Source organism: Rattus norvegicus, chromosome 12 (genome assembly GCF_021556685.1).
Source record: "Rattus norvegicus strain SHRSP/BbbUtx chromosome 12, alternate assembly SHRSP_T2T, whole genome shotgun sequence".
In the NCBI taxonomy this organism is placed as follows: domain Eukaryota; kingdom Metazoa; phylum Chordata; class Mammalia; order Rodentia; family Muridae; genus Rattus; species Rattus norvegicus.
In genome coordinates this window covers 16240646-16303013 of record NC_141545.1, presented here as the reverse complement: position 1 = coordinate 16303013, position 62368 = coordinate 16240646, and the positions used below count along the sequence as shown (strand labels likewise).

General features: G+C 47.1%; 1 protein-coding gene and 1 pseudogene across 1 annotated transcript; one reads left to right on the top strand and one right to left on the bottom strand.

Moving 5' to 3' along the window:
- Nucleotides 1–9358: 9358 nt before the first annotated feature.
- Nucleotides 9359–35845, bottom strand: Kpna7 (karyopherin subunit alpha 7). Its single transcript, XM_087579657.1, has 9 exons — nt 35769–35845; nt 34617–34885; nt 30143–30225; nt 25140–25403; nt 22770–23003; nt 21165–21347; nt 17089–17235; nt 11401–11481; nt 9359–10040 (listed from the first exon to the last, which is right to left on the bottom strand). Exons 1-8 carry the CDS (start codon nt 35795–35797, stop codon nt 11437–11439), a joined length of 1254 nt encoding a protein of 417 aa, XP_087435783.1. The 5' UTR covers nt 35798–35845; the 3' UTR covers nt 9359–10040; nt 11401–11436.
- A 15865-nt stretch (nt 35846–51710) lies between these two features.
- LOC108352477 (U1 small nuclear ribonucleoprotein C pseudogene) lies at nt 51711–52187 on the top strand (annotated as a pseudogene).
- Nucleotides 52188–62368: the final 10181 nt, after the last annotated feature.

Here is a 62368-nt window from a genome sequence, read left to right as displayed (position 1 = left end):
CCGTGTGTACAGAGCTTGTGGAGGAGGCCTGGAGCTGGAGTTACAGGTAGTTGTGAACCAGCTAGCACTGGTCCTGGGAAGGGAACACTGGACCTCTGAAAGAACATTGAGCTCTCTGAACTGCTGAGCCATCCCTCCAGCCCCAGCTCTCTGTGTGTTTTTTCAGGAGAGAAATTCTGGTACTTGCTAGCTTTTTCCAAGAGAGTTTGCATTATGTCTCCAGGTTTAAGGCAAAAAATAAAAATTAAAATTAAAAAAAAAATAGGGAAAGGCAGGTTTGAGTGACTGAGATTCCAGAATGAAAGGAGGAATGGGGAGGGGGGTTGGAAATCAATCAAGATTGTTTAGCAAGCAAAGGCCCTGGGTTTGGTCCCAGCACCAGTGGGTAGGGAAGAATACACAACAAGAGAATCAAAGGAAGGTCTGGATGTTTACAGGACTTGCTGAGCTCAGCAACCCACTGATGTGGGTATACTGCACACACAGGCCTGCCTGTTTGGCCTCCCCAGTACTGGGGTTACCTACATGCAATGTTATGCCCTGCTTTTACACAGGTGTTAGGAATTCGAACTCAGGTTCTCTTGTTTGTGCAGCAGGCATCTTACCATTGGGTCATCTCTCCAGCCCTTCCTCTCTTATTTTTTTTTTTAAGTCTTATTTATGCTATATATGTGAGCACACTGTCGCTGTCCTCAGACACACCAGAAGAGGGCATCAGATCTCATTACAGATGTTTGTGAGCCACCATGTGGTTGCTGGGACTTGAACTCAGGACCTCTGGAAGAGCAGTCAGTGCTCTAACCACTGAGCCATCTCTCTAGTTCCCCCACCCCCCTTTTCTATGTTTTGATTCACCAATTTAAAATTCTGTCATCTCCTCAGTGTGAAAGATGAAGCATCAGGCAACAAAGACATCCCTCTTCCTCCCTCCACTTTTACAGCTTTTTACTCCTTGCTCCCTCTGCTCCGGCTTGCCATTTACTGTTCCTTCCTGACAGACCGAGACCGGTTCTTGCCCTCTGCTCCTCTCCCCTGGGGCCACAGCCTCGTCATCTGTCAGCTGAGCTCTGGCAACACCAGGAACAGCTCATGTAGTCATCACCAATGTCGTCATCGTCACCTCCTTGGTGTGTCTCTTGGTTCTCCGGGTTCGTCATTTTAGAATCAAGATCAATATGGTCCTGTCTTGGGTTGCTTCACATCTGGAGCCCTGAGTTCCCCGGCGTCCTTCTTGCTTCTTCTTCTACTTCTCCTGACTCCTTCCTCTTCTTTCTCTTCTCCTTATTTTTTGAGACAGGGTCTGTCACTCTGCAGCTCAGGCTAGGCTAGAACTCACTATGTAGCTCAGGCTGGCCCCAAATTCTCAGGAATCCTCCTGTGTTAGGTCCTGTCTTGTGCCCTGTGTATTCAGATGCTGAGTTCTGTGCCCCAAAATCAGGTTGCATTGTGGACTTGGGCGTTGCATGGACCAATGTGCTGTAAAGAACGGTTCCCAATAATCTTCGATTGGTCAATAAAAGGCTGGAACCTGTAACTGGGCAGAGAGGATAGGAAAGTGGGACTGGAGTGAGGGAGCTGAGAGAGACCAGGAGGGAAAGAGGAGGGGGAGGTCACCATTAGGCAGTAGGGACCATGAGCATGTGGTCAAGGGAAGCTCACACTGAAGACAGATGGCTACCACAGAAACAGCCCAGGCAGGACAAATTGGCACGCGACCGGGCGTTTGTCTGGTATTAACAGACTAGCTCAGAATCTGCCCAGCATCGTTCCACCTCCTTCTTAAAATCTGGCTTTTCTGTGTCATTACTCGGGAGCTAAATGGGTTATAGTAGGACCGAGATCACCTGAAGATATTTAGCAGCTAGAGGAGGTATAGTAACCCCACCTCCAAAATAATTCTACAATAGTCCTGCCTTGGTTTCCTGAGCTGAGATTCCTGGCACACATCACTATATCCTACTTATGAAATACGTTTTTGTCTGGTTAGGGTTTTTAAAAATAATTTATTTTATTTTATGTGCACTGGGGTTTTACCTGTGTATATGTCTGTGTGAGGGCTTCAAATCTTGGAGTTATGGTTATGGGCCGCTATGTGGGTGCTGGGAATTGAACCTGGGTCCTCTGGGAGAGCAGCCAGTTATCTTAACTGCTGAGCCACCTCTCCATCTCTCCAGCCTCTTGGTTAGGCTTTGTAAAAAGTAAAATTGGGGCTGGGGATTTAGCTCAGTGGTAGAGCGCTTACCTAGGAAGCACAAGGCCCTGGGTTCGGTCCCCAGCTCCGAAAAAAAAGAACCAAAAAAAAAAAAAAAAAGTAAAATCTATTGACCAACTGAGGCAGGGTCTCACGTGACCTGATCAGTCAGCCCCAGGAGTGTACCTGATTCCATGACACCAGCTGAGATCACCACCATACACCAACACATCAGATTTTTTTTGTTTCCCAAACATTATTTTTCTTGCTTGTTTTGGGGGTCCAACCACAGATAAACATTTCTCCCCATTCCTAGCCTTTCAGCGTCTTATCTTGAAGCCTCGAGGACACTATTGATTACTATTGATCCTTGAATCTGGCTCGATATAGGATGGCTCGGTTTTTTTCTTTTTACATTTTACATGTGGTATGTGTATGCATGTTTGCGTGTATGTGGGCACACATGTTGGTGCATGTGTGGGTCCAATGTGGATGCCTAGCATCATTCTTAATAACTTTTCTACTTTATTCATTGAGGCAGTGTCTCTCAATCAAACCCAGAGCTTGTCGATAGAGCTAGTCTCACTGGGATCTCCTGTCGCATCCATCCACCCAATCTTGGAATTCTAGGCGGGCCACCGCACTAACCAGGCATTTACGCAGGTTCCAAAGGATCTGAACTTGGTTCGTGCTTGCCTGGTAAGTACTTTAGTCACTCATTCATCTCCTCGATCCCCAGTTTTGGATTTTTTTTTGAGCCAGGGCCCATACCCTAGGCAGCCTGGAACAACTTGTGTAGCTGAGGATGACCTTGAACTCCTGACCCTCACAATTCCATCACCCCCTTGGATTGATGGCTAGATTATAGCCATGCACCACCGAACTAAGTTCACAAAGTACTGGGGATCAATCCCAAGCTTCATCCTCAGCACCGGTCATCACAAGATGCCGGAAAAGTAGGTCGTGTCTACGGTTGGTGTGTGTCTGCCAAGGGTTCCCTACGGAAGCTTACTACCTACACACTGTAAAGTATTCATAGAGTGGAAAGTTACAGCAAACAGTTAGAGGTGGGACTTTGGAGAAAGTGACTAAGGTACGATTAGATCACCTGGGTGGAGCACTCCTGGTTGAATCCTGGTGGCTCTATAAGGAAGTTGGGACTAACACTTACGCTGTCTCTTGCCATATGATGCCCTCTTGTCCCCTTGGGATTTTACCAGCAAGAAGGCCTTCCCCAGGTGTGGGTCCATGAACCTTCAGACTCATAGGCTAAATAAGTCCTTTTTCTTTACAAAGTTATTCAGCTTTGAGGATTTTATTACAGTAACAGGACTAAGGGTGAACCTGTTCTCTTTTTTGAGACAGTACCTTAAACTCACTTTGTCCCCAAGACTGTGGCTGAACTTGTCTTGATCCTCCTGCCTCCGCCTCCTGAGGACCGGGATTCTACCAACCGCCCAGCTTGCTGTTCAGATTTGGACGCCTTGATTTATTTTGTTCTTAAGTTTTATTACTTTTAGTTGGTTTGAGATGGCTCTTAGGATGTAGTCGCCTGGTTTCCAAATGGGATAGCTGCCTGCCTCAGTCTCCCTAGGTTCTTGGAACAGGCCATGCCTAGCTTAAGAGTAAATACTTTGAGTCTAACCTTTGAGCCTCTTACTCTTCAGATGACAGTCAGAAAACTAAATGGAAGGACAGAAAGAGCTGACCAGTAAGGTGAGCACAGGAACCCCAGGATTTCGCTGGGTTTGGACAGCTGGAGAAAAGAGCCCGGGCAGAAACGCAGGGCTTCAGGTCAAGCTGCTTCCCTTAGAGCGCCTGGAATGTCACGTACCGCCACACGGAGTCAGCTGTTATCCATGGCGCACCATGAGAACGGCATTTCTATGTGCTATGACACACTCAGGGGCAGATGCGAGGTCAGAGTTGTCCCAGTTCACTTTCCACACTGGAAGGCAACTGCCAAGCTCCTCTCCCTTCCTGTCTTTGTTAGCCTGCCAGTCACCCCAGCACACGGGCGCCGAGCCAGAGGGTGACTAACACGGGTACCCAGACCACGTACGAAAGGTGAACAACACCCTTTTAAAGGACCCTGCTAAACCAGTTTGCATCTGTAACTCTTGACCACAAATGCTTCTTTGTCTCATAATCTAAGCATAGAATGAGTGGAAGAAGGAAAAGAGGGGTGAACCCTGTGCTAGACCCTTTGGGCAGAGGGAACAGTCTTAGCAAGGTCTCTAACATTTTGTTTTCAGGTCAGTTCTCACATAGCCTAGGCTGGCCTCAAATTACATAGCCGAGGATGACTCGGACGCTCTGGTCCCCTGCCTGTACTGTTTGAGTGCTGGGATTGTATAGCACCTCAACTTCTGGTTTATAGAGTGCAGCCAACGGAACTCAGGCCCTCCTGCATGCTCAGAAAGGTACTCTACTGAGCCACATCCCCAGGCCAAACCTGAATTCTGAACCTCCTGTCTCCATACTTTGAGTGCTGGGCTTAAAGGTGTTTAGAACCATGCCAGGTTTTTACAGATGGGTTTCTTTTTTTTTTTTTTTTCTTTTTTTTTTTTTTTTTGGAGCTGGGGACCGAACCCAGGGCCTAGCGCTTGCTAGGCAAGAGCTCTACCACTGAGCTAAATCCCTAAACCCATGGGTTTTATTTTTGACACAGGTCTCATTACATAGCCCTAGCTGGCCTAGAATTCAAGGAGATTTGACTGTGCCTACTTCCCCAAGTCCTGGGATTAAAGGTGTGATTGGCTAGCAGTGTTTTGTTTTGGGGAAGAGGTGTTTCAAGACAGGGTTTCTCTGTGTGTCCCTGGCTCTCCTGAAACTTGCTTTGCACACCAGGCTGGCCCCGAACTCAGAGATCTGCCTGCCTCTGCCTCCCCAGTACTATCAGTGTATTTTTGCAAACTGTCTGCACTCTCTCAACCTCAGTCTATTAATAGGAGTGAAGAAAGGTGACTGTGTTTGCACACTTACTTGTTTTTCAAGACAGGGTCTCTCTGTGTGCCTCTGGCTGTCCAGTATGTAGACCAGGCTGGCCCCAAACTCACAGAAATCTACCTACCTCTGCCTTCTGAGTGCTGGGATTAAAGGTGTGCCACCACTGTCTTGCTTTGTTTTTATTGTATCTCAAGACAGGGTTTTCACTGTACAGCCCAGTCTGGCCTGGAATTCATGCTTGTTCTCTCTCTGCTTCCAAGTCCTGAGGTACCAACCATACCCAGCCTGAAAACCCATGTATTGAATGTGTGGCCCATGGACTCCCTAATAATACGTACTGTAATGACTGGACTTGGTGATCTCCACTGTTTGGACACTGAAAATTTTCTCCCTGAAAATAAACCACTTGACCTGGAAACTGTGCATGGCCCAGAGAATGGGAGATCGGAAAGAAAGAAATCTTCATTCGCCAAATTTACAAGTTTCGTCTTGCCAGGTGGTGGTGGCACACGGCTTTAATCCCAGCACTTGGGAGACAGAGGCAGGTGGGTCTCTAAGTTGGAAGCCAGCCTGGTCTATGGAGTGAATTCCAGGACAGCCAGGGTTACACAGAGAAACCCTGTCTTGAAAAACAAAAGATCAACACTTCCCCATGTTTGTTAAGCATACTCCGCCCTTGAACTATTAACCAGGCCAACATTTCTAAAATTTCCAGCTTGCATAGTTGGGACAGCTGCTTGAACGGCTCAGGATCCTGCAGTCACCCAATGGCAACTATCTTCCCACAGCTCCAATGGGCACGAAGGTCTTTTTGTTTTCTTTTTTTTTTTTCTTTTCTTTTTTTTCGGAGCTGGGGACCGAACCCAGGGCCTTGTGCTCACTAAGCAAGCGCTCTACCGCTGAGCTAAATCCCCAACCCCGGTCTTTTTGTTTTCTTTCAAGACTTATTTTATTCATATGTAAGTACACTGTCACCATCTTCAGACACACCAGAAGAGGGCATCGGATCCCATTACAGATGGTTGTGAGCCACCATGTGGTTGCTGGGAATTGAACTCAGGACCTCTGGAAGAGCAGCCAGTGCTCTAACCACTGAACCATCTCTCCAGCCGTGAAGACTTTTTATTCACGGTTTTTTCTTAAACAGTACTTTGGACAGAATCAGCCCTATACTGGGGGACTCTATGCAGGTGTTCTGCTGTTAGATCCTGACCCCAGTCCCTGACTGGGAGATTCTAGTCAAGAGCTCTACTGCTTAGCCACACCCCAGCACCCCGAGGACCTTTCAAATATGAGCAGAGAAAGCACAGTCAACAGATCTTTCGTGGAACGCTTGTGCCTGAGCACATCAAAATCAAAGAGAACACAGGCCTCCCCTTCAAAGGAGGAAGCTGATTCCACGGCTGTGGAGATAGGATCTTGGATTAATGAGAGAGGAGAACGCATATAAACAAATCCCTCAGATGAAGCGGCTGCAGAAAAGAAAGGCCTTCTGGGAAAAAGGAGAATGGAAAGTGGAGAAATAGCCCAGTGCAGAGAACACAGTAGCATAGAAACTGTGTGTGTGTGTGTGTGTGTGTGTGTGTGAGCATGTGTGTATGAGTGTATGAATGTGTGAGTGTGAGTGTGTATGAGCGTGTATGTGTGTGAGCGTGTGTGTGAGTGTATGAGTGTGTGTGAGCATGTGTGAGTGTGTGTGAGTGTATGAGTGTGTGTGAGTGTATAAGTGTGTATGAGTGTGTGTGAGCATGTGTGAGCATGTGTGTGAGTGTATGTATGTGAGTGTGTGTGAGCATGTGTGAGTGTGTGTGAGTGTATGAGTGTGTGTGAGTGTATAAGTGTGTATGAGTGTGTGTGAGCATGTGTGAGCATGTGTGTGAGTGTATGTATGTGAGTGTGTGAGAGTGAGTGTATGAGTGTGTGTGAGTGTATGAGTGTGTGTGAGCATGTGTGAGTGTGTGTGAGTGTATGAGTGTGTGTGAGTGTATAAGTGTATGAGTGTGTGAGCATGTGTGAGCATGTGTGTGAGTGTATGTATGTGAGTGTGTGAGTGAGTGTATGAGTGTGTGTGAGTGTATGAGTGTGTGTGAGCATGTGTGTGTGTGAATGTATGAGTGTGTGTGAGTGTATGAATGTGTGAGCATGTGTGTATGTGTGTACATGAGTATGTGTGTGTGACTTGACATACCTAGAGTCATAGGAAAGAAGGGATCCTCAATTGAGAAAATACCTCTAAACTATGGGCCTATAGGACATTTTCCTAGTGATAGATGGAAAAGGGGCCAGCCCACTGTAAGTGGTTAGCATCTAAATAGGTATGTGGTCCTGTGTACTAAAAGGCAGGTAGGGGCTGGAGAGATGGCTCAGGGGTTAAGAGCACTGACTGCTCTTCCAGAGGTCCTGAGTTCAATTCCCAGCAACCACATGGTGGCTCACAACCATCTGTAATGAGATCTGATGCCCTCTTCTGGTGTGTCTGAAAACAGCTACAGTGTACTTATAAATAAGTGTAAAAAAAAAAAAAAAAAAAAAAAAAGCTAAAAGGCACGTAGTTCGGTTCCCAGCTCCGAAAAAAAGAAAAAAAGGCAGGCAGGCTGAGCAAGCCATGAGGAGCAAGCCAGTAGGCAGCACCCCTTCATGGACTCTGCATCAGCTCCTGCCTCCAAATCCCTGCCCTGCTTGAGTTCCTGCCCTGACTCCTTCAATGATGAACAGTGCTGTGGAAGCACAAGCCAAATAAACCATCTTCCCAAATTGCTGTGGTCATGGTGTCTTATCACAGCAATAGTACCCTAACTTAGACTGTGTGTGTGTGTGTGTGTGTGTGTGTGTGTGTGTGTGTGTGTGTGTGTGTATTGTGTGGAGGTCAGAGGACAACTCTAGGCAGCTTTCTCCCATCACGTGGGTCCTAAGGACGGAACTCAGGGCCTCAGGTTTCTGGGAACTACCTTCAACTACAGAACTATCTTGCTGCCCTCCCCCAGACTTCCGCCCTTGCTTGTTGAAAATTTTTCTCTGTGTAGCCCTGGCCATCCTGAAATCACTCTGTAGACCAGGCTGCCTCAAACTCAGAGGGTTCACCTGCCTCTGCCTCCTGAGGGCTAGCTTGAAAGGTGTGTGCCACCACTGCCCAGCTCCCTTTTTAAAATTATCCTAGGCTTCAGAACTGGTGCTTGGCTGTATAGATGTCAGTTTTCGACACAAGCGCCACCAACTCACTTAAAAACACTGCAGAGAAGGGGTTGGGTAGATGGCTTAAGTGGATAAGAGTGCCTGCTTTGAAACCACGGAGATATAAGTTCAAATCCCCAACACCCACCTGAAAAAGGCCATTATGCTGTTGATGCCTGAAACCCCGGCATTGTGGTGCATAGACAGGCAGTCCCAAGAGTCCACTGGCCAGCTGGCCTAGCTGAGATGGCGAGTTCTGACTCACTGGGAACTCAGGCAGCAAGGATAACATCTGATATCCTGCCCTGAGCTCCTCATGGACATACACAAGGTTGATCACAGCTGGACATTCATGCGTGTGTACCGAACAGACACATACACAGCATACAGATCCTGTATAAGACACACACACACACACACACACACACACACACACACACACACACACACACAATATAGTTAAAGGACTGGGAACTTGGCTCAGTAAATAGACCACTTGCTATCACAGTAAGAAGCCTTGAGTTCAGAACCCCAAATCCCACACAGCTGGACATAGCAACATATATCTATAATCCCTGAGCCTCTCCTTAAAAATGGGAGGCAGAGGGGGCTGGAGAGATGGCTCAGAGGTTAAGAGCATTGACTGCTCTTCCAGAGGTCCTGAGTTCAAATCCCAGCAACCACATGGTGGCTCACAACCATCTGTAATGAGATCTGATGCCCTCTTCTGGCCTGCAGGCATACATGCAGGCAGAAAGCTGTATGTTGTATACATAATAAGTAAATATTAAAAAAAAAAAAGGGAGGCAGAGCCTAGAGAGATGGCTCAGTGGTTAAGGGGGCTGACTGCTCTCACAGAGGGTCCCCGGTTCAGTTTCCATCGCCCACATGGCGACTCAACAATCATTGGTAGCTCCAGTTCCAGTGGATCTGACACCCCCTTCTGACCTCTCCAGGTACTGCATGCACACGCTACATTTACACGCATGGCTGCATTTATGCAGGTGCAGTCATATCCATAACAATAAGTAACTTTAAAAAACTTTTAAAGCTAAAACCACAAACATTTATTGTTAAGAGTGTATGAACTAGATCTGGATATGGTGGTGCACCCCAGAATCTTAGCACTGAGGAAGACAGAGGTAGGAAGATCAGTTCAAGACCAGCTTTGCCTATATAGGGAGTTTAAGGCAGTCGGGAACACATGAGACCCTGTTTCAGAAAATGAAAACACCAACCACTAAAACTCAATGTAATGACAGAAAATGATGCATGCTTTTCAATAACCATATATTAATAATCCCAGTTCCCCAATCAAAAGGAGCAGACTAACAACATAGATTAACACAGGCAACAAAAACAAAAACAAAAACCCTAGACCATTCCATTCCTCAGCTGGTAAAAAATGCTTGCCACGTATATTTGGCCACTGCTGCCCAGGGCCATGGGCCATGATCCTGCTGCAGCTGGGGGATGTATTAATGTTAGTGGCCTGCGTCACCAATGAAGGTCATGCCACTGTGTCTGGTCTGTGCTGCCCCTGAAGTCATGTTGATGTCATTGGTCTGTGCTGCTGCTGAGAGCTATGATGCTGTCCGTGGTTCTTGTGGCAGAGGGCCCAGCAGATGTCCAAGATCTGCACTGCCACCAGAGACCGTGTGGATTTCTGTGGTCCATGCTATCACCAGAAGCCATGCGGAAGTCCGTGAGTGGCGAGTGCTCTGGCTGACTGTAAAGGGCAAAGAAGCTAGTTTTGCTGTGGCATCAATGACTGCAGACTCTCCGTGGAGAAAGGAACATAGAAGGCTTCCATGACAACTCCTACCCCCAACTCCCACCCATCCCCCCACCGACCCAGCCAAAGTAACAGCCTAGACAGAAAGCCACTGAAGAAACCTCTTAACAACTGTCATGAGGATGCTGAAGGCTAGCTCTCCACAACTGGTGGCTTCCAGCCAGGGTGCATGTTGGGAAAGACACAATTTTCTTTAAGGGGCTAGTCTCATGACCATGTTCCCATGGCTACATGGGCAATGCAATTTGAACTTTCTTCTCCCTTTTTTGGGGGGGAGAGAAGATCACAAGAGTGGGGGGCAAACCCGGAAGGACTGAAAATCTAACTATAAAAGTCCAGGTGCCGAATTCTACAAGACCTTCAGAGAAAGAATACCAATGCTTATACAATTATTCAATAAAAGAGAAAAATGAAGACATTCCCAATTTTTTTTTATGATGCCGGCATTAATGGTGATACTAAAAACCAGACAGCTGCACTGACAACAGAAAAATTATAGGCAGTCTCCCTGATGAACAGAGTTGTAAAAATTCTCAAGAAGACTCCGGGTTCAAAGACACTCGGTGGTTTAGAGCGAGCAGTGCTCCTGCAGACGCCACCCCTCTCCAGTTCCTAGCACCCACCCTTGGCAGCTCACAGCCAAGCGTAACTCCAGTTCCAGGTGAGTCAACGCCCTCTTCTGGGCCCTTTGGTAACTGCACTCACATGGCTTGTATTCAGACAGACATAAAAACAGATTAACAACAATGGAGGCTAGGACAAAGGAAATCTTTCCCTCTGCTGTGGGAAAGGAGGGAGTCCCTCACTCCGGAAATGATCATGGCGATCATCTCTAAATGTATATCCACCCTACAGCCCGGCTCTGCCACACGGCGGGTTCTCCGAATCAAAACAGCACAGAGATCCCCGCGCTTTAGTATTGATCCCCCTTCACAACAGCTAAGTCACAGAACCAGACTGGGTCTCCAGTGACTGAGGGACGGCAGAGAGAATTGTGCTTTCCACACACGATGGGAGTTTTGCAGCCAAAAAAAGCAGAACAAAGTCGTGTTCCTCGCCAGGAAAACGGACATAACTGGAAATGATCACGTTAGGCCAAAGAAGCCAGTCTCAGAAAGACAAAGGGTTGTGTTTGTCGAATCAATGCTTCCTGGATGTTTAGACATATGTGAAATCGTATACGTTATACAACCAGGAGCACAGAGGTGTGGCTGCCTATGCAGAGCGAAGGGTCTAAGCAGGGGACAGTAGAGAGAGAGGACACGAGGGAGGAAAGAAGATCTACTCAACATACAATACGGTGTGTGAAATGTCTCAGTTCTCCACATCTTCACACTCTCAGCCCAGGCTTGGGCAAAATGTCATCATCTTCCTCCTTCAAGGAAGAACAGAGAAGGTTATAGCCCCAGGTCACCGGTGTGTTATCAGAGCACCATTGACTCGAATAGCCCAGCTGGACTAGAATTTGTTCCAGTGATTTCTAGAACGTATCTCAAGTAACCTTGAGGCCCCACAGAGGCATACATCATCCAAATACTTCTTAGGATGGGTTTTGGCGGCAGGAGTTGGGGAGGAGCTGTGTGGAGCAATTACGGGCAGCCGTGAACCCCCAAGTGAGGACGATGCGAGCGGAACTCAGGTATTCTGAAAGAGCGGCATGCGCTCATGACTTGAGCCACCTCTCCAGCCCTCACCTTGTTTGAGACTGGATCTCTCACTGGCCTGGCGGCTCACTCATTAGACTAGGTGGGTTGGCCGTTGTGGCCAGCTTTTATCTGGGTGCTGGAGACTGAACCCAAGTCCTCATGCTTGCACTGCATGACTGAAGTATTTCTACAGGTGTAACAATCTGGGTGTGGCATGTGTACCTGAAATGTCAGCATTTGCAAGGGCTTAAGGTGGGCTCTAAATGGGGTCAGGAACACCACAGGGAGACCCAGAGAACAACTAACCTGGGTCCAGAGGGGCCCCCAGAGACTGAACTGCCAACCGGGGAATGGACGGGACCGACTCAGGTCTTCAGCATATATGTTATAGTCGTGTAGCCTAGCTGTCATGTGAGACCCCTAACAGCAGGAGCAGAGGCTGTCTCGACTCTGTTGCCTGCCTTCAGATCCTTTTCCCCCTACTGGTCTGCCTTGCTCATCCTCTATAGGAGAAGATGTGCCTAGTCCTCCTGCAACTTGATATCCCTTTTCTGGAGAGAAAGTGGGGGAGGAGTGGATGGGGAACAGGATGGGGGCAGGGAGCACTGGTGCGGGAGGATAAGTAGGAGGGGGAGTTGCTACCCTATGGATGTAAAATAAATAAATAAAATTTAAAAAACAGTTATGTACGTGGTAAAAATACAAACAACTGGAGTCTATTTTAATCTTTTGAGGCAGGGTCTTATTATGGAGTCCAGACTAGCCTCTAACTTCCAGCCTTCCTCAGTCTGGGATTACAGATGAACACCACTTTATTTTATTTTTTGAGACAGGGTTTCTCTGTGTAGCCCTGGCTGTCCTGGAACTCCCTTCACAGACTGTGCTGGTCTCAAACTCACAGAGATCCACCTGCCTCTGCCTCCCAAGTACTGGGAATAAAGGCATTCACCACCATGCCCAAGTTTTCTTTTTTAGAGAGACTCATGTAGCCTAGGCTGGTCTAAAATTCCTACTATGTCTGCCTCTGCCTCCCAGGTGCTAGGATTAGTGGTGGACCTCACCAATATGTGTAGCTTCGGTCTAACAATTAAAATTATTATATTTGTGTATGTGTGTGTGTGTGTGAGAGAGAGAGACAGAGAGAGACAGAGACAGAGACACAGAGACAGAGAGAGACAGAGACAGAGAGAGAAAGACAGAGAGAGAAAGACAGATAGAGAGAAAGAGAGAGACAGAGAAAGAGAGAGACAGAGAGACAGAGAGACAGAGACAGAGAGAGAAAGAGAGAAAGACAGATAGAGAGAAAGAGAGAGACAGAGACAGAGAGACAGAGACAGAGAGAAAGACAGATAGAGAGAAAGAGAGAGACAGAGACAGAGAGAGACAGAGACAGAGAGAAAAAGACAGAGAGATAGAGAGAGACAGAAAGATAGAGAGACAGAGAGAAAGACAGAGAGATAGAGAGACAGAGAGACAGAGACACAGAGACAGAGACACAGAGACAGAGACACAGAGACAGAGACACAGAGACAGAGAGAGACACAGAGAGATAGAGAGACACAGAGAGAGACACAGAGAGATAGAGAGAGACAGAGAGAGACACAGAGAGACACAGAGAGAGACAGAGACAGAGAGACAGAGAGAGACACAGAGACAGAGAGACACAGAGAGATAGAGAGAGACAGAGAGAGACACGGAGAGACACAGAGACAGAGACACAGAGACAGAGAGAGACAGAGAGATACACAGAGAGACAGAGAGATACACAGAGAGATAGAGAGAGACACAGAGAGATAGAGAGAGACACAGAGAGACACAGAGAGACAGAGAGAGAGACAGAGAGACACAGAGACACAGAGAAAGACACAGAGAGAGACAGAGAGAGACAGAGAAAGAGAGACAGAGAGAGACAGAGAGAGAAAAAGACAGAGCAATAGACAGAGAGATAGAGAGAGACAGAGAGAGAAACAGAGAGACACAGAGAGAGACAGAGAGAGAGAGAAAGAGGGAGACAGAAAGAGAGAGAGGCACGTATACATATTTCGTAGCATGTATGGAGGGGCTAGAGGACAACTTGTGGCAGTTGGCTCTCTTTCACTACTTAGGTTCTGGAAATTGAACTCAGATCCTCAGATTAGGCAGCCATTTCACCAGTTCCAGCTTGTGGATTTTTAAGCAGACATGGCTGCCATTGAGAACATGTGTGCCGGGTTGGGGATTTAGCTCAGTGGTAGAGCACGTGCCTAGCAAGCGCAAGGCCCTGGGTTCGGTCCCCAGCTCCGAAAAAAAGAAAAAAAGAAAAGAAAAAGAGAGAGAGAGAACATGTGTGCTGTGACCCCCGTCACCGCTATCCATGCTCCATCTTCCCAAACTGAAACTCGATCCTCACTTCACACTAGTTGCTGTCTCCTGCTCCGCCTAGCTTCTGTTCTCTGTCTGCTGCTGTGAGTTTGCTTCGTCCCAGGACCTCAAGGAAGAGGAGTCAAAGGAGGTCTGTGCTCTGGTCACTGGCTTTGTGTGATGTGCAGTAAGAGTGCCCACACGGGTGCATAGGCTCATGGGCACTCATGTACAGGGGCCAGAGGTTGACTTCTGGTGTCTTCCTCCGTCAGGTTCCACCTCAGTTTTCTCAGATGGGGTCTCCCCCTAAATCTGGAGCTCTCCAGTTTGGATAGACCGGATAGCCATCAAGCCCCTGTCTCTGCCTTCCAAACAGTGGGATTCCAGGTGCCTGTGCCATGCCCAGATTTTTACATGGATGTCGGATGACAGGACGTGGTCCTCATGCATGTCTGTCTCACTTCACCAAGTGTCCTCAACGTCTGCATTGCCTTGAATCCTGATGCACTCGAGGATGGCCTTGAACTCCTGACCCTCCTAACTTACTTCCTGAGTGCTGAGGTTACAATCCTGTGTCATCTGCCCCCCTGAGTGGTCACGTGGTAAACTTTACGTTGTGTAGATCCTACCACTTGACAGACCTTTATGGAAACCTTTATCCGTTCTTTTCCCCAGGCCACAGACAACTCAGACACTTGATGGAGTAACTCATCCCCAAACTATGTGTTCTAGAAAGAGACAAAATGCGGTGTTGAAATGGTTTTCCTGAAAGCTGGGCCAGACAGCATTGTTTGCATTCTTAGATAGAAAATCTCTTTTAGTGTATTGTCCCTTCCCCTCCCATTCTCCCGAGCCAGGAAAAATGGCAAGAAAAAGACAGCTTAAAACCAGAAACCAAGAAACTCCCATGGGTGTAGACTGGCTTTGTCTGTGTGCGTTAGAAAGGCAAAGGTCGACCTCAGTTGTCATTCCACAGGAGCTGTTCACGTTAACATTGTGTGTGTGTATATGTGTGTGTGTGTGTGTGTGAGAGAGAGAGAGAGAGAGAGAGAGTGTGTGTGTGTGAGTGTGTGTGAGAGAGAGCCAGAGAGAGCCAGAGAGAGATAGAGAGAGACAGAGACAGACAGAGAGAGTGTGTGGTGTGTGTGTGTGTGTGAGAGAGACACAGAGAGAGAGAGAGAGAGACAGAGAGACAGAGAGACAGAGAGACAGAGAGACAGAGACAGACAGAGAGAGAGTGTGTGGTATGTGTGTGTGTGAGAGAGAGAGACAGAGACAGACAGAGACAGAGAGTGTGTGTGTGTGTGAGAGAGACAGAGACAGAGAAAGAGACAGAGAGTGAGAGAGTGTGTGTGTGTGTGTGAGAGAGAGACAGAGAGGCAGAGAGAGACAGAGACAGACAGAGAGAGAGTGTGGTGTGTGTGTGTGTGTGAAAGAGAGAGAGAGACAGAGACAGAGAGAGTGGTGTGTGTGTGTGTGAGAGAGAGAGACACAGAGAGACACAGAGACACAGAGAGAGAGAGAGTGTATGTGTGTGTGTGAGAGAGAGACAGAGACAGAGACAGAGAGGGACACAGAGAAAGACAGAGAGAGACAGAGAGAGACAGAGAGACAGGGATGGGGGTGAGGAGTGTATGTGCACATTGTGCCTGAGGTTGGGGCCAGCCTGCAGGAGTCATCGTTTTCCTTCTACCACGTGGGTCCCAGGGACTGGTTGGAAGTCCTCAAGCTGACAGCAAGTCCCTTTGTACAGATGTGCAGGCTAGTCTCATGTCAACCTGACACGGGCTAGAATCATTTGAGAGGAGGGAACCTTAATTAAGGAAATGCCTCCAGGGGCCGGTGAGGTGACTCAGCAGCTAAGAGCACTGGCTGCTGATTTTCCACAGGTCCTGAGTTCAATTCCCAGCAACCACATGGTGGCTCCTGACCATCATCTATTAAGGGATCTGATGCCCTCTTCTGGCATGCAGGTGGACATGCAGACACAGCACTCTGTACAGTCAATCAATCAATCAATCAATCAATCAATAGGAAAGAAAAAAAATGCCTCTCTAAGATAGGCCTGAAGGCAATCTTGTAAGGTATCTTCTTAATTGATGATTGATGGGGGAGGGCTCAGCCCATTGTGAGTGGTGCCATCACAGGACTGAGGGTTCTGGGTTCTCTTAGACAGCAAGTTGAGCAAGCCATAAAGATCAAACCTGGAGGCAGCACCCCTCCATGACCTGTGCATCATCATCCCTGCCTCTAGGTTCCTACTGTGGTTGAGTTCCTATGTTGACTTCCTTCACTGGTAAACAGTGATATGGTAGTGTAAGCCTAATTAACCCTTTCCTCCCCAACTTGATTTTGGTCACTGCGTTTCATCGCAGCAATAGAAGCCTTAACTAAGACACCACTGATCCATCTTGCCATCCCCTCTGCACTGTTTTGATTTTGTTTTGTGAGATAGGATTTCTCACCGGATTGGAATCCGTTTAGTTAGACTGGCTAACCATCGAGCCCCATGGATCAGAGGTCTGTACTCACCCAGAACTGGGATTGTACACACGGATCAACGTACCTGGATTTCTCACAAGGGCTCAAACTCAGGTCCTCACACTTGCAGAGCAAGCTCTGCATCATCTGAGCCAACTCCCAGCTCCCAGACAAGCTTCCTGATACTCAAAAGGCCACCTATAGAACAGGGACCAGGGAGGCAGCCAGCTAAAATCACAGGAGGGTGTGGAGAGAAGGCAGCCTGTCTGATAGCCAGATTCACAGCACAGCATTGGAAGCATGGCCACCAAGAGCCAGACCATGGCCACCAAGAGCCAGCCTGTGACCACCAAAAGCCAGCCTATGACCACTAAAAGCCAGCCCAGGGCCACCAAGAGCCAGCCCAGGGCCACCAAGAGCCAGCCCAGGGCCACCAAGAGCCAGCCCAGGGCCATCAAAAGCCAGCCCACAGTTACCAAGAGCCAGCCCCAGAACATGGGACTTTTGTTACTCACCTCATATAAATATTTCTCAATGATGTTCAGGGCACTATGGCTGATGTAACTGTTGTGGTGGTGCTGTAAGGACTCAATTTTTTCAAAGCCACCAACTTCCTCTATCTGAAAACACAGCCTTTTCTTGTCCTCTAGATCGTCTATCTGCTGAAGATGGATGAGAAACCAGCAGAGAGACGGTGAGACCCAGAGTGTGCTTGGGCTTTGTGTGAGTGTGTGTGCGTGTGTGCGTGCATGCATGTGTGTGTGCATGCGTGTGTGTGCTTGTGTGTGTGCACATGCATGTATGTGCATGTGCGTGCGCGTGTGTGTGTGTGTGTGTGTGTGTGCACGCGCGCGTGCGTGCAAATGCAGGTAGAGCTTCAGCTGGCCAGTCTTTTTTTTTTTTTTTTTTTGGTTCTTTTTTTTTCGGAGCTGGGGATCGAACCCGGGGCCTTGTCAGCTGGCCAGTCTTAAGGGGACTGTTTTAGTTGGAGGCAGACCTGATCCAGGAGGAGTGATTACAGACCCATTGAAAATGCCAAGATCTTTTCCCTCTCCTTTAACTTCATTAATTCATTTCCTCAATCATGCTTGTGTGCATTTATTCACATAATCACCCCTGCATTTAGTCATTCACAAAATCATCCATATTTTCTTATTCATGATAACCACCCATGAACTCATTCACTCATTCACTCATTCACAAAATCACCCATGAACTCATTTGCTCACAAGTGCATCTGCGAATTCATTTATTCACAATGATCACACCAAGATACAATTTCTTCTTAGAGTGTGTAGACCAGGCTGGCTTCAAACATACTACTTAGCCCAGGCTGCCTTCAAACTCATGACCTCCTGACTTCTCTCTTGGGTGCTAGGACGACAGGTATACATTGCCAAACCTGGCTCAGAGTCCTATTCTTGAGTGCTTGAGGGAATGTAGGAAGAATGGTACAAGAATCCTTCTCAGGTCCATTCATTCACTCTGATTCATTCACTCACTCACTCACTCATTTACTCATTCACTCACCCATTCATGCATTCATTCATTCATTCATTCACTCACCCATTCATGCATGCATTCATTCATGCATTCATAGTCTCATGTAACCTAACCTAACTTGCTATATGGCTGAGGAAGACCTTGATTCTTCTCCTTCTACCTCCCAAGTTCTGGGATTATGGGTGTGTCATTCACAAAATCACCCATGAACTCATTCACTCACAAATACATTCATGAATTCACCAGTGAGTTTACTTGTCCACACATTCACTTTTTTACTCAAAATGTATCCAACATCATAGAATACTAATGTGATAAGTACAAAAGAGGGCATTTGTCTGAGGCACCAGAGAATTCAAAGTAAAAAAGTATTTAATAAAAATCAAAGCCTAGATGAGCATTACAGGACTGCAGAAACTACTAAGACAGGGTCTTACGGCACCCAGGCCATCCTTGGACTTGGATAAGTAGTTGAACACAGTAACCTCAACTCCTGATCCTCCTGCCTCCAGCTCCCCAAGTGTTGGTTTGACAAGTACATCCAGCTCAGTCATTAAAGGGATCCTCGGTACCAGCATGTAACATTTCCCTCGTCACCCTTTTCCTTACTGTCCTTGGAGAATGATGTTATCTTGTCCCGGCACAGTGCCACTCAGGAATGATTTACGGTCCTTTCCCATCCGGCCTGTCTTTCTTCTATGAATTTATCCCCTGGTGGTTCACTAGACCTTGGTTATTGATATAGGGAGGCTGGAGAAATGAATCAGTGCCTAAGGGTGTTGACTGTTTTTCCAAAGGATACAAGTTCAGTTCCCAACTCCCACAAGGTAGCCCACAGCTCTCTCTAACTCCAGTTCCAGAGGATGCCATGACCTCTTCTGGACTCTGTGGTCCTGCATTCATGTGGTGTACAGACATACACACAGGCAAAATACCCATTTGGATAAAACAAGGAAATCAACCTTTTAAAATAAACCTGACGCAGAAGTGGGCAGGGCGGGCCACGATTGCTATCTCAGCTTGTCAGAGGTCTCATGAAGCTGGAGTATTACCCTGTGTTTCATGTAAGTCATAGAGGGAGGTCGTGTATTCCATGTAAGTTATGTAGGGAGAGCCCATGTCTAACTTCAAAAGCAAAAACATCAAAAACAAAAATAGTTTGTGTCTGGAGAGATAGTTCAGTGGTTAAGAGCACAAACTACTCCGACAAAGGACTTGAGGTAGGTTCCCTGCACATCAGAGGCTCACGACCACTCCAGTCCAGGGGAATCTGATGCCTCTGGCCTCTGTTGGCACCTGTACTCATGTGCACATAGCCACAATAGACATATATCCACACAACTGAAAAAAATAAGCCTTAAAGACGTGTCTCTCAGCTTGGCTCTTTCTTTTGTTCCCTTTTGAACTTTCTGTGGGTTTCTTAGCCTGAGGCAGAAGGAATCCACATCTTCACCAGCCGCTCTCATCTGCTCCAGACCTGATTCCTTTTCACTCTCCCTCCATTTTCTGACACTTGTTCTTGCTGTTACATCTCCCCTGGTTATTCCTTTGCCCATGATGTTTTTCCACAAGTGTCCACTAGAGTCATCCACATGCTCACTTCTCTGGTTGGGATATTCTTAGAGAATGTTTCCTTCCCTGGGCACTCCATGTGTGACAGCAGCCACTCCCTACTCTAAATGAGTAGTACCTTCTCTCTCTCTCTTTTTTTTTAAGATTTATTCATTTATTATATATAAGTACACTGTAGCTGTCTTCAGACAGACCAGAAGAGGGCATCAGATCCCATTACAGATAGTTGTGAGCCACCATGTGGTTGCTGGGAATTGAACTCAGGACCGCTGGAAGAACAGTTTGGTGCTCTTAACTGCTGAGCCATCTCTCCAACCCCCAGTAGTACCTTCTCAGTCCGACTTCCTTCACAAGGAATGCCTACAGTGTCCCCTGTGTCACTCACACACAAGCTCCCTAAAACAAGGATTCCAACAGGTATGCTCTGAGCCCTTGTCACCAAGGTGCTCGTGTGTGTGACAAAATGTTGACACACCAACATACAATTTCTTCATGGATCGCATAGTTCCAGCTGGCCTCAAGCATACTACTTAGCCCAGGCTGCCTTCAAACTCATAACTTCCTGTCTTCTCTCTTGGGTGCTAGGGGGACAGGTATACCCTGCCAAACCTGGCTCGGAGTCCTATTCTTGAGTGTTTTGTGTTATCCATAGGAAGTAGGGAGTGTAGGAAGAATGGCATGAGAATCATTCTCAGGATTCATTCATTCACTCACTCTGATTCATTCATTCATTCACTCACTCATTCACTCATGTACTCATTCATTGATTCATTCATTCACCCATCCATCCATCATCCATCCATCCATCCATCATCCATCCATCCATCCATCCATCTATCCATCTATCCATCCATCCATCCATACATTTATCCATCCATCCATCCACCCACTCATCCATCCATCCATCCATCCATCTATCCATCCATCCATCTATCCATCCATCCATTTATCCATCCATCCATCCACCCACTCATCCATCCATCCATCCATCCATCCATCCATCCATCCATCCATCCATCCAGAGTCTCATGTAACCCAGGCTAGCTCTAACTTATGATATGGCTGAGGAAGACCTTGAATTCCTGATCCTTCTCCTTCTACCTCCCAGTTCTGGGATCGTGGGCATGTCTTTCCATGCCTGCATTATGAGGTGCTGCAGATGGAACCCAGGACTTCACACATGCTGGGGTTACACCCCACATGAGTTACATTCCAGCCCAACCTACTTGGGTTCCTTTTCTTAAACTTTTTAATGTTTATTTTCTCTCACATCATGCGTGTGCATCAACACCTGTACCATGACCCGGGTGTGGAAGTCAGACAACTTGTGGGAGTCAATTCTCTCTCACCTCCACATGGATCCTGGGGACTGAACTCAGGCAGTCATCTTGGTGGCAATTACCCTTGCGCACTGAGCCCTCTGGCTCCCTAAGAGCCCCAGCCCCAGCCCCAACCCTGTTATGAGGGGGCACGTTTACTGTCGTCAGTTGGAGACTGCCTGCTTGGAACAGCTTACCTGGAGGAGATAAGAAATGACATCGAGGATGACAGTGATGACCTCCATGTCCGGGGCAGTGAGCAGATTCAGCATTGGCTCCAAGACTCCTGAGTAGGCCAGCAGAGTCAACTGGCTCTGAGAGGCCCCTGTTGCAAAGTTAGCCACGGTGCACACAGCCTCCTTCTGGACTTTCAATTCTGCCTGCAAAGACAGAGGTTCATGTTCCTTCCGGAGCCCAAGGGCCACCACAGAGGGATGCTGACCTGGTTCACTTGTTGTTTTTGTATATTTTTGAGACAGTCTCTCAATGTAGACCAGGCTGGCCCTCAACTTGCTATAGAGATGAGGGCCTTGAACTTTTGACCCTTCTACCTCTACTCCCCAAATGCCATCCTTTTGGATGAGACCACAATACCTGGTAGATGTAGGGTGGGTAATCAGACCTCAGGGCTTTGTGTGTGGCAGGCAAGTACTCTGACCACTGAGCCACACCCCCATTCCTTTTGTTTTGTTTTGTTTGGCTTTTAAAAATAGGGTCTTACTGTATAGCCCAGGCTACCCTGGGACTCAGTATGTAGCCTAGGCAGGCCCTCAATTTGCAATCCTGCTATAGTATTCCCAGCACCACATAATTCAGGCATGCAAAGACACACCCACGATCCCAGAACTCAGGAGGTAAGAGGAGAAGGATCAGGAATTCAAGGTCATCCTCAGCCATATCGCAAGTTAGTGCTAGCCTGGGTTACATGGGACTTTGAATGAATGAGAGAGTGGATGAGTGAATTAATGAATGAGTGAGTAAATGAGAGAGCAAATGAGAGAGTGGATGAATTTATTAATGAATGAATGAATGAGTGAATTAATGGGTAAGTGACTGAGAGCAGATGAGTTAATGAATGAGTGAATGAATGAATGAATGAGCTTATGAGAGAGTGGATGAATTTATTAATGAATGAATGAATGAGTGAATTAATGGGTAAGTGAATGAGAGCGGATGAGTTAATGAATGAGTGAATGAGTGAATGAATGAATTAATTAATGGTGAGTGAATGAATGAGTGGATGAGTGAATTAATGAATGAGTGAGTAAATGAGAGTGAATGAGAGAGTGGATGAATTTATTAATGAATGAATGAGTGAATTAATGGGTAAGTGACTGAGAGCGGATGAGTTAATGAATGAGTGAATGAATGAATGAGCTTATGAGAGAGTGAATGAATTTATTAATGAGTGAATGAGTGAATGAATGAATCCTGAGTGTTGAGTTTACACACATGTGCCACCAGACCTGGTCTTGAACAGCTGGTAAGACCTGAGCTTACATGTGAAATCTATGTCCAGTGACCTAACACACTGCTTCAGTTCTTGATCTGAATACAGCCTCTGAGAGAAGCCATGATGTAGGCTGCCTGACTCCCACCCGAGATTTGTTTCTTTCTCTTCTTTCTTAGAAAGGGTCTTATGCAGCTCAGACTGGCTTTACACACACTTTGTCGCCAAAGCCGACCCTGAACTCCTGATTATCCCGCTTCCCTTGCTTCCTGTGGGCACGGGGGATTGAACTCAGGTCCTTGTGCCTAACAACAGAAGCTTTAGAGACTCTCTTCCCAGCCCTGCCACTTACATTCCTTAGTAGATTTACCAAGACAGGCAGCAAGTTACACAAAATCAGCTGCTGGACGTGGTGCCTGGGCCCAGCAGCCACGTTGCTCATGACCCAGGCAGCAAGCTTCTGGATGGAGGACTTCGGGTGCCTCAGGACCTGGCCCAATACCTTCAACATGCCAGCATCAATCACCATTTGGGTTTGCTCATTTGTTCCGGCCACAATGTTGCCCATCGTGTGGAGACAAGGGGTCTGGAAGGACAAAGAGAGGTGTCTAAGGATTGCGAGTCTGTCACACGGCGGTCGTGTCACGCACTGAGTGCCGTGCAAAGATGTCTGCAAGTTTGCCGTGTTTTATTTGGTCAGCCTACCCACAGCTGCTCTTAGAGTCTCAGACGCTCGCTCACCGTTCTTGGTCAGGGAGGGTTGACAAGGGGCACTTTATTAGAGAATGATGGTGCACTAGGGGCCAGGCGTGTAGCTTTGGAAGAGGGCTTGCCCAGCATGTATGAAGTTCTGGTGCAGCAGGTGACACACACCGGCAATCTCTGTAGATGGGAGGTGGTGTCAGGCGTTCCCCAACATCCTTCTTGACTCTGTAATGAATTAAAGGCTAGCCTGGGCTACATGAGACTCTGTCTAAAACAAGAGAACATTCTGCTGTCCTGTTTTTGTCTGGGGATTCTGTTTGAGGGCTTTCTCTTATAGCTCAGGCTGGTCTTGAATTTGTTAGGTAGCCAAGAACATTGAGCTTTCGACCCCCTTGTCTTTTGTGTTTTCGAGACAAGGTCTCAATGCAGAGGCGTCTCAAACTCAGTACATAGCTGAAGATAACCTTGAGCTTCCTGGTCCTCCTGCCTCCACCCTGAGTGTAGGGATGACAGGTGTGCTCCGTCTGATTCGTTTATCAGTACTGGGTGGAACCCAGGGCTTCCTAAATCCTAGGGGAGCATTCTTATCAATGAGCAACACCCCTAGTCCTGGCCTTGCCTTGAACTCACGACCCTTTGTCAACCGCTGCTAGGATCTCATGTGTGTACCACATGTCCAACTCGCTAAACTCTCAACTGGAAAAATGCAAAGCGGATTACGGAGCCTGCTGTAGATTTGTATCCATGTATGTCATACTTCTGCTGGATACTTAACTGGAGCCAAGGACTCCCCAGTGACTGCTTCGGTTCATGTGCTCACCAGCCCCTTACAGTCACAGGTCTACATATAAAGTCCAGGCCAACCAGGGCTACACAGTGACCCCCTGAGTGCCTTTGACTCTGATTTTGTCTGTGTGTCTCCTTTTGTGTGTCTTCCTCTCTCAGTGCTCTGTGTCTATCTGTGTATATGGTGCCAGCCTGTCTCTCTCATCTCTGTTTCTTTTTGTCTTTCTCTGTCATTGTTTCTGTGGTGTGTGTGTGTGTGTGTGTGTGTGTGTGTGTGTGTGCCTGTGTGTGTGTGTTTATCAGTTGGCATGGATCCACCTCTCTGTTTCACTGTCTCACTGTCTGCCTCTCTGTCTGCCTCTGTTTCTCTGTATCTGTCTCTGTGTTTGTTTATCTGTCTCTCTGTCTCTCTGTCTCTCTGTCTCTCTGTCGTCTGTCTCTCTGTCTCTCTGTCTCTCTGTCTCTCTGTCTCTCTGTCTCTCTCTGTATGTCTCCCTCTCTCTGTGTGTCTCCATCTGTGTCCTTCTCCATCTCTCTGTCTCTTATAGGAACACAGACCCACACAGACACAGAGAGACGGTCAGTCAAACAGGCACAGACAAACACATGCATGCACAGGTCAGAGAAGGAGGGAGAGAAAATAAACCACCCAGTCGAACTGAACTTAAAATCCACAGAACAGTAGGAAAATATGAAGGAAAGGCCCCTGGGTGGTAGGATTTTAAGCAGTTCACTGGCTGCCTTTCTAGCTATCAGACGGAGAAAACCTAAGATCTGGACCACCCACGAGGGTCTGAGATGGGAGCAGTTTAGCTAGAAGTCTCAGAGAGCTGAGACTTAGAGAAGGCAAACTGGGAGTCCAGTGAAGGATTTAAGCTGGCAGGAAGACCTGGGGAGGCGGGAGGCAGAGATGAGAACCTGATTCAGTGGATCTGACTCACAGGATCTAATCTGTTTTGTTTTCTGAGCCATAATGCCACGTAGTCCAGAAAAGCCTTGGACTCATTTTGCAGCCAAGCATGACCTTGAATTATAATCTCCCTGCCTCCGTCTCCCAGGTACTGAGGTTGTAGGCATGCTCCATAGTGCGTAGTGTACGTGGGATGGGGATGGAAACAGGGCTTCGTGAGTGCTAGGCAAGCCCTCTCCTGACTGAGCTGCAGTCACAGCACCCACACGCTCTAACTTGAAGCCTCTTGCGAAGGTGCATGGGACCCAGGATGACACTTACCAAGACATTGAGTTCTGAGCTGCTCATGAGCTCTACAAGCCTAGGCAGGATGCCTGTGGTCACCACGTGATGGATGTAGTCCTTGCCGCCCTCGGTGAGGTAGGACAGGGCCCAGCAGGTATCTGAGAGAATCTCATTATCGTGATGTAGCAGGAGCTGACAGAGGGTAGGCAGCATCTGCCTCACGGCGTCCTCAGGAGGGTATGGGTTTTTGTTTCGGCATAAGTTGGACAAGGTCCATGCAATGTTCCGAAGAAAGGTGATCTGGGACGGGGTGCAAAGAAGACAGAACATAAACGGTGGCTGTCCTTTCCCAGAACCATTCATACTATTGGTTAGTGCAGACCAAACCTGTTGAGCGTCAAAAGAACGCCTTCGAGGCAGTGATGTGTGTCAAGGACAGATACGATGAGCTTTTTTTTTTAAATATGTAAACGTCATATGGTGTGTACTCTGTATGCACCACAACGCCTTCCCCCACTCAGCAGATGACTTAGTTATTTGAAGGCTTTATCTCTATGTATATAGTCATGTCTGTGCTTCGCTGTGGGCATGTGTGTATACATGCTCACAGAGGCCTGGAGATGGAATGGATCCCTCATCCCTGGCATTTGCCATCCACCTGACACAGCTGCTGGAAACGGAACCCAGGTCCAAGAGAGATCAGGCACTGTTGACTGCAGAGCTGTCTCTCCAGTCCCCTAGACTAATGGTATAAAATGTTACAACACGTGTGTGTGTGTATGTGTGTGTGTGTATGTGTGTGTGTGTGTGAGTGTATGTGTGCCTGTGTCACAACACACATGCGGTGGTCACAAGGACAACCCGAGGTGTCAGTCCTCACTTCGCAGTCTCACCTTGCTTGAGACAGAGTCTCTGGGTTTCTGGCTTATGAGCCAGCAAGATTCCAGGCATTCTGCTTCTGTCTTTGTCTATCTGTTTCTTTTTTTCTTTTTTTCTTTTTTTTTTTTTTTTTCGGAGCTGGGGACTGAACCCAGGGCCTTGTGCTTGCTAGGCAAGTGCTTTACCACTGAGCTAAATCCCCAACCCCTCTCTCTTTTTTAAAAAGACTTATTTATTTTATGTATGTGAGTTGCTGGGAATTGAACTCAGGTTCTTTGGAAGAGCAGTCAGTGCTCTTAACTGCTGAGCCGTCTCTCCAGCCCTATCTGTTTCTCTATATCTTGTCTCTCTGTGTATCTGTCCCTGTGTTTGTCTCTGTGTGTGTCTGACTGTCTCTCTCTAGTGTCTCTGTGTCTCCCTCTATGTGTCTCCTCCCTCTGTCTCTCTCATCCTTCCATGTGTCCCCCCCTCCTCTGTGTGTCTCCTCCCTCTGTCTCTCTCATCCTTCCATGTGTCCCCCCTCCTCTCTCTGTCTCCTCCATCTGTTTATCTCTCCCAACTCTCTGTCTCCCCCATGTGTCTCCTCGCTCTGTCTCTCTTCTCCATCTCTCTGTCTCTCTTCTCCATCTCTGTGTGTCTCCTACCTCTCTGTGTGTCTCCATCTCTGTCCCACTTCACTATCCGAATGCTGTGGTTATAGGTGGCTGCTACAGAACCTGGTGTTACATGGGTTCTTGGGATTTGAACTCAAGGTCCTTTCACTTGCACTGGAAGTACAGTAAACCCATCAAGCCACCTCCCCAGTCCTTGGTTCTATTTTCACTGACAAAAAACCCCCCAAAACCAATCAATCAATCAACCAATCAATCAATCAAACACACACACACACACACACACACACACACACACACACACACACAAAAAAAACCCCAAACAAACCAAACCCAATCGAGCAGCTGAGTACAGAAGGATGGGTCTATAATCTCAGTCTTGGTGGAAGCCAAGAGAGTATAAGTATGAGACCAACAGGCTGAATAGTGAGTTCAAAGCCAACCTGAGGTACATGAAGACTGACAAACTCAGGAATGATTTGGTCCTCTTGCCATCCTCAACTCTACTGGCTTGACATAATCATTCATGTATATATTTTTTCTCTCTCTCATGTATATGTATATGTATATATACATGTGTGTATGCTACATACATGCTACATATATATCTGCTATACATACTTGCTGTATATATACATATATATACACACATATATACATATATATACATATATATGTATATGTATATGACATATCATATATGATATGATAGATAACAATTGAGCCCAAGGTCTTATGTTAATCAAGCATGCCTCCACTGAGCTACATCCCTATTTTTTTTTTTTTTTCCGGAGCTGGGGACCGAACCCAGGGCCTTGCGCTTCCTAGGTAAGCGCTCTACCACTGAGCTAAATCCCCAGCCCCCCTATTTTTTAAAAACCTATTTTATTTTTATTTGTATATGTATATGTGGTATGTATGTATGTATATTATGTACCCATGGAGGCTAGGAGAGGGTATCGAACTCCCTGGAGCGGGAGTTACAGACTGTTGTAAGCCACCTAGAGGGACTGCAGGGAACTGAATTCAGGTCCTCTGGGAGAGCAGCGCGTGCTGTTGATTCCTGAGCCACCTTTCCAGTTCCATCTCTAGTCCTTCTTATTTTTTATTTTGAGACATGGTGCTGCTAAATTGACCAAGCAGGCCTTAAAATTCAAATCTCCTGCCTCAGCGTCCCAAGTAGCAGGGATTGCAGGCCTCCTCTGTTAAGACCAGCCACACACTTGTCTTCTCTCTCTCTCTCTCTCTCTCTCTCTCTCTCTCTCTCTCTCTCTCTCTCTCTCCCTCTCCTCCCTCTCCCCTCCCCCTCCTCCTCTCTCCCTCTCCCCCTCTCTCCCCCTCTCCCCCTCTCCCCCTCTTCCCCTCTCCCTCTCGTTTCTTTTGAGAAAAGGCTTTTTACCATACAGCTCAGAGAGCTTCAATTTTTTTAAAAAAATGTATTTATGTAGGTGAGTGTTTGCGCCATGGAGTCCTTCTGGAGTCTGCTCTCTCCTCTTACCATGTGAATTCTAAGGATTGAACTCAGGACCTCAGACTTGGCAGCAAGCATCTTCACCCTCTGATCCATTTTGGCACCCCAGGCCTCAAACTCCTGACAATCCTCCTGCCTAAGCCTAAACCCCATGTTCAGCCATCTCTCTGATCTTTTAAGGTCATTCTTCAGGCCAGGCAATGGTGGCACATCTCTCTCTCTCTTTTTTTTTTTAAAGATTTATTTATTTATCTTATGTATATAAGTACACTGTAGCTGTGTTGAGACACACCAGAAGAGGGCATTAGATCCCATTACAGATGGTTGTGAGCCACCATGTGGTTGCTGGGAATTGAACTCAGGATCTCTGGAAGAGCAGTCAGTGCTCCTAACAACTGCGCCATCTCTCCAGCCCCAGTACATATCTTCAATTTCAATTTATCTCAATTGAGGCCAGCCTGGTCTACAGAGTGAATTCCAGGATGGACTGGACTATACAGGAAACTCTCTCTCTGTCTCTCTGTCTCTCTGTCTCTCTGTCTCTCTGTCTCTCTGTCTCTCTGTCTCTCTGTCTCTCTGTCTCTCTGTCTCTCTGTCTGTCTCTCGTCATTCTGCTCTGCTGGTGAGTCTCTCCACTTCCTACTCTAGGGATCCCTGTCAGTGTGGAAACCGGATCTGAGACCATCAATCCCACCCATTATAATCTTCCCTTGACAACTCTTCAGCCACGAGCCCCCTCCTATTCTTCAGAGTAGATGAAGCATGGTTCCCTACGTTGCTGCAGGCTGACCTTCAGGTTCACTTGGCAGCCCAGGTGACTGTGAACTTGACATCCTTCTGCTGAAGTTTCTTGAGTGCTGGGATCACGTGTGAATCCATGGCCAGCTTCCTACCTGATGTGGAACACTAGAGGCTCAAGGGCCTGACCCCCCCAGGCCTTCTTCTTACCCTAGGTCAGGGGTTGGCAATGCTTTCCATAGTCACCCCATGACAGTTTTTAGCCTCTTGTCTCACACCATTCTTTTGTGAGTACTCAAAAGTGTCCTTTTGGGCTAAGCATGTGACTTAGTTGGGAGAGTGTTTGCCTAGCTTGAATAAAACCCTAGGTCCTGTCCCCAATACCAACCACATAAACATGTTTGTGGTGGTGTGCACCTACAGTCCTACCACTGCTAAGATGAGACAGAGGCAGGGGAATCAGTAGTTTGAGGTCATCCTTGATTACTTAGTGAGTACTATGGGAGGAGGAAGAAGAGGAGGAGGAAGAGGAAGAGGAGGAGGGGGAGGAGGAGGGGGAAGAGAGAAGAGAGAAGAGAGAAGAGAAAAAGAAGAGGAAAAAGAAGAGAGGAAGAGGAAAAGGAAGAGGAAAAAGAAGAGAAGGGGTTGGGGATTTAGCTCAGTGGTAGAGCGCTTGCCTAGCGAGCGCAAGGCCCTGGGTTCGGTCCCCAGCTCCGGAAAAAATAAATAAAATAAAATAAAATAAAATAAAAAAAGAAGAGAGAAAGAGGAAGAAGAAAGAAAGAAGAGGAAGAAGAGGAAGAGGAGGAAGAGAAGAGGAGGAGGAAGAGGAGGAGGGGGGAGGAGGAGGAGAAGGAGGAGGGAGAGGAGGAGGAGGAGGAAGAGGGAAAAGAGGAAAAAGAGGAAGCAGGAGAGGAGGAGGAAGGAGAGGAAGAAGAGGAGGAAGAGGAAAAAGAAGAAAGAGGAAGAAGGAGAGGAGGAGGAAGGAGAGGAGGAGGAAGGAGAGGAGGAGGAAGGAAAGGAGGAGGGAGAGGAGGAGGAAGGAAAGGAGAAGGGAGAGGAGGAAGAAGGAGAGACTAAAGAGGAGGAAGATGAGGAATGATAATGATAATGATAATGATAATGATAATGATAATGATAATGATAATGATAATGATAATAATAAAGGACCAGCAAGATGGCTCTACAGGTAAAGACACTTTTTGCCAACTGTGACAATCTGAGGTCAATCTCTTGGTAGGAAGGGAATACTACTGTGTACATGTACACATGTACACACACACATACACTGACACACACACCAAATGAAATGCAATAGGCAAATGAATAAATACACTCACTGGTATGTTTGTTGAAATAAGTTTGATCAGGTGCGGGATGGCATTGTTGGAAATGACATTGTCTCTGAATTCTGCACAGTCACCTACAAATGGAAGAGAGTATGAGAACGAAGACCCAGGAACAGACCTTTGAGGCCAGCACTCTCAAGAAGCAGAGGCAAGTTCATCTCTGTGAGTTCAAGGCCAGCCTGATCCACATAGTGAGCCACAAGCTAGCCAGGGCTACCTCTCAATCCACTCTCCTCAAAAACTGGACAAGGAGAAACTCAAATTGGGTGTCCAACTTTTAAAGTTTATACATAATGGAGTTGGAGAGATAGCTCAGTGGTTAAGGGTATATCCTTCTCTTATATCTGAGTTAGGTTCCCAGCACCCATTTCAGTTCACAATTGCCGATGATTCTACCTCCAGGGAGATCTGGCTTTCTCTTCTGGCTTCAGTGGGCACCTGCATTCCTGTATTCATATACCAATGTACGACTCATAAATATGTATAAGAAAACTTGTTAAAAGTTTGGGTGATCTAATTAGACCCCTTAGTGGGTAAAGGCACTCGTAGCTAATCCTGATGACCTGAGTCCAATTCCTAGGACCCACAGGATGACAGGGAGAACCAGTCCCTCCCTGAAAGTTGTTCTCCAGAGACATGTGAGCTGTGGCATGTGAACAATCCTCACCCCCACCTCAAATAAACACATATACTTTTTTTTTCTTTTTTCTTTTTTTTCCCCGAAGCTGGGGACCGAACCCAGGGCCTTGCGCTCGCTAGGCAAGCGCTCTACCGCTGAGCTAAATCCCCAACCCCAACGCATATACTTTTAAAAAAAAGTTTATACAAAGGATGACAGACTAAAACTCAGTTTGGGGTATCTGGCACATAGTTGGAATGGGCTGTATGCTGAATCCGGGTCTTCCTAGGTAAGTACACGTGCCCAAGGCCACAAGCAGGTACCACACAGCAGCAGTTGTTCTGAACAGAGGTCATGGACACAGAAACGAGGACAGCCAGCTCTGCCTAGCTGGTCAGTGGACTCTAAACACCGGCTGCAGTTCATACCATGACTCACCAAAGACAGAGGTTGGTAGAGAACACTTTACTTCCCCCAAAGACTGTTGGCAAGGGGCATTCATTTCCATAGGCAGCTTAGAATAATTCACAGAGGCAGGGGGATCAGTCATTAGCAATTTTATCCTGTATACTATTTGTACACATACAAATATGTGTGTATATGTGTGTATACATACATGTATGTGTACCTATGTGTGTATACATGTATATGTGTGTATACATACATATACATGTATACACATATATGTGTGTATATACATATATGTATGTGTGTATATATGCATGTGTATACATGTTTGTATGTATATGTGTATGTGTAGATGTATGTGTAGCCCTGGCTGTCCTGGGATTCATTATGTAGACATGTTGACCTCAAACTTACAGAGATCGACCTGCCTTTGCCTCCCGAGTGCTGGGAGTAAAGATCTGCACCCGTGTGTCTGGCATCTGTTTGTAAGAGATATCTTATATGTTATATATAAGACACCAGCCTCAAACTCACTATGTAGCCTACCCTGGACTCATGACTCTCCTGCCTCAACCTTGCCTAGTCTTTAATATACCGACTTTCATAACACATTTGTGTGTGCATACGTGTGAGTTCATGCGTCTACACACACAAGGACACTTGGAGGCGGGGGGACTATTTGTAGGAGTCAGTTCTCTCTTTCTTTTTCTTTTTTTTTTTTTTTTTTTTGGTTCTTTTTTTCGGAGCTGGGGACCGAACCCAGGGCCTTGCGCTTCCTAGGCAAGCGCTCTACCACTGAGCTAAATCCCCAATCCCCAGTTCTCTCTTTCTATTATGTGGGCTGAGCTAGAAGCTAGGCCACCAGGCTTGGTGACAGGTGCCTTTTGCCCACTCTGCCATCTTTTTTTTTTTTTTTTAAGATTTATTTATTATATGTAAGTACGCTGTCGCTGTCTTCAGACACACCAGAAGAGGGCATTGGATCCCATTACAGATGGTTGTGAGACACCATGTGGTTGCTGGGATTTGAACTCAGGACCTCTGGAAGAGCAGTCAGTGCTCTTAACCGCTGAGCCATCTCTCCAACCCCTTAATGTTTTGAGACAAAGTCTCACTCTGTATCTCAGGCTGGCCTCGAACTCAGTGTGTAACCAAGGGTGTCCTTGAACTCCTGATCCTCCTGCCTCTACCTTTCAAGTGCTGGGATCAGAGATGTGCACGCTCGTGTCCTGGGGACAAAACCCAGGGCCTCCTGCATGCCGGGTAAGCACACCACTAACCAAGCTACACACCTCCATTCCCAGTATATGAATCTGACACTTGAGAGGTCTCGGTTTAGCCCATTAGCTAGGTCTTCAATGCCTGAGTCACACCTATCTCGGTCTTGTTAGTTTCCTGTTGACCCAAACAATACAAAATCCAACCTCTGTCAAAGAGGCAAGCCTCCTGAAGCATTTTCAAAATGGTCGTTCCGCTGTACCATGGTGGCACAGGGCTTTAATCCTAGCACGTGAGAGGCAGAGGCAGATGAACTCTTGAGTTTGAGACTAGCCTGATATACAGGGCAAGTTCCGGAACAGCCAGGATGACACTAACAGAAAACATTGTCTCAAAAACAAAAACAAACAAACAACTCCAAAACCACATCTGCCTGCGTGGTTGTCCTGTATTCTCTTGGCTTCAGGCTCTGAAGTCCCCAAAGATCCGAGTGCTGACTCCGGGGGGTGGGGGGGGGGCGGGGGGCATTGTAGCTTCTCTGAACTTGAAAACTACTAACATTCGGTTAGCTTTAATTGTCCAAATCCCAAGGGACCCAATTGAGCCCTACCCCCACCCCAATATACTGTGTTTGTTTCGGCCTGAAATCTGGGGCTTCAACACTGAATCCCTGCCTTGGGTTTTCCCATGCCACACAGGGCATAAAGCACTTACTGCCCAGACCACACCCACCGGGCTTCTCAGGGAAAACATCTCATTCCAAGCTCAGAAAAGTCTGTCTCTATCTCTCCATCTGTCTACAACTCTTCTGCTATATATTCACACACACACACACACACACACACACACACACACACACACACACACACTCATACTCATACTGATTTTCCCCAGGAGATATAGGCTTCTGGGGTCCTAGATTACTTAAGAATAAACACATGGGGGCTAGAGAGATGGCTCAGTGGTTAGAGCACCAACTGCTCTTCCTGAGGTCCTGAGTTCAAATCCCAGCAACCACATGGTGGCTCACAACCATCTGTAATGAGATCTTATGCCCTCTTCTGGTGTGTCTGAAGACAGTTACAGTGTACTCATATATAATAAATAAATAAAATATTTAAAAAAAAGAATAAACACATGGGCTGGAGAGATGGCTCAGCGGTTAAGAGCACTGACTGCTCTTCCCGAGGTCCTGAGTTCAATTCCCAGCAACCACATGGTGGCTCACAACCATCTGTAATGGGATTCAATGCCCTCTTCTGGTGAGTCTGAACACAGTTTATATATATATATATATATATATATATATATATATATATATATATATATATATATATATATATATGTGTGTGTGTGTGTGTGTGTGTGTGTGTGTGTGTGTGTGTGTGTGTGTGTGTGTGTGTGTATACACACATATATATACACAATTAAATAGAATAAATCCATACTACAAGGGCCTAAGGCTTATTTTTGTTTCATTTTGAGTCATGTCCCCATGTAGCCCAGGTTGGCTTCATACTCACTGCAAAGAATGACCTTGATCTTCTGATCCTCCTGCCCCTACCTCCTCAGTGCTGGGCCTTGAAACAGTTACCTCATTCCTGGTTTATAAGATGTTGGGATGGAACCTGGGGCTTCCCTCATGCTACTTAACCCAGACTACTTTGGTCTCAGTTTTCATTTTTTGAGACGGGGCATGCTTTGTACCTCAGGCTGGCCTTGAGCTTAAGATGATCCTCTCCCCACTCCCCTAAACGCTGGAATTTACAAGCACTCATCACCATACTGGCCGGAGATCAAAACTGGTCTTCATACCTTACCCCCAAACCTTGTTGTTGTTTGAGAAGGGTCCTCGAATTCCTGTCCCTCAGGCCTCCCCCTCCCAAGTGATAGGATTGCAGCTGTGCACCACTGCACGTAGCTCTGGGCTTATCTTTGATCCGGAAGCCATTAAGGCCAGCGGCTGTAGGACCTAGGAGGAGCCGGCGCTCCGGTGCAGCTTCCTGCTTCAGTGCACGCTGTGTCATCAAGGTTCCACCTCCATCCTCAGTCTCTCACCTTGGCTTTGGGCTGTGAAGCAGCTCATTCCCCAGCAGTAGGTGTTTCTACCCGGGTTGCTGTGGGTGCCAGGACATCAAGTGTAACAGAGAAATATCCCAACACACTGCGTGTCCATCCTCCCACCCCCAGGCCTCAGCACACCGAGGACCCGTGTCTTACCAGCTATATTCCCAAGGGCCCACACTGCCTGCTCAGACACGGTCAGGTGTGGCGAACAGAGGAGTTCAATCAGGGGCTCAATGGCACCCTCTTTCACGACAACTCCGGTCTGCTCTGAAGTTCCTGAGGCAATGTTGGTGAGCGCCCATGCTGCCTCGAACTGCAGGTTGGGGAGATGGGCCGCCTTCAGGAAGTCCACCAGCTTGGGGATCAGTCCTGCCTCAATAATCACATCTAGAGGAGGGTTGTTTTCCTGAGACAGCATTTCCCTGTGCAGGAGACAGAAAGAATGGGGGAGAGTCACAATGTGCGGAGACGCTCCCTTCCACAGGCTCTTGGCATTCTTCTCTATCTTTTTTTGTTTTGCCAGTGGTGCAAGTTGAACCCAGGGCTTCACATATGCCAGGCAGGTGCTCTTATATGAGCCACACCCCTAGGCCTTCACTGGGGATTTCTAAGAGGTGCTCTAACCACTGAGCAATCCCCCCAAACCCCGCAGCCCCTCACTGAGGGATTCTAGGCAGGGGCTCTACCACTGAGCCACACCCCAGCCCCTTACTGGGGGATTCTAGGCCCGGGCTCTACCACTGAGCCACGCCCCCGGCCCCTCACTGGGGGATTCTAGGCAGGGGCTCTACCACTGAGCCACGCCCCCGGCCCCTCACTGGGGGATTCTAGGCAGGGGCTCTACCACTGAGCCACGCCCCCGGCCCCTCACTGGGGGATTCTAGGCAGGGGCTCTACCATTGAGTCATGTTCCCAACCCTACCCTGGGGAGTTCTAGGCAGGGACTCTACCCCTTTGCTAAAGGCCCAATTCTTAACTACCAGATAAGAGCATTTAGCTAGAGTTATTGTTACTCCCATAAGTCTTTGCAGTAGTCCTAAAGCAACTTTTTGCCCTTCAGGTATGATCTATGGCCTGAAATCCCTGCGGAGGCCAACGTAAATTGAGCAATTCATCTCTGACGACACGCTGCATTCCTTCAGTTGCCCTCAAGGACAACTGAGTATGGTAGTTGCCTCCTGCTTTCGGATAAACTAGACGTTTCTGCATTGTGTGGGCATTTTGCCAACGCCAGGAAACCCAACAGGCTCCTGGAGTTTACTTTTGGCTCCAAAACTACAAATCCCAGAGTCCGCGTGGTAGTACCTGGCAGCCTGGGTGGCCAGGAGACACATGATCGTATCTGAACTATTCACCCCTTTGATAATGTCGTCCAGAGTGAGGTTGGCCTGCCAGGAAAACCACATTCAGGTTAGTCATTCGCCTTCTGTCAGAAGAAAGGATAGGCCGGGGAGGTGGCTCAGAGGGCAGTGGCTGCCAAGTCTGACCCCCGCATGGTGAAAAAAACTGACCCTCACCAATGGTCCTGACGTCCATGTGTACACATGGCTACACACACTTGTACACAGTAAATAAACACCTCAAATAACATACAATCATCATAAACAAATATAAGGCGAATATAAACATTACTTAGCTTAGTTATCTGCCTGACGTGAATAGAAGTCCCGGGGTGCACCTGCTTCTACACCAAGGCCTCTACACTAAGGGTTATTTGCTGGCCCATAGGTCCTAAGTGCAAATATGACACTCTCCATGCTTAGAGTGAGGTGATTCTGGTGCCCTAGTACTTTTTTCTTTAAAACAAACAAAACAAAACAAAACAAAACCAAGGACAGGAGAGATGGCGCAGTGGTTAAGAGCATCGTACTGCTCTTCCAGAGCAATTCCCAGTTCAATTCCCAGCAGCCATATGGTGGCTCACAACCATCTGTATGGGATATGTTGTCCTCTTCTGGTGCGTTTGAGACAGCTAACTGTGTACTTTACATAAAATAAATAAATATTAAAAAATTGTTTTTCTTATTTTTAAATGTGTGTCTGTGGTGCGTGTGTACATGCATAATAAATAGCAGGTGCACATGGAGACTGGAGATTTCTGAGCTCCCTGAAGCTGTTATTACTGATGTTTGTAAACCCCCCCGAGTCAGTACTGGGAACCAAATTTGGGTCTTCTGTAAAATGAGCAAGTGCTCATAGCTTCTGTGCCCAGCACCTGCTTTGTTAAAATCTTATTTTATGTGTATGGATAGGGTTTTGATTTTTTTTTGGAGGTGGTGATTTCCTGCGTGTATATCCGGGTATTGTGTGCCAGGGAGACCAGAAAAGAGCGCCGAATCCTTCTGGGTCTGGAGTCACAGATGGTTATGAGCCACCATGTCAGTGGTGAAATTGAACCTGGGTCCTCTGAATGAGCAGCCAGTGCTCTTGACTGCTGAGCCATCTCCAGCCCCACTTAGCTTCTTTGTATCAGTTGTCATAGGAAGATACTGGTGTAGGGCTGGGGTACAACACAGTGATCGTGTGCTTGCCCAGGATGCACACGGTCCAGGGTTCAATTTCTAGAAGTCAGAAGTGGGGAGGGGCAAAGTGGAAAAAGAAAAAAAGAAAAAGTGAAAAGGGGGGGTGAAAAAGAGGAAGGGAGACGAAGGGAGAAGAAGAAGAGAAAGAGAGGAAGGGAGGAAAGAGAGAGGGGGGAGGGAAAGAGGAGCTCGGAAGGAAGCTGGGAAGACGCATGGAATTGGAGGCATCAGAAGGAAAGGCAAACAAGGGTGCCTAAAACCTCCACGGTCCATAAAAGTAAAGAGAAAACCGCCAGGAGCACAGCATGCGGGAGGAAGGAGACTCAACAGCAGGTTCCGAGAACGGAGACAACCACGGGTGCCAAGCCTTGTGAGAGCCAGGCAGACTGAGATAAGACCCCAGGTCACTATGTCAGAAAAGATGGTGAGAATAACCCTACGCTTAAAGAAATGAATGAGGGGTTGGGGATTTAGCTCAGCAGTAGAGCGCTTGCCTAGCGAGCACAAGGCCCTGGGTTCGGTCCCCAGCTCCGAAAAAAAGAAAAAAAAAATGAATGAGATGAAGGCTGGGTCCCCTTAGACACACGCAGCAGCAGTGGACTCCACCCCTGTCACCTGCACACCTTTCTAGCAACAACCCCTCCTGTATTCCTGAAGGCCCGCTAGTCTGTGTTCCCAGAGGCCTGCCAGCATCAGGTACAAGCAGGCCTGCCAGCATCTGGGACAACCAGGAAGGACTCCACCCCAGACTCTTGCCCACCGTGTCCCCCTAAGCATACCCAGCAGCTGCGGAGAACTGCGCTCTGTTTCCCGTGCTTTATTTCTGGCCCACAACTCTGCCTGCATTTCCAGCGGCCTGCCTACACCAGGGACAATCTGATGGCTAAAAGCCAGTGTAAGAACACAGCTGACGGGGTTGGGGATTTAGCTCAGTGGTAGAGCGCTTGCCTAGGAAGTGCAAGGCCCTGGGTTCAGTCCCCAGCTCCGGGGGGGGGGGGGGGGGAAAGAACAACAACAACAACAAAAAAAAAAAAAAAAAAAAAAAAAGAACACAACTGACAAGAGCTAGGGGAACACTGCACCACCAGAACCCAGCTATCCTACTACAGCAAGCCCTGGATATCCTAGCACAGCTGAATCCAAGAAAATGACCTTAAATTCAATCTTATGAAGATGATCGAGGCCTTTAAAGAAGAAACTATTGGAAAAATACAATCAAACCAATAAAAGAAATGAATAAAACTGTTCAAGACCTGAAGATGGAAATAGAAGCAATAAAGAAAACACAAACCGAGGGAGTCCTGGAGATGGGAAACCTTGGGAAGAGAACAGGTATAGAAGATAAAAATAAAGAAATCAATACATCAAAGAAAATGTTAAATCTAAAAAGTTGCTGACACAAAACATCCAGAAAATCTGGGACACTCTAAAAAGAGCAAATCTAAGAATAATAGAAGGAGAAGAGTCCCAGCTCTAAGTCACAGAGATATTCTCAACAAAATTATAGAATAAAAGTTTCCCAATCTAAAGAAAGAGATACCTAGAAACATAGAACAAAGAAGCTTATAGAACAACAAATAGATTGGACCAGTAAAGAAAATCCTCCTACCACATAATGATCAAAACACTAAAAGTACAGAACAAAGAAAGAATTTTAAAAGCTTCAAGGGGAAAAAGCCAAGTAATATATAAAGGCAGACCTATCAGAATTACACTTGACTTCTCAACAGAGACTCTAAAAGTCAGGAGGGCCTGGGGAGATGTCTTACAGTCTCTAAGAGACCACAGATGCTAGTCCAGATTTCTATACCCAGCAAAACTCTCAATCACCATAGATAAAGAAAACAAGAAATTCTGTGACAAAACCTAACTAACTACCCCACACCAGCAAAACCAAGGGAAGGGAAACACACGTACACATGTGTGTGTGCGCGCACACACACGCACACACAAACACACACACCACCAACATCAAATTAACAGGAATTAACAACCATTGGACAATAATATCTCTAAACATCAATGGACTCAACTCTCCAATAAAAAGATACAGGCTAAGAGAATGAATGTGAAAACAGAATCCATCATTCTGCACACCAGAACACACCTCAGCATCAAAGATAGGTCTTATGTCAGAGAAAAGGGCTCAAAAAAGGTTTTCTAAGCAAACGGACCCAAGAAGCAGACTTGTGTAGCCTTTCTAATATCTAACAAATTAGACTTCAAATCAAAATTAATGAAAAGAGAGAGGGAAAGACACTTCATACTCAAAAGGGAAAAATCTACCAACATGACATCTTAATTCTGAATATTTATGCCTAAATGCCAGGCCCACATTCATAAAAGAAACATTACTAAAGCCTAAATCACACATCAAACCCCACATATTAATAGCAGGTGATTTCAATACACCAACAAGTCATTAAGACAGAACCTAAATAGGGAAATAATGAGGGTAACAAACAATATAAATCAAATGGACCTAACAGATACCTACAGAACAATATACCTTCTCAGAGCCTCAGGGAGCCTTTCCAATGTTGACCATATACTCACAAAGCGAGCCTCAACAGATATAAGAAAACTGAAATAATCCCAAGAATCTTATCAGGTCACCATGGACTAAAGCTGGAAGTCAACCACAGAAACAACAGGAAACCTACAAGACCATGGAAACCGAATGACTCTCTGCTCAATGACCACTAGGTCAGGGAATGAATAAATAGATAAATTAGACTTTCTAGAATTCAATTTAAATGAAAGGATAACAAACATATCCGGACTTTTGGGACCCTATGGGCAAGGTTCATAGCACTAAGTGCCTTCATAAAGAAACTGGAGAGATCTCATACTAGCAACTTCATAGCACCTGAAAGTTCTAGAAAAGCAGCAACAGCAGAAGCAACAGAAGCAAACACACCCAAAAGGAGTAGATGGCAGAAAAAAAATCCCTCAGGGCTGAAATCAATCAGTTAGAAATAAAGAGAACAATACAAAGAATCAACAAAACCAAGAGTTGGTTCTTTGAGAAAATCAACAACATAAATAAAACCTTAGACAAACTAATTAAAAGGCAGAGAGACCATATCCAAATTAACAAAATCAGAAATTAAAAGAGAGACATAACAACAGACACTGGGAAAAAAAAAATCAAAGAACCATTAGGTCTTAGTTCAAAACCTTGTACTCCACAACATTGGAAAATCTAAATGAAGTGGACAGTTTTCTCCACAGATACCACTTACCATAATAAAATCAAGATAAAGTAAACAATTTAAATAGACCCCTAAAGAAATAGAAGAACTCATTAAAAGTCCCCAACCAACCAACCAACCAACAAACAAACCAGGACCAGATATCAGACAGTTTTAGTGCAGAATTCTATGAGACATTCAACGATGAGCTAATACAAATACTCCTCAAACTCTTCCACAAATTAGAAACAGAAGAAATAATGCCAAGTTCATTCTATGAGGCAGCAGTCACCTTGATACCTAAGCCACACAAAGACTCAATGAGAAAAAGAGAATTTCAGACCAATTTCCCTTATGAACATTGATGCAAAAATACTCAATAAAATACTTCCAAAGCAAATCTAAGAACACATCTAAAACATCATCTGTCATGATTAAATAGGCTTCTTCCCAAGAACACAGGGTTGGTCCAACATATGAAAATTCACCAATGTAATCCACTATATAAACAAACTGAAAGGAAAAAAATTATTATCTCAGTAGATGTTGAAAAGGCTTTGACAAAATCCAAGACCCCCTCATGATAAAAGTCCTGGAGTGATCAGGGATATAAGGCCCATACCTAAACTCAATAAAGGCAATATATTGGAAGCCAATAACCATTGTCAAATTAAATGAAGAGAAACTTAAATTCCATTAAAATCAGGGACAAGGCAAGATTGCTCACTCTCTCTCTATTCAATATAGTATGTTAATTTTCAGCTAGAGCAATAAGACAACAAAAGGTTATCAAGGGGATACAAATTGGAAAAGAAGAAGTCAAAGTATAGCTATGCACAGATGATATTCTAGGATACATAGATGACTCACCAAATTCTACCAGAGAACCCCTACAGCTGATAACACCTTCAGCAAAGTGACTGGATACAAAATTAACTCAAAAAGAAATCAGGGGGGTTGGGGATTTAGCTCAGTGGTAGAGCGCTTGCCTAGGAAGTGCAAGGCCCTGGGTTTGGTCTCCAGCTCCGAAAAAAAGAACAAAAAAAAAAAAAATCAGTAGCTCTCCCTCCATTATAAAAATGATGAACACAGGGGCTGGAGAGATAGCTCAGTGGTTAAGAGCACTGACTGCTCTTCCTGAGGTCCTGAGTTCAATTCCCAGCAACCACATGGTGGCTCACAACCATCTGTAATGAGATCCGTTACCCTCTTCTGGTGTGTCTGAAGACAGCTACAGTGTACTTATATATAATAAATAAAAAAAATCTTAAAAAAAAGAACATTTACAAAGAACTTCCAAGCCTTTGAAGAAAAAAATTTAGGAAGGTATCAGAAGATGGAAAGATCTCCCATGCTCGTAGCATTAACACAGTGAAAATGGCCATCTTACCAAAATCAATGTACAGATTCACCACAATTCCCATCAAAATTCCAACACATTTCTTGACAGACCTTGAAAGAGCAATACTCAACTTCATACAGAAAAACAACAAAACCCAGGAAAGCCAAAACCATAAAAGAACTTCTAGAGGGGTTGGGGATTTAGCTCAGCAGCAAGGCCCTGGGTTTGGTCCCCAGCTCCGAAAAAAAAAGAAAAACAAAACAAAACAAAACAAAAACAAAAAAACAAAAAAAGAACTTCTAGAGGTATCATAGTCCCTGACTTCAGTCTGTACCGTAGAGCAATAGTATTAAAAATCACATGATATGGGGTTGGGGATTTAGCTCAGTGGTAGAGCGCTTGCCTAGCAAGCTCAAGGCCCTGGGTTCGGTCCCCAGCTCCGAAAAAAAAAAAATCACATGATATTGGCATAAAAACAGACAGGTTGATCAATGGAATTGAATTGAAAACCCAGAAGTAAACCAACACCTACAGACACTTGATTTTTGACAAAGAAGCCAAATTTATACATTGGGGGGAAAAAGCATCTTCAACAACTAGTGCTGATCTAACTGGATGTCTGCATGTAGAAGAATGCAAATAAGGGGTTGGGGATTTAGCTCAGTGGTAGAGTGCTTGCCTAGGAAGTTCAAGGCCCTGGGTTCGGTCCCCAGCTCCGAAAAAAAAGAACCAAAAAAAAAAAAAAGAATGCAAATAGATCCATATTTATAACTGCGCACGAAACTCAAGTCCAAGTGGATGGAAGACCTCAATGTAAAACCAGATACACTAAATCTAATAGAAGAGAAACTGGGGAATGTCCTTGAACACATTGGCACCAGAGACAACCTCCTGAGCAGAAAACCAACAGCTCAGGCATTAAGATCAACAATTAATAAATGGGACAGAAAACTGGAAAGTTTCTGTAAGGCAAAGGACACTGTCAATAGGACAAAAAGGCAGCCTACAGAATGGGAAAAGATCTTCAAAAACCCTACGTCCAACAACCAGCTGTTATCTAAAATATATAAGGAAATCGAGAAATTACAACCAACGAGCCAAATAACCCAACTTAAAAATAGGGTGGGGAGCTCCAGCGAATTCTCAACACCTCTGATGGCAGAGAAGCACTTAAAGAAGTGTTCAGCATCCTTAGTCATCAGGGAAATGCAAATCAACTCTGAGATGCTGTCTTACACCAATCAGAATGGCTAAGATCAAAACTTCAAGTGACAGCTCATGATGGGGAGGATGCAGAGCAAGGGGAACGCTCCTCCATTGCTGGTGGGAGTGCAAATTTGTACCAGTACTTTGGAAATCAATTTGGTTGGTTTCTCGGAAAACTGGGAATAGTTCTACTTCAAGACTCAGTTCTATCGGTCTTGGGCATATTCCGTAAAGATGTTCCACCATAGCAAAAGGACACATACTCAACTCTGTGTATGGCAGCTTCATCTATAATAGCCAGGAACTGGAAACAACCTAGATATCCTTCAACTGAAGAACGGATTAAAAAAATGATTCATGGGGTTGGGGATTTAGCTCAGTGGTTAGAGCGCTTGCCTAGCAAGTGCAAGGCCCTGGGTTCGGTCCCCAGCTCCGAAAAAAAAAAAAAAAGATTCATTTACACAATGGAATACTATTTAGCTATTAAAAACAAAAAATCATGAAATTTGCAGGCAAATGAACAGAACTAGAAAATATTACCCAGAGTGAAGTAACCCAGACCCAGAAAGACATACATGGTGTATACTCACTTATATACCATAAAGTACAGGATAACCATGTTACGATCCACAGATACAAAGAAGCTAGGTAACAAGGAGGGCCCGAGGAAGGACGCTTGAATCTCACTGAGAAGGAGAAATAAAACAGACATTGGGAATTGAGGGAGGGAGGGAACTGGGTGGGAGAGGGGAATGTAGAAGGGAAACAGGAGGGAGAGAGACCTGGGATTGGTGAGGGTGGGAGGCGTCGCTGGGACAAACCAGCAACCTAGGACAATGGAAACTCTCAGGAAATCCAAGAGGGTGACCTAGCTAAGACTCCTAGCAATTGGGAATACGGAATCTGAAATGTCCAACTCCTGTAAGTAACCATCCCAACGGAGGGATGGGAACATCAACCCACCACCAAAACCTTCAACCCACAATTTGTCCTGCCTACAAAATGTGCAGGAATAGAGATGACACAGAAATTAAAGAAGTCACCGATCAATGATGGGACCAACTTGAGGCCCATGCCATGAAAGAGAGCACTCCCCTGACACTATTAATGACTGCTCTGCTATGCCTGCAGACCGGAGCCTAGCGTAACTGTCCTCTGAGAGGCTTCACCCAGCAGCTGATGGAAATAGGTGTAGAGACCCACAGCCAAACATTAGGCGGAGCTCAGGGAGTCTTGTGGAAGAGGGGGAGGAAGGATTGAGGGAGGAGCCAGAGGACTCAAGGACACCACAAGAAAACATACAGAATCTATGAATCTATGAGCTAACCTGGGCTCATAGGGTTTCACAGAGACTGAACCATCAACCAAATAGCATGCATGCGATGAATGCAGGCCACCAACATGTATGTAACAGATGTGTAGCTTGGTTTTCATGTGGGGCTCCTAACAGCTGGAGCAGGGATTGTCTCTGACTCTGTTGCCTGCCTTTGACTCCCTTTCGCATAACTGGGTTGCCTTGTCTGGCCTCAATAGGAGAAGCCGCATCTAACCCTCCTGCAACTTGAACCGCCAAGGTGGGTTGAAGTCCATGGGAGGCCTCCCCTTCTCTGGGGAGAAAGGAGAGGGTTTTGGAGGGAGGAGAGGTGAGAGGAAAGGAATGGGAGGAGAGCAGGGAGTGATCTGCGATCGGGATATAAAGTAAACAAATTAATTAATAAAAAAAACGTAAAATAAAAATAAAATAAAGCAAAAAAGAGGGAAAAAAGAAAAAAATAAACGCAAGGAAACAAACAAGCAAAAAACCGGAGGCCGGCAAGTTAAATAATGCAGGTAAGATAAATAAGCTCCAACAACGTACTATGAAAAACCACAGGAGAGAAAATCTTGGTCTGAGACTCAGTCAGTAAAGCACTTGCAAAGTAAACACAACTTGAGTACAAAGTCCTCCACCCACTCATATCACTGGAGGATTCTAGGCAGGGGCTCTACCACTGAGCCACGCCCCAGCCCCTCACTGGGGGATTCTAGGCAGGGGCTCTACCACTGAGCCACGCCCCAGCCCCTCACTGGGGGATTCTAGGCAGGGGCTCTACCACTGAGCCACGCCCCAGCCCCTCATTGGGGGATTCTAGGCAGGGGCTCTACCACTGAGCCACGCCCCCAGCTTCTCACTGGAGGATTCTAGGCAGGGGCTCTACCACTGAGCCACGCCCCCCAGCTTCTCACTGGAGCATTGTGGGCCAGTACTGCTAAGGGACACCCTCAGTCCAACTCCTCCTTCTGTAAACTGAATTAAGTAGCAAGCTCTAACTCTATTAAGACGCCTCAGGTTGGAGATACTAGCTAAAGCTATACCCTCCCTGAACAGGACTGCCCTCCACGCTGAATTCTAACGCACTTCTTTGACTAGTGCTTGAGAAACCACGTCACTGGAGAAGAGGCCGATATTTCTTCTCTTTAGCGCCTGTTCATCTTTCCTGCTCTTCCGGAGCTGTAGGCTGGAATCGATCCTCTGTTGTCGCCTCAACTAATAAGGAAAACAAGTTGTTGGAGTTGTCACAGCCAGGTTGCTGGAGAACAAGGACATTACCCCCATTTAATTTTTATTATTTTTTAATTTTTAGGGGTGTTTTGCTTGCATGCATGTCTGTGTTCTCTCTCTCTCTCTCTCTCTCCCTTCACCCCGTGTGTGTGTGTGTGTGTGTGTGTGTGTGTGTGTGTGTGTGTGTGTGTGTGTTTCATAAAGAGGCCAGAAGATAGTATCAGATCTCCTCAAACTGGAGTTAGAGACCATTGTAAGCCATTACGTGGGTGCTGGGAATTGAACCGGGGTCCTCTTGAACAGCATGCAGCGCAGGGCTCTTAACCATTCAGTCATCTCCCCAAGCCCCTTCTTTTCTTTTTTCTCTCTCTTTTTTTTTTTTTTTTTTTTTTTTTTGGAGCTGGGGACTGAACCCAGGGCCTTGCGTTTGCTAGGCAAGCGCTCTACCGCTGAGCTAAATCCCCAACCCCGCCCCTTCTTTTCTAAATGTAATTGTACCCAGCATCCTGTGTGTGCATGCAGCATATGTGTGGAGGTGGAGGTCAGAGGACAACTCTCAGGGGTCTTTCTTGCCACACTGTGGTTTCCTGGGATAGAGCTCTGATCATCTGGTGTGTGAGGTGAGCCGAGCCATCTCCCCGACCATGGCTCATTTTATGATTTTGTTTTCAAACGGACTTTCCCTTCTACTCTGTAGCCCAGGCTGGCTTCAAACCTTCAAATCATCCTCCCTCTGCTTCTGCAGTGCTGAGATCACCACTGTGCGCCTTCACACCCAGCTTACACCACATCCATGAGCACTTTAACTATGCCCCCCCCCCCCCCCCCCGTTTATACTCACGGACATTTCTTTGCCTCGGTACTTAAATTTCTTCAGCCTCTCTTCGGGAGCTTCTGAGGTAGCCATGTTGACTGGAGGAAAGACACCACCTGGAGGTAGGAAAATCACCAAAGAGATCTCCCTTGCCTGCTGCATATGCTAGCATGGTAAAGTCATCAGGAGCAGACTCAGAATTGTCAGCACATACATCCCCACACCATCACTGTAGGACACGGACTCTCTCAACAGGCTGCGGTCACTGTGGGAACTGTGGGAACCGGTGCTGGACTTTGTATGGGAGCTGGGATGCAGCTCAGTTCCTAGAGCTTGCCGCGCTCATAGAGCCTGTCCCACTCCTACTGCGGTACAAACTGAATGCAGTGGTGAACGCCTACAATCCCAGCGCTTGGTGTAGAGGCAGGAGGATCAGGAATTCCAGGGCTCGGGACTGAAAAGATGGCTAATTTTTTTTTTTTTCAAGACTGTCTTTGGCTACGTAGGGAATTTAAGGCCAGCATCGACTACATGAGAAGATCTCATACAAAATATAAACACACAGCTTCGTTTGTACTGGGTCACTCACGGCCAATGTAAGCTGGGCAGAAAACACGGATGTTCTTTTTTTTTTCTTCCCCCCCCCCCCCCCCCGGAGCTGGGGACCGAACCCAGGGCCTTGCGCTTCCTAGGCAAGCGCTCTACCACTGAGCTAAATCCCCAACCCCCATGGATGTTCTTAATAGGCAGTGTGCAGGCACCTGTATTTGATCGGAGGGAGGCTAGCCGGACCCAATCTGCTCTTTACCCAACCCCCAACCCCCCACCCTCACTGGGTCGGAACCACCTAAAGCCCTACCCTTTCTCTACCTGGTCCAACGCGGGGCATCAAAAACTCCACTTCGACCCCCTTCACCAAAGATTTCTGTTTTGTTGGTGTTGGATTGGTTTTGAGATCGGATTCTATCCTCTCCAGGCTGATCTCGGACCTCGATGCAGCTAAGGTGGGCTTGAACCCTTCATTCTCTTTAACCTCCCAAGCGCTGGGATTACCGGTGTTACTACCAACGCCACACACGGCTCACCCAAGAAATTTCCTGTGACCCTCACTTTATTGTTCTCTATAAAGTATACAAGGACACATAGATCAGGGTGGTGAGGTGGCTCTGCAGCTAACTCGCTTGTTTGGCGAGGGCAAGCCTTGGGACCTGAGTTCCATCACAGAGCACAAAGTGCAAGCTGAGAACTAGCCCCTGAATGTTGTCCTCTGACCTCCTCATGTGGACGTGGGTCCCCTCCCCCACCCCCTCCCAGCTCCGTCTCCCTCTCCTCATCTAAAAAAGAATGATGTGAATCAAACATGGACGACAACCAAATCCTGAACTTATTTTAAGTGTTTTTGAGACACTGTGTAGTAGGGCTGCCTTCCACCTAGTAGCAATCCTCCTGCCCCAGACTTCAGAGACCCAAGGGATATTTAACTGCTACAACTCTCGCCTAAGCAATCTACTTTAAAACAATTCCCCAAGCCAGACTTAGCGATGCACACCTGGCACTGGAAAGGCAGAGACAGAGGATCCCTTCAACGTGAGGTCAGTTTGCTCTATAAAGAGCAGTGCTTCGGGGTTGGGGATTTAGCTCAGTGGTAGAGCGCTTGCCTAGCAAGCACAAGGCCCTGGGTTCGGTCCCCAGCTCTGAAAAAAAGAAAAAAAAAAAAAAAAAGAGCAGTGCTTCTCAACTTTCTTAGTGCTGTGACCCTTCAATAAAGGTCCTCCTACTGTGGTGACACCCAGCCATAAAGTTATTTTCATTGCTATTTTGTAACTAATTGTGCTACTGTTATGAATTGTAATACAAACATCTGTGTTTTCTGATAGTCTTGGGTGACCTCTGTGAAAGGCTCATTTGACTCCCCCAAACTCGATCCAGAGGTTGAGACCCACAGATCTATACAGAGCTCCAGGCCAGCCAGTGTTTTGCAGTGAGAACCTGTTTTAAACAAAACAGAAGGAAAAAATTGTGTACCTAGATCATTACTATTCACCGAAGACAGAAGCAAGCTAGCCTGCTAGAGAGATTTGTTTATTTTGCATGAAGAATTAAATTTTGGCAGCCAACAGGGCAATCCCTCAGCAGGTTAAGGGTGCTTACCATGTAAACTCGCTGATCTGAGGATCATCCACAGAACCTAGTTTAGGTAAAGGCAGAGAACCAACTTCATAAAGTTGTCCTCTGACCTCTGCAACCCCGCTGTGGCACTTCCCCTCCAACCCACACCTCTCTCTCTCTCTCTCTCTCTCTCTCTCTCTCTCACACACACACACACACACACACACACACACACACACACACATTAATTTTTCAAAAGAACATTGTGTCAAATACTGATAATCTAATTAAGGATCTAATTAGAAGCGCGATTTCTCCTGGGTTTTGATGTTCCTGAGCCCCTGTACAAAGCATAAAGTGACAAGAGTCCAAAATCCCCACAAGGCAGGCAACAGCTGCAGTGCAGACAGACTTTGAGGCAGGCTGGAGCGACAGGTCAGCAGTTAAGAGCACTGGCTGCTCTTGCAGAGGACCTGGGTTTGGTTCCCAGCACCCACAGGGTGGCTCACAACCACTGTAATTCTAGTTTCATGGACGAGAACTCCTTTTGGGGTGGGGGTGGGGCTCAGGCACTGGCATTCATACAGGCAAGACACCCACACACATACATTTAAAGAGGAAAAAAAAAGAGCTTTGCCTTTCCACATCCCCCAGGATTACCTTTAAAGCCTCACTCGGCAGGTTCCCAGCCCTGTTCACAATGCTCCCCAAGAGCAGATCCTGAGCCAGCTAGTGGCTCAGTGGGGAAAGGCCACATTTAATTTACGAGAACCCAATGTGAGGGAGGGAGACAACTGAAGCCTGCAACTGTCCTCTGACCTCCACACACATGTGCACAAGTAAAGGTAATAATTACTTGGAGAGATGGCTTAGCAGTTAAGAGGGTGCGCTGTCCTGATCGTGTCCAGAACAGGAGGTCTATACCGATACCCACAGTGGTGACTTCCAACCACCTACGACACCAGTGCCAGGGGATCCAACCCCTTCTCTCAGCTCTTCTCTACCAGCACTCACATGCACACCCCACCTGCATACTGCATGATGTAAAATAATAAAATATTTCATAAAAGATGCAGACCTCAAAGCAGGCACGGTGGTACGCCTAAAATCCCAACGCTGGAGCAGTAGAGTTGAAGAGCCAAGAGTTCAAGGTCATCCTCATATTGGAGGCTCTGGGACAGAGTTAGCGATGTGAGACTTCGATTTCATAAAAACCTGGGAGCTAAGGGCAGTTGCTGCCGAGGTCAAACCTCACCACCTGGGTTTGATCCCCAACACAGGCAAAGATGAGAGCCAACTTCTGCAGGTCATCTGCTTATGCACGCCCATCACACACACACACACACACACACACACACATACACACTCACACACACCTTCACACGCATGTACGTGTGTGTGCATACGAGCACGCTCACACACAGATACACACACACACAGGCGCGCACACACGCACATGCACAGTAAATCTTGGGGAGACACGTTGATCCGGCTTTCCTCTTATCTGCACCTGAAATCCTGATGTTGGAAGTCTCCCCTGCATCCTTGACATTCACTTCCCTCCAAGTAGCACACACACTAAAACCACCAACTGGATAGGACTGAGCAAGGTTTATTCCCTGTGAAGGGCGCCAGTGACCCTGTCCTTAAGGTAACCCAGCCTACTTCGAGGCCAGCTGGAGCAAAGGCAATAGGAAGGTTGGGAGATGTGGCATGGAGTTCCATCCCATTCCTTGGCTTCCCTACGTGGTTTCTCCCATTCAAGCACAAAGCCCAGGAGTTCCAGACACCAAGTTCATCATGGAGAAAACACACAGGAAGGCTGTCCATGGCTGTCCAGTTAAGCACAAGTGGACAGGCGGCCACGCACTCTACTTAGGTGGCTAAACCTCCTGGGGCTATGGAATACTATTTCGTAAGGTGGTCAGGCTGACAAGACCACAGATCATCTTGCTGGGAGCCAGAACGGCTAAGATACCAGAGCTCGAGGCTGCTGTTTGGAAGACTCTACTCAAATAAAGCCAGCGGAAAATTCAAAGTACCATAAGTAAAATTAAATGCAATGGGAGTCAGGCCTGGCAGCTCAGGATTCAAATCTCTGCATTTTAGAAAGTGAAACAGGAGGATTGGGACGTGAGGCTAGCCTGGGCTACCTAGGGAGACATGGCCTCAAAAGGGAAAAACTACACCCAGATGGGCTAACTTGTTGGACATTAACCCCAGCTACCTTTAGCCATGTCCTACATATATTAACCCAGGGTTGGGCAAACTTGCCTAACACAAAAAAGCCTATTTTATAATAAAATAAATACATTTTATCTGCATATGATAGTTTATATTTGGGCTTAGCAGAGTAAACATGAATCCAGGAGTCTCTGCTTCATACTTGGCGGCCATAAGGACATTCTCAGAGTCAGTGTCATAAGCCAGAGCTAACTTCAACCGGGGGACACAGCACGCCACACATCCGCAGGCTAGCCCCCTTTTTCAGTCCTTGGCAGAAGGTCCTAAGAGCCCAGACAGTGGCATGGCTCACTACAGGAAGAAGAGTCAGTCAGGGTCCAGGCAGAAGTGGCCAGAGAGCTCCCCCACACCAACGTGCACAGGGACAGGCAACCCTTCACCAGTACTCACCTGCAGAGAGCTGCTGCCTTTAGCCCCAGAGGCAGCCTTAAATGCTCTCAGGAGAGAGCAGGTGTTTTGAGGTTCCTCAACCTCCCCCGCAGACCTGTTTCCAACCAATGTGATGGTCTCTGGGTTTGCATGCACATTGAGAACACATGGGGAGCTCTGAGCTCCAAGTGATCCAAACCCAGGGTGGGAAGCCTGGGCCTCTCCTGTGATTCCGTGTCCAACCGAGTGCTATGGGGGTGACATGGACAAGCAGCATTGAAGGCCTTGGATAAAGTATTGAATATGGAAAGCAGAGAGAGAGAGAGAGAGAGAGAGAGGGAGAGAGAGAGAGAGAGAGAGAGAGAGAGGAATGTGGGTGAGAAAGAGGATGAATGAACAGGACCTGGAGAGATGGCCCAGCCAGTAAAGTGCTTGCCACACAAGCATAGGGAACTGAGTTCGGTTCCCAGGTCTCTTATAAACAAGCTGGGCAAACAGCACTGGAGACACAGAGACAGGTGGATCCCTGGGACTCGCTGTCCCTGAGGAGCAGTTCTCTGCTGACCTCCACATGCATTTGCACATGTGCACACAAACATGTATGTTCACACAGCACACATATCTGCACATACATGCTCCTGCACACATACACTGGTATCTTGAAAATGGAATGGAGACTCAGGTGGGCCCAGGGCCCCACAGGCTACCCAAATCCCTTAAAAAGACAGGAGAGGTGGAGAGATGAGGAAGACAGAGAGAGCTCCAGCTTTGAGTTAGGTCAAGAGTTGTGTGTGGGGCTGGGCTTGGTCCAAAGAGCCAGTTCCAGGACAGTCAGAGGAAACCTGTTTCAAAAACCTATTTAAAACAAAATAAGGAGCCAGGTAGCTAATGGCCTGTGGAGCAACATGCCTAAGTTTTATCGTGATGACTGTGATACGCATCTTACCCACGATACTCTGTCTCTGAGGAAGACACACTGCAGTGGTAGGAAACACAAAAAGAATGTGAAAGACTGTTACCAGATATGGACGGAGGAGCAGGCCCAGAGTCTGACTGACACAACAACGGCTGCATTTCAACAGGAAATTTCTCCAGCTCCATTCCCTGCTCCTCCGCCTGCAGGACCCATGATCCCACCTCCCCCCAGTCTCCCGGGTCCTCCTCGGCCTGGCATGATGCCTGCACCCTACATGGGAGGCCCTCCCATGATGCCAATGATGGGCCCTCCTCCTCCTGGGACAATGCCTGTGGGACCCGCTCCCGGGATGAGACCACCCATGGGAGGCCACGTGCCCTTGATGCCCGGGCCTTGGGTAGTGAGACCTCCCACCTGCCCTATAATGGTGCCCACAGGGCCTGGCATGACCCGGCCAGACGGATAAGAGCACAAGCGCTCTTTATCCTTTTGCATTTCTTGTTGTTTCACCAGGAGATCTTGGTGCCCAGCCTGAGTGTTTACTAGACGCATGACAAGGAACTTCCCTTCCTAACAGAGGGAACGCTTCTGGAGGGAGAAGTGATACGAAAAAGTACCGTTTCCCTTTATACTGTGAAATGTGAAAATAAAAAGGTCAGCGTTTCCAGCCTGAGGCTTGTCTCCGACACAGGAGAGCAGGTCTCAAAAACAACACAAGGGCCCGGGGATTTAGCTCAGTGGTAGAGCGCTTACCTAGGAAGCGCAAGGCCCTGGGTTCGGTCCCCAGCTCCGAAAAAAAGAACCAAAAAAAAAAAAAAAAACCAACACAAAACAGTGGATCTAGTGCAGTTGCCCGTGAATAGGAGACTGAATCTGCACAATGCCCAAGAAATCCCTCAGGGATTATTCCCGGAGAAACCTCCTTGCTATAGTAAAAGGGAGGTAGGGAGGAGACAGGTAATAGCATCATGCTGCCCTGTGTAGCTGTGTGTAACTTTCATCTCAGCACTTGGAAGGCTGAGGCATGAGGGCTGTGACCCTGAGCCAGCCTTGGCTACATAGTGAGAACTGGTCTCATTATGTCCCTCAGTGGTCAGCGCTCGCCGAGCAGGAAATAATCTTGCAGTGTCCCCCACTAATGTATAAACTGGGCATATTGCAGTACACCCATAATCCTTGCAATCAGGAAGTAGGGTCGGCTAGGCCCTCTCCACATAGGTGACAGATGGGGAGCTTGGTCTTCATGTGGCTCTCCTAACGACAGGAACAGGAGCTGTCTCTGACTCTGATGCCTGCCTCAGGACCCTTCCCTCCTACTGGGCTGCCTCCCCCAGCCCCAGTAGAAGATGTACCTACTTTAACTGCACCTTGACCTGCCAGGGCTGGTTGATATCCATGGGAGGGCTCCCCTCTTCTGAAGAGAAAGGGAGGAGGAGGGGATGAGGGAGGGGTGGGCAGTACTGGGGAAGGACAGGGAGTAGAGGAGGAGGGAGGGGAAACTGGGGTAGGGATGTAAAGTAGAGAAATAAACTAATTCATAAATAAAATGTAAGTTTAGGTCATCCTCAGGTAGAGAGGAGGAGGAGGAGGCAGGCAGGCAGGCCAGGAGAAAGGAGGGAAATAAACTATTTTTGTTTAAAAACAGGGAGGCTGGGGCTGGAGAGCAGGCTCAGCAATCAAGAGCATGTGCTGCTCTTGCAAAGGGCCTAAGTCCTTTCCTTTCACCTACATAGGGCAGCTTCACAACCACCTGTCATTTCAGCTCATGGAGAGCTGAAGCCCTCTTATGACTTCCTTGGGTGCGCGCGCGCGCGCGCGCGCGCGCACACACACACACACACACACACACACACACGCCCATATACATACAAATAAAAATAATTTTGGAAATCCTTAAAAACCGGGGGAAAGGGCCAAGTTGAGCCCTGCATGCCTTTGGCCCCAGGATTAGGGAGGCAGGGGCAGGTGGATGTCTGTATGTAAAACCATCTCTGTGTGCATCTGTGAGGTGGTGGTTGAGCACTATACAAGTGGGGGTACTTTTCACTGTGCATACAGTTATCTGGTGTAATGAGTAACCAAGAATAATATGGAGCTAAGACTAATTCAGAGAAGGCTTATTTTGCTGGCCAGTCTCAGATGGACAGAGTTAGTTCCAGAAGGATCCTCAGGCTTCTCTCAGAGATAGATCAGAGGCGTTCTGAGTTAGCTCAGTCAGTGACCGGCACAGCTAAGGGAACTTAAGACCTGCTCACCACCTTCCTTTCCTCCCGCCAGACCTGTACAGGTCTGTTCTGCATGTAGACCTCCAAGGTGGCTGCCCAGCTATGGGGTCTGGTGGACGACTTGTCAAGGACAAGCAGCACACAGAGATGCCATTTCACCTCTTCTGTAAGTCTGACCTCACCGACCATGACTTGCTCTGAGTGCGTAGTGATGGGCCTGCTGGGGGCCGAGCTGCATCCCCAGCTCATGATCTCTGTACTTCAGGCTGCTTTCCACACGGGTAGCTCTAAGGTCTTGGTCCTTTCCTCAAGCGTGTACACGACAGCTGGTGCATGGTGACAGGTGCCAACAGATCCTGGGGTTAAGACTTCCAAGTGCAGCCAAGGCTGTTTCTGAAGCCGAGGGGGATGCACAGAAGGGCTGACTGCTTGGGGAGAAGATGATCAAATTCTTTTTTTTTTTTTTTTTGTTCTTTTTTTCGGAGCTGGGGACCGAACCCAGGGCCTTGCGCTTCCTAGGTAAGCGCTCTACCACTGAGCTAAATCCCCAGCCCCAAAATTCTTAATTTCTAAATGTTCCTTAATTACATCTTCCTGTGGCTGTGTTCTTCCGCAGAGATCGTGAAAGTCAATCCATGTTAATCACGTAAGTGTCTCTTCGGTATCTCAGTCTGTATACATATAATTAGGCCTGCTCCTTACACATATAATTAAGCCTTCTTAGAATTAATTGGGGGACTTCGAACAGAACTCTGCAGGCGGTGGGCGGGCTTAACGCACAGTAGCATTTTAAAAGCTAGAACAACAAATCAAAATTCAGGGGCCTCAGCACAGAGGCATAGGGGAATCACTGAGACTGAACTACCAATCAGAGAGCATGCGTAGGTTGGGTGTAGGCTGCCTATACGTAGGTAACAGTTGTGAAGCTTGGTCTTCATGTGGGATGCCTATTAGCAGGAACAGTGCTCGGTCTGACTAGGTTGCTTGCCTTAAGCACCCGTTTCTGCTAACTGGGCTGCCTTCTGTAGCCTCGAGAAGATGTGCCTAGCCCTACTGCAATTTGATATGCCAAGGTATTCACGGGAGGCCTTCCTTTCTCCGCGGAGAAAGAGAGGATAGTATGGGGGATGGGGGATGTGAGAGGGTCTGGGAAGAGAGGAAGGAGGGGAAGCTGTGGGTGAGTTTGCTCCTTCAAAGTTTTCAACAGGGCCTGGAGAAATGGCTTCGAGCTTTTCCAGAGGACAAAATTAAATTCCCATTTCCCATGTTGGTTGGCTCAAAACTGCCCTTAACTCCACCTCCAGAGCCTCTGGCGCCCTCTTCCGGTCTCTGTGGATAAAGCTAGCACACAGATATATTGATTCATTGCCGAAGCTAGAAAGGACCATAGGGGCTGTGTTCAGAACTGGGTCACTGTTAACCTCTCTAATGGATGGACAGTCTCTTGTCTGCAGCTTGGATCCTTTAAAGGAACTGATTGTTGCGGTTCTTTGGAAATCTTCCTTCATGCAGTATCTCCTTGTCGGCTGTACTTTTGGAAGGCCTTTTCAGGGATCCTCACACTAAGGAAGCTGTAGCCAGCTCTGAAGACTTGGTAGCTAACTCTCTGTTACAGATTTGGGCTCTGTGTTTCTGGGGAGGTGGAACTCAGGGTTTTGTATACACTAGGCAAGCAATGTGCTGCTGAGCCACACCCCTAACCCCTCACTGGTGGAATTCTCAGCACTGTACAGCTGAGCCACACCCCTAACCCCTCATTGGTGGAATTCTTGTCACTCTCCTGCTGAGCCACACCCCCAAACTGAGCTATGCCTTTAGCTTCTCATTGGTGGATTCTAGGTGCTCTACCACTCAGCCAATCACCCCAGCTAGTCACTGAGGGATCCTAAGCCCCAGCCCCAGCCCCAACCCCTCATTGTCAGATTCTAGGCAAACACTCCGTCACTGGGGTATATACCCAACTTTGATTTTGAGTATTTATCTTTGATTTATTATATTAACATTCCCTTTATTTTTTTGTTTGGAGATAGGCTCTTCTATGCAGCCCAGGCTGGCCTGGAACTCAGGATCTGCCTGCCTCAGCCTCATGGAATCTGCCATTACTGTCAAAGCCACCGTACTCAGCCGATGCAGTGCCTTTGGGTCTAAAGTTGAAGCCACTTGACTAGACCTTTTTAAAGGGGGCTTTCTGCCCAACGGTCTTATGCATCTGTGGCATCTTCAGAAGGAAAGGGAGTCTGATTAAAGAGGAGGGCTGGCAAGATGGCTCGGCGGTTAAAAGCTCTGAGAGTTTAAGTCCCAGCAACCACATGGAGGCTCACGATCATCTGTAATGGGATCCGATGCCCCCTTCTGGTGTGTCTGAAGACAGTGATAGTGCATTCATATAGATTAAATAAATAAATCTTTAGAGAGAGAGAGAGCACACTCAGACACACACACACACACACACACACATACACACACACACACGGGGGGGAGGGAGGGAGGGAGGGAGGAAGGGAGGGAGGGAGAGAGAGAGAGAGAGAGAGAGAGAGAGAGAGAGAGAGAGAGAGAGAGAGAGAGAACACAGGCAGAGAAATGAAATCCTTCTATTCACGGCTGTTCAGTTTCAGCTAGACCATCGCACCATTGGAAGGAGGGATTGCGGTTAGATAGTAGGTGCTGGACCCCAGGTGGTTTCTAGGCAACCCTTATTCACCCTTAGAATTTGAAAACCACCACGAACAACGAGGATCCTCTCTTCTGCTTGTCTCCAGCCAAGGAAGGAACAAACCTGTTTTGTGCTCGTCTCCAACACAGGTGCAGACAGCCCACTAGGCAGTCTGTGCTGAGGCATTTGCACTCTAGTTGAAAGATGCTTTCCTGGAACCAGGAATGGTGGCGCATGCCTGTAATCCTAGCATGGGAGGCTGAAGCAGGAGGATCGTAAGCTTATGCCTGGGCTACAAAGCAAGACTGTCCCAAAATTCAAATGAAGCACAGAATCAGCCTTTCTAGACCCTAGGTATGCATTCCGGTGGTGAACGGTCACCGAAGCCAGGGCATTAGCAGTTTCTGTCTAGCCAAGGCACCACACGGGGCAACTTTCCCAGCAGACAGCACCCTTCCTTGGCATAGCCTGCTATACTGGTTACGCTGAGACTCCTTAACCCGTAGATGGGTTTCTTCTCTGTCATTTAGCAAGGGCTGGCAGAGTCTTGAACTCTAGGATAATCCTCCAGAAGGAATTGTGGTCTCATTACTGAGAATCTTGCAGGTTACAACTTTGTAGGGTCATTGCCAGGTAAAAAGGGAGCTCCCTCCACCAGGATTGGAGGCTCTGTGTGTTCAGATTGTTGTTTTTGATGTTGTCGCATCCTCTAGAAAGACGAATAAATGAGAAACCGGCCTTCTAGATCCTTCCATTGAGCACAGAACTGAGAGAACTGGCCAGGCAGAGCTTCGAGCTTCCACTCTCCTGTGCAACCTGTAGACTTGTGTCTCCTCAGAGCCTTGTTTTAGATCCTTCAAGGAAGCTCACGAGTCCCATTTGCTGTTGGATTTTTCCATCACTGTAAATATAGAGCTCACCTCGCTCGGGTGTGGGAAGGGAAGGTAGAAGACAGCAATCTACTTCCAAACCTTCTGCTCGCTCAGAGTCTCTGTCCAATTCATTGCTGAGTAATTGGCACCATTAAGGGCTGGTGATATAAACTCTCAGCCCCGACGCCCCCGCGTGAGCTCAGCTTTCCTGAAAACATTACCTAAGGCAACTGCCTCCTGCAGTTTATCCCACAGAGATGCTGCGAGCTCTGCTGGTAACAGGCGCATTGGTACTTAGAGCAAAATTAAAATCCAGAGGAAGTCAATACCTCCTTATAAGCGAGATGGATGGACAGAACTCTCATTCTGTCTGCACTTGATCTCCTTTTCAAAGGACTGCCTTTGTCAGGAGTGAAGAAGCCCCTCCTACAGAGGCCCCTTGATTAATCTGACAGCTCTGAGTAATTAATAGGCTCATGGATTCTTCTTTTTCGGGCGGGGCTGAGGTTGAAGCTGGGAATCACTCTCAGTCACAATTCCAACTTACTCACTGAAGCAGGGTCCCTCAATCAAACCCAGAGCTTGCTGCTGTGGCTAATATTATACTAGCCAACTTGGTCTGGGAATCCTGTCTTCACCTTCCAAGTCTATAATTGCAGGCAGGCTGCCACACCCACCTAGCATATATGTGCGCTTTGGGGATCCAAACTACAATCTTCATGCTTGCTTGCACGGTATCAGTTCTAGTTTTAGCATCAACCTGTCATAGTCTAGAGTCATCTGAGTCTGGGTATTGTGGTTCTATTCTGCTGTTATGACATATACCATGACCAGAAAGAACTGAGGGGAGGAAAGGGTTATTTCACCTCATCTACTCAGGTCATAACTCATCATTCAGTAATCACCCAGATCGGACTGGCCTGCAGATGTGTCTATGAGGGATTGTCTTGTTGGATGATTTAGGCAGGCCCAGCCCACTGAGGGCGGTACCATTCCCTGGCCAGATGGATTGGGTTGTTTAAATAAGGAAATTAGCTGAGCATAAGCCGGAGTAAATAAGCAAGCAGCAGTCCTCCATTGCTTCTGCTGTACTTCTTGGCTGTGAGTTTCCTGGTTGGAGGCTATACTGTGCGGAACAGCAAGCAGTCTTGTTTTCATGTTCCTGCTTGGGGTTCCTGCCCTGACTTCCCTCAATGATGAATTATGACCTGAGTGGATGAGGTGAAATAAACCCTTTCCTCTCCTCAGTTCTTTTTGGTCATGTTATTTGTCATAGCAACAGAATAGAACCACAATACCCAGTTCTTAACCCCCGACCTATATCTTCAGCCCAGGACTTTTTTTTTTTCTTCCTCCTTTCTCTATCTTCCTTCCCTTCTTCTTTCTTCCTTCCCCCCTCCTCCCCCTCTCTTTCTTTCTCCTGGTCTCTCTAAAAAATCCCTGGCTGTCCTGGAACTCATTTTGTAGACCAGGCTGTCCTCTAACTGATAGGTTTGCCATCCTCTGCCTCCCTAGTGATAAAAGCCATGTGCCACCACACAGTCAATGCTTTGTTTTCGAATTCCTCAGTCACTTAGACAGGAAAGAGGCTGGATCTTTGAGCCCAGCAGAAGGCAAGGGGAGGTCTGGATGAGTCAAAAAGCTCTTTAAAGACAGTCCCACCTCAGGAGTGGTCCTAGGATACCTTGGCCTTCAGGAAAGAAAAACAAACCACGAGGCTCAAACAAACAAACAGCCTGCTGAAGTCAAGGACACCTGCCCTTTCTACTTTTATTTTCATGTAGCCCAGGCTGACTTCAAATTCGCTGTGTAGCCAAGGATGACCTTAATGTCTGATGCTCCCACCCTAGCACCAGCACGTTGGGGTTGAAGAAACGTAGCTTCTCCCAGGGGCAGGTGTTGCATAGTCGTTCAGTGTTGTTGATCTGTAAATGGAAGACAGCGGGAGGCCAGTCAACCCAGGCTCAAAGATAGGGGCCCCTGTGACTATGCAAAGGAACTGTGCACATGGGCAAGGATGCACCAAGGGGTCACCTATCTACACCAGGCTACCCACACCTACCCGCACGTAAGGCTGAGGAGTGCACAGTCCCATCAGCACAGGGAGAGACAGGTCTCTGTTTCCCTCCTGTGAAATGAGGATCCTGGGACCTGAATCCAAGGCAGATAGACTCAGGTCCATGAGGTAAGGAAACAAGCAAATAAGCCACTCCTTTCGCTCCCCGTGCCAGGAATAAAAATGTCTCCCGAGACACTGTACAAATGCTTCCCGGGCCTCACCAATAGATACTGTCAATGTCATGCTGGGAAACAAGTTTCTTCTCCCAAGAAAACAAGTGGAGCTCTGGGGATGGCTTTGTGGGCCATCTGGTAGCCTGAGATGACCCCCTAGGACCTGCATGGTGGAGGGACCATAGCAACGCCCATAAGTGACTCTCCCACCTTCACATGTTTGCCTACACACATACACACACACACACACACACACACACACACACACCCCTGAAGAACTAAAGGAAAAACTGCTTTGAACCATTTGCCAATGTCCACGATGCAAATACCCACCACGTTAGTTTCAATTTCTTATAACATTAGCAAGCGTTCAGCACTGTTCCAGAAAATCCAACAGTCAGTTCTTTTTTTTTTTCATTTCTTTCTTTTTTATAAGATTTTATTTATTTGTAAGTACATTGTAGCTGTCTTCAGACACACCAGAAGAGGGCATCGGATCTCATTACAGATGGTTGGGAGCCACCATGTGGTTGCTGGGATTTGAACTCAGGACCTCTGGAAGAGCAGCCAGTGTTCTTAACCACTGAGCCATCTCTCCAGCCCCCAACAGTCAGTTCTTAAGAACACACACAAGCATCCATTACATCAGGCCGTTCCGTTTTGCTTTTAAAAAAATCATTTTTTGAGACAGGGATTCACTATGTAATCCAGGCTGGCCTGAGACTCCCAGGATGTGCAGCACCAGCCTCCCAGGTGGTGGATTACATGGGGAAGCGTACCCAGCTTTTATGACATTATTTTTAAGATTTATTTATTTTATGTATATATGGATACTGTTGCTCTCTTCAGACACACCAGAAGGGGAATTGAACTCAGGACCTCTGGAAGGGTAGTCAGTGCTTTTTTTTTTTTTTTTTCTTTTTTTCAGAGCTGGGGACCGAACCCAGGGCCTTGCGTTTGTTAGGCAAGCGCTCTACCACTGAGCTATATCCCCAACCCCGCAGTCAGTGCTCTTAACCACTGAGCCATCTCTCCAGCCCTTGTGATGTTATGCTTGATGTAGCAGAGATGAGAATGCTGAAACATTGTTGAAACATTAAAAGTTAGAGTTGGGGGGCTGGGGATTTAGCTCAGTGGTAGAGCGCTTACCTAGGAAGCGCAAGGCCCTGGGTTCAGTCCCCAGCTCCAAAAAAAAAGAACCAAAAAAAAAAAAAAAAAAAAAGTTAGAGTTGGGGTTGGGGATTTAGCTCAGTGGTAGAGCGCTTGCCTAGAAAGCCCAAGGCCCTGGGTTCAGTCCTCAGCTCCGGAAAAAAAAAAAGTTAGAGTTCCAGGGGAAACAGATTGATTCACCCCAAGGTGAAAACCAGGACAGGCACAGCAAACAGTAGTTTTCAAAAAGAAGACAGCCATTCAGAGCGGAAACTGAGCACCAGGCCTGGCCCACCTCAAAGCTCTCAAAGCCAGCAATGCCCTCAATAAAGAATAATTTGGTGTTCAAGGTCTTTCTAACTCTCTACATCTTGCCTTGTGCAGAGTCTGGATGGAGTCTTGACGTTGCATCGTTCCACGTTCTGGACCTTTTGCACAAACTCATTGTGAACTCTGCCCCAGATCTGATGGTGCCCATCTGGAGTTCCATGTTTGATTTCTACGTTATGGGAATCTGGCTGGTGGGCTCGGTGGTAGGGATGAGCTCTTCTAGAAATGTGTGCCTTTCTATCTATCTTGGCCTCTCCTGGGCATGTTGGCCTAAGGTCATCATCCCTTCACCTGTACCCAGTCCTGTTTCCTACCACCCTCAGCCAGCTATGAGGCTTAGCTGTCCAGGGAACACCATAGAAGACTAGAGCAGAAGGAGAGAAAAATCCCACATTGCTAAGCCTTGGTGGGGCCTCAGGAAGTGTGCTCTTGGCCAACGGATCTCTTAGGCATTCGACCCTTCAACTGTGTCCCTCCAGCCTAGAAGAGTGCAAGCTACTGATGCTAACAGTCTCTGCAGCCTCCTACGGATGATTCTCAGCCCCTTCATTACCCTGAACTACGCCTCTGTGTTAATGCACCCGGAGTTTGATTTGTTGTTCTAGTTTTTAAGATGTTACTGTGTGTGGAGCCTATAGAGCTCAGTTCAAAGTCCCCCAATTAATTCTAAGAAAGCTGAATTACACGTGTAAGGTAGAGGCCTAATTATATGTATATAGACTGAGAGGCAAAAGAGACACGTGATTAACATAGACTGATTTTCACAATTTCTGTGGAAGAACACAGCCACTGGAAGAAGTAATTAAGGAACCTTAAGAAATTAAGAATTTGATAGTCTCCTCCCCAAGCAGTCAGCCCTTCTCTGAATTAGCCTTGGCTCCATATTATTCGTGGTTACTCATTACACCAGAATACTGCATACACAGTGAAAAGTACCCCTACCTGTACAGTGCTCAACCCCACCTCACAGATGCACACAGAGATGATTTTACATACAGACATCCACCTGCCTCTGCCTCCCTAGTCCTGGGGTCAAAGGCATGCAAGGCTCAACTTGGCCCTTTCCCCCGGTTTTTAAGGATTTCCAAAATTATTTTTATTTGTATGTATATGGGTGAGTGTGTGTGTGTGTGTGTGTGTGTGTGTGTGTGTGTGTGTGTGTGCGCGCGCCAAGGAAGTCATAAGA

Bases quoted from the DNA above. Each gene is read 5' to 3' on its own strand.
- Kpna7 (XM_087579657.1), bottom strand. From the start codon at position 35,797: ATGTGTCTCCTGGCCACCCAGGCTGCCAG. The intron at 25,404-30,142 runs GTGAGTGTATTT...ACCCCGTCCCAG, and splicing joins TTATTTCAACAAACATACCA to ATCACCTTTCTTCGGAACAT. The intron at 11,482-17,088 runs GTGAGTAACAAA...TCTTCCTTGAAG, and splicing joins TTGAGAAATATTTATATGAG to GAGGAAGATGATGACATTTT.